Below are 60,948 nucleotides of genomic sequence, written 5' to 3' on the forward strand. Positions count from 1 at the left end.
TCTCTTCCTTAAAACTACAGAGTGCTCCTTTAAACTGTTGAAAAATGGCAGTTCAACAAAATATTCACTTTCAAGTAAAGGTCCTTCATTCACAGTCCTACTTGTCAAAGAACTTAGGTATGATTAACAAAAGTGGCCAGCCTACTAACTTTTAGGTAGTTTAGCCCAGTGGTTCCCAACCTGGGCACCTGGCTCACCAGATAAATTATGAGATACTAAATGGGAGAGGAAAGAAGAAAAAACATAGTTCTGATAAATAAATCTGTTTTTGTTTGTTCATCTGTTTATTTGTTTTTTACTTTTGGATGTACACAGTTTGTGTATTGCATTTAAAGATTCAATAGGCTATGTAAGAATTTTAGTTTCAAATATAAAAAAAACAACGCAAATTAAATTAATTGAAAAATGTGAAGAAATAACAGTTTTGACATTTTGGCACCAGTGCCATCAGCATTACCTTCTGGGCCCCCGGAAACCTCCTTCTCCCTGTGGTCTAAAAACTAGCAAATGGCACCTACAGTTAGCAGCAGTCTGCAGCGGTTACTATAATGATATGCTGCCCCCTAGTTGTTTAACATATGAATTTGATGGGTTCAACAGAGGAAGTGTCCATTTAAAGATGGAACAAAAAGATGAAGATGTGTGTGTGTGTATCATTAACAGTATCAGTAAGGTTCGGTCTGAAATATTATGTATGGAAGAATATACAGAGCTGCTCAAGTGGAGAATGCTCTCGTCAACTTTCTTGACAAAGTTGAGGGAAAACGTTCTAAGTTCTAGGGTCTGTCTTCACATTTCCTTTTCAGGTGTAGTCATTGTGTGGTTTGATTTTGTAAGACTGCACAATCTCCTACTGTTTCTGCGACTAAGAAATAAGTCAATATTGCTCTCTCTCTTTCTCGTCTTGTCTCCATCCCAGTCATCATGACTCATGCGTATCCCTTCCTGAGTACTGAGCAGAAGAAGGAGCTCAGTGATATTGCTCAGAGGATTGTAGCTGCTGGAAAAGGCATCCTCGCAGCTGATGAATCCACAGGTACGACTGCAGGAGGCACAGACTGAGTGTGTAACCAGCACACGAGTAGGAGGCAGTAATGAGTGACATGCAACAGGATCACACTCATTCTGTTGACCACAATGACCAACCACAGTCCACTTCAGCCACACAGTAATCACATTAAAACAGTTAGAACATCTGCTAGTTGATTTGATATTTAAAATAGGAGACGAGGATGTTTATCAAATATAAGGTATCTGCTGAAAATATAAAAGCACATATGCATCTTCCATTTTTGTACATGCTAACATATACATTTTACTAGACCCTGACTGATACATCAGCAAGACTGGTATTATTGGTTGAGTTTAACTAATCTCAGATAGAACTAATGATGAAGAAATCAATAAAATCATGTATGAATGTACAGAACAGAGTTTGAGGTTTGTTCACCAGAGAGCACTGACAAGTTTCTCCTTACACTGTAAACTGTCTCAGACTCCACTTACAATAAACATTAGTTAATAGTTATTTGACTGTTAACAAACAATGAAATGCTTTATAAACCATTTATTAAGCAGTTGTTTAATGTAAAGTTACAACTGATGTTTTTTGCAATTGCTTAATATGTGGTTTATAAAGCATTGCATTGTTTGTCAACAGTGAAGTAACTATTAACTTACATTTAATTAACCATAAATTTACAATTTATTAATGATGATTATTATAAAGCGTCACTTTAAACCGTCAAATCAGTGACCTGCAGTCACTGTTGTCCGTTGTCGTCTACAGTCAAACACAACAGCTAAAATGTCAGTACAGCAAACATTATTTGCCACATCCAGTAGGGTTGTAGACAAAACAACTGAAATACCACAGGAATAAAGAACACCGCTCAAAAACCCTGTAGAGTTTAAAGATACAGAGGCAAGGACATCTGTGATATAGTTTTGTCATGTTTGAAGAACACATCCTTTCTAAGTACACAACATCAATGATTACAGTGAGCGTTAAAAGACGAACGGCAGTCACCACTTTTATGTGTCCTGTATTTTATTCTAAATAAGATGCAGCAAATACAGTCCCAACTTCTCCCTCATTACACCTTTTCTAATAATCATATATACCTAACATTTTTACTAACCATTTTAGAATAAATGCTGTAAAGGTTTAGAATTTAAGAAAGACAATTTTTACCTCTTGAGGTAGTAAAAAAGAGAGAGTCTGAAGGAACATCACTCTTTTGTTGAAGTGCTCACAGCTCATAGACATAACCTGTGACGAGTTGTCAGAAAAAGATTGGCCTTTAAAAGTTTAGTCAACTTCTACAAAGTTTGTAGGGCTGCAGATTACAATTAATTTCAATTGGTTGATTATTTTCCCAACAAATCAACTGCTTGTTTAATCTTGTTTGACATTTTTTATGATTGTCTGACATTCTATGATAAGTGTTTCTCAAAGCTCAAGATGATGTTATCAAAGTTGCTTTGTCCACAACCCAAAGATATTCAGTTTACTGTCATAGATGAAGAGGAAACCAGAAAGATTCACATTCAAAAAGCTAGAATCATTGATTACTCAGTAATCACAATAGTTGGCAGTTCTAAAAGTTTGAGCATGCAAGGGAGCCAGAAGTGTGTCAAGCTCAAAAAACACTGGATTCCACACTTCCTAAAATGCAACTTAATATTATTTTGGTAAGATTCTGGTGAATGCTCATGTCTCTCTCACTCTCGTCTTTCCTGTCTCCATGCACCTCTAGGCAGCATGGCCAAGCGCTTCCAGAACATCAACACTGAGAACACGGAGGAGAACAGGAGGCTTTACCGCCAGCTCCTCTTCACTGCTGACGACCAGGTCAACCCTTGCATTGGCGGTGTAATATTTTTCCACGAGACACTCTACCAGAAGACGGATGACGGCAAGCTCTTCCCCCAGCTGGTCAAAGAGAAGGGCATGGTGGTCGGCATCAAGGTGGACAAGGGTGTGGTCCCTCTCGCTGGCACCAATGGAGAGACCACTACTCAAGGTGCAGTGCTGCTGTTTACTACAATGATAGCAGGAAAACTACTGTTGTTACGTCCTAAGATGCATTAGTTGCAAATATTGACAAAATGACTGATTATTGATGGGCTTTACTATCATTAGGGTGTATGATGGAGGGAACCATGGCACAGAAAGGCTTTTAGTTTATATAAACTTGAACATAAACACCTTTAGAGTGTATTGTGTAGACAACATAGTCCTTGGTTTCTTCGCCACAAAATTAAAGGAATAGTCTCTCTGTGGTCTACACATTAAAACATGTCCAAATAAAGCATTAATACAATTATTAAAGCAAGTTGCAAAATAAATCATGTTTAAGTGGATCAAGTTAACATGTATGAATAAATAATGTGCCAGACAAATGACAGCTAATGATTACAACAATACAGCTACACTTAAGCAGTCAACCATCCATAAAATTAGTGAAAACTAAGAAGTGAGGTACAGGCGGTGTTGGCGAGTCGTGCTGCAAGTTTAATTAAATTTAATTTAATTACACTCCCCGGTAGCAGTCTGGTAGCATAGCTATTTTAAGAACCGCATAACATTTCCACCAGTAGCAAGGTAACCAAATGCTCTGCCACTGCATTTTACCTTCTTCAGAAGATTAAAAAACTCAGATTATTTAAACGCTCTGCCACCCTGCAGCATCTGCACCTTCAATTTGCACTATCTTCTGATTCAGGAGAGAATCAACCAAACAAGTACAGAGCAGAGATACAGAGAACGGGACTGGCAGCCAAAGTTACAGCCTGACCTCCACTGAAAAGTAGCTTGTAACCTCACTAGGTAGTTTCAGAGTAGCTTCCCCAACACTGAGTATGGAGCTGGAGTCAGGACTTGGTGCACTGAGACTGGAAGCAGGAGGAAACACCTAGCTGTGTGCTCGGTGCTCTGTGAGACAACATACACCTACCAACGCCTCTAATCAACCTCACTGATTCACATGTTATTTGTTTATGTACAAACATGAACACTTTTTTGGTTCTGGGGGGAGTGACATGTTGGCTATTTTAATATAAATGTTTTCATCTTACTCTTGGAAATAAATATAGTTTTTAACTCTACCTTTAACTAAAGCTTCTGACTACAGGGCAGACACACCTTCGTTACCCTTTAACCTATTACTCCACTGTAATTGCAAAACTTCCCATAGTTAGACCAAGTCATGGATACCTATTATACCTATGCATGCAGTCTAGACAGTATATTGACATGTCAGATTAGCCTATCTTAGCACACATACTCTGTGTATGTGTTTTGCAGATATTCTCAAAAGTGATGAAATATACAAACTTCTCCAAAGAGTAGCTGGTCTTACAGCCCTGCAAACTAAACTTTACACAATCCACAATCAGCTCTGCTTTAGTCAAAACAAGTCCTCAATTCACAGAGTGAGATGTGGAAATATTCCAGCTCTACATTCCATTTTCACCCACTGCTGATGTCTGACTCTCTCTCCACTGCTGTTTCATACCTCCCCTGTCCACATCTGCTGTGTCCTCTCATCCCTGGAGTCATAGTCCTGGTCAGAGTCGCGGTAAATCACCTGCGTGCTGGCATCTGTTGGTCTCAGAAGCTGTGTTCAATCTCAGTTCGGTGTCCAGCCATGTTCATTGGAAGGCTGCTGAGCCCAGTTGCCCTTAGTGACTCCCCCTATGAACCAGGTCCAGGCGAACTCTAGGGCCACTGCTTCCACAGCTAACTGAGCCATGAGCTAATTTGCTAATGGTAGCTAGCTACAGCCAAGGATAGCTAGCAAAGATAGTAGTTGTCAGTTACTGTACTTATATGCTCCCCTCTATGTCTTTGGAGCTACCTTCAAATTCTAGCCATATTTTACAGATGGCACCTTTAATGTTTTCAGGTGGTCCACGCCTTCTCTCAGGACTCAAACTTACTGTCTGTGCTGTGTCTCTGTCAGGTCTGGATGGGCTCTATGAGCGCTGTGCTCAGTACAAGAAGGATGGTGCTGACTTTGCCAAGTGGCGATGTGTGTTAAAAATCACCTCCACCACCCCGTCCCAGCTGGCCATCATGGAGAACGCCAACGTGCTGGCCCGCTACGCCAGCATCTGCCAGATGGTTAGACACACACACACACACACACACTCAATTGCCACACACATTTACATTCCAGTCAAAGAACCCTGTTTTCTTAATGCAGTGATGTAACACAAAGAGCCGTTACACAATTTAGTACACAGTTGGCCCATCAGCTGCCCTTTTAAGGAACTGTGTAACAGTTGGTACACAAGTTACAACCCCAATAGAGGAAGTGCTGTTGTCTGTTGTCATGATGCTCGTAGCTATGTTCGCTTCCATCCATTACTTACCGTCCTCCCCTGCTGCCCTCCCACCCCCAGCATGGCATCGTGCCCATCGTGGAGCCTGAGATTCTTCCAGACGGTGACCACGACCTGCAGCGCTGCCAGTACGTGACTGAGAAGGTGAGTGATGGGTACTGTGACAGATGAACCGACTGAAATAATAACAGGTATTAGCCTGTCATTGCGGTTCACACCTGATATGATGGATGGGAATGCAACTGTGACTAATAATGCAGGAAAACATCAACTTCACTGAATGTGGCATGCTCTCAGCAACAGAGTGTGTGTGCTGGCCGGCAGTCAAGAAACATGTGTGATGCATATTTTCACTTTTGTTGAAAAGGGTCGTGTCTGATCATGTTGTACCTGCTTCTTCTCCTGCTGTGCGTGTCAACAAAGGCATACAGACCGTATCTAGGTAACAGCTGGAGTTAACAGTGAATTGGCTGATGTTTGTGTCACAGCAGGCTTTCCATTAAAAGCACAGCAAAGTCAGTACACTACCAGCACCACAGAGCTGTCTCAGAACAAACATTTATGCGGAAGCACTAGATTTATATTATTCGACCATAAAATATTAGCTAAAGGCTACAGTCCCGAAAGGCAGCAGTGAGACTTAAGCAACGTTATCAGTTTAACAAACACAGAGGTACATATGTGTTCTTTGGAGTCCTCAGTCTTCTCACCTGTAAGTCTGATATCAAATTATATTTAATCCAGTCTTGAGATGGATGATCTGCTTTCTTCATCAGCCATTAATCTCCCTCATCAACGCTGCTGCTAGTGTCACTAATGAAACACTGTATCAGCCTTTAAAGCCACTATGATTCATATTTATGTGATTATAACAGCTTTTCAAGTCATTGTGATGGCTGGTGATGGTTTTTAATGTTGGAATTATGAGACATTCCCAGTGAAAGCTGTTGGGCTTTATCTTACACTCAGCATAAAGTGTCTCACAGTGCAAGTGTAATTGCTAGTTTCCGCTAGTTTTCACACCCAGCGCCCATGTTGTGTAGGTAGCAAATGCACTTGCAGCCACCTGTGCACCCATGGGTGTGTAGGTCTTGAAATGAAGTGTGTTCATGCGCACTGTTGGCAAATTGCTATCTTTAGGCAGCAGAAAACATTTTTGCCATAGACCAACAAAAAGCTTTACTGTTAAAAGTGTACTACTATTCAGATAGTAAGATGTGCGTATACACGAGGGTTCACAACACTCTGCTTTAATGATTATAGTGGCTGCTTTCAGTCATTTTGAAGTTTTTTAATGTAAAAGAGCTTTTGGATGTGAAAAACATAGAACATTCATTAACATCAGATCCTGACCGAGCCTGTCAGCGTGTCGGGAGATTTAAAAGGGGCCCAAGTGCACAATTATGCACGAGGCACAGCTACCTAACTTCACTGATTATTTAATGGAGAGACACACACAATTAACCTGTCCATTATTAATCAGAATGTTGATTTTTATGACCCGGCCTACCTGATCCATGGACTGTGATCCACATATAATTATTACAGTCACAGTGACACGCAGCAGCACTCCTCCTCCTCAGTTACGCATCGATGCATTTGCCCACATGCATGGACATGAGGGCGTTCCTATTGGCTGTACAAGTGCATGTGTGTGTGCATGTCCTTTCGGATGATGAAAGCCTGATTCAATAATGGCAGAAGTGCGTGTGTGTGTGTGGACAGCGTCACTGCTGCTCCTGAAGCCTGGGGCACGGTGCCCTGGGGCCATGAAGCAGGGCAACGAACTCCTACTGCTGCTGCTGCTCAAACTTGTGGGTTTTGTGGGAAACAAGCTCAATATGAAATTGGCTGTAAGTGGAACCAGGGGAATGAAATCACTTTTCTTCTCCCTCCCTCTCTCTCTCTCTCTCTCTCTCTCCTAGGTGTTGGCAGCTGTCTACAAGGCGCTGTCCGATCACCACGTCTATTTGGAAGGCACACTGCTCAAGCCCAACATGGTGACTGCTGGACACTCCTGCCCCAGAAAGTACAGCCCTCAAGAGACTGCCATGGCAACTGTGACTGCCCTGCGCCGCACCGTGCCCCCTGCTGTGCCAGGTGAGCCGGACACTTGAGATATTATCATGGTACACATCAAAAAGACATGGATATCACAAGTATACAGTACCATATTTCTACCTGACCTTCTGTCCATTCTCCTCCTCCCCCAGGTGTTACCTTCCTGTCGGGCGGTCAGAGTGAGGAGGAGGCCACCATCAACCTGAACGCCATCAACCAGTGTCCCCTGCACAGGCCCTGGGCCCTCACCTTCTCCTTCGGGCGGGCGCTGCAGGCCTCGGCCCTGAAGGCCTGGGGAGGCAAGAAGGAGAACGGCAAGGCCTGCCAGGACCAGTACATCAAGAGAGCCTTGGTAAGGAGGGAGGAGGGGGAGAGATGTAGTTCAGTAGTTTTTGTGTAATCCTACTGATAAACCAACCAACCAACAAATGGGACAGGGGGGAAAACATAGTCTCCTCGGTGGAGGTAATAAAACCCATGTTTAGTTGTATTGAATCGTTGTTTTCTTTGTTTCACAGAGTAACAGCAAGGCAGCTCTGGGGAAGTACGTGTCCTCAGGACAGGGTGGAGCAGCAGCTCAGGAGAGTCTGTTTGTGGCTGACCACGCCTACTGAAGCCTGCTTCTCCTCAATGCACTTCATCCCCATTCCACCCAGTCACTCCACTGCTTCCTACCACACCTAGCTGTGACAGGCTGTAATTGTCTGAGTCACACACACTAACCAAACATTCAACATTATGTTATTAGGGATGAGAGCCAAATGACTTCCTGCTCTATCCTGCCTTAAAGTTTGACTTTGGACCTACAAAATCAGTGTTACTGTATGGCCACTCAGTGTGTTGTGTCACTTAATTTTTTGTTTGTGCACTTAAACCCCACAGAAAGAAAGAGGTCCCCTACAGAGCTGCCCATGGTCTATACTTCCATCTGTTCCAACGGTTTCCACGTTGTCTTAATGATTGTAAAGTACACGTGCCTTCATTATTGAGCTGCTGGAAGGACACTGGGTAGACATTATACTGAATATAAAGTGTTATAGAGTGTATGCACTGGGAAGAGATTACAATTAAAATATTTCATGACTGATGATGTCCGGTGTTCTTTTGATCATTTTGTGTACAGTCATTAATTTCAATAATTTATTTTATACCAAGGAGCAGTGGTGATGTGCTGTACTGTAATACTTAACCTTGAGTGCATATACCTCTGTGCAAAATCATGTCCGAGATGACAGACAAGAGTGAGACACTATACCCACACCTGACAAAGGTTCACTTGCCAGTGTGGGAGTTTTGGGATTCTGTAAATTTTCCAGATATCGAGATGATGTTATGGTGAATTCTAAGGGCCACAATGACGTGAGTGAATAAGTGATGGAAATCTGACATCATGACAGCTTTAGCACAGTGTGTGGATAGTTACATTTATAATTATCACAAAAATACATCATTCTTATCTCATCAGTGTTGTGCCCCTACAATAACTTGTCTACAAACAGTTAAACAACCACATGCACCATCTGCCAACAACACTTGCAAACAATATTCTCCTTGCAGGTTTTGTGCTGGTGTATAAAGACAAAATATCAAATAGCAGGGAGTTTCTATAGCAACTATGTATCCTTTTGTATTTTACATGTCAATTGATCAGAAATTTGAATCACACGTTGCAACAGTTTGAACATGATTGTGTTGCTTTAGTGTCATCATACCAGGGTAGAAGATTTGAGCTCACAGAGATTACTTCAATTATTTCAGCTGTAGAAATCTGCCCACATACTGAACAGTGTGTACGCTTCTGGAGAAAAGTCACCATCAAATACTGACACCTTGGGTTGGTGTTGGAGCGACCAAACACTTAGTGTTTGATGACCAGGGATGAAACTCAGCATCCAGCTGTCTTTCTGTGCTTACGTCTGATTCACAAAAGATGCTAAGCATAATTTTGCTTAAGCAGGTTCTAAGAATCTCATTGTAACTTACACACCTGTGGTCTGTAAATCTCAGATCAACTTAAAACTGACAGCACCCACCTCCTGATTTCCCCTTACATAATGCAGCACAAATGAGGGTTGAGTCAGGAATATTCATGGACCAAAAGAGAAAATTAAACTTTTGAAGATGTGATCATCTTAGAGGAGATTGAAGCCACATGTCTCTGCTTCACATTGTTCATAAAACTAATGCAAAGTTCACTACAGACTTGGATACATACGCGTCCTGAACTGCAATATTCCTAAACAACTAGCCTTTACTTCAAGTGTTGACTTTGACATGGAAATTATCTTTTTTTTAACCAAAGGAGGATTTTTATAAATAACTACTTAAATATATGGTTTTCTGCAAAAGTCATACTTCTTTCATAAATAAGGCCCCAGGTCTGCACCAGCATTAAGGCAAACATCAGATACAGTGAGCTCTACTGACATTTAGATGATTTCTACAACCACAGATGTGGAGCACTACAGTGGGGTGTAGCAGACCACATCGTTATTACATAACACAGGTTTAAACCAGACTCAAACCTAAAAGTGCCGCCAAAATGTGAGTGACAGCAGCTCCTTTTAGTTTAAGAACACATAGATGCAGACGGTGGACACACTGGGTCTTAGTTAGCTTAGGGCTGGGCAAGGTTTTGATATTATATCATTATTGTGACATAAGCCTATACTGCACATAGGCTAAGATATTGGATGTTGTTATATGGTGATATAAGTGTTGTCTTTTCCTGGGTTTAAAGGCTGCATTACAGTGATTTTTCTGAACTTACCAGACTTCTTCTTATAATCGTCTCTACCCACTTAGTCATTCTATCCACATTACTACTAAAGTAGTTATTGATCAAAAATCTCAGTGTTCATATTTTGTGAAAGAACCTTATAAAAAGAGGTATTTGATCAAAAATAGTGATATTTGATTTTGTCACCTAGTCCTCACATTTATAACGTGGTTTTGAGGCGATTTTAAAATATCAAGATATACACTGTAATATATAAAGATATTACGATATTACTTTAAGGTAATATCGCCCAGCCCTAATGTAAGTTCAGGGTATTTGTTGAAAATTTCATTGACAACAGAACTGATGCATAAAAACAAACACTGTCGTGTACGTTTTTGTAGGCATTTTTATTTTAAAACATTGTTTCGGTTAACGAGGCCTCCTTCGTGTAAGCAGAGCAAAGTGCATCTCCTACCAGTAACGTGCAGCTTAAGTGCTGAGTTTTCATCAAACACTTCAGATCTCCAGATGTACAGACTAACAAAAGAATTTTTCCTGCATCGTCTCAGAGGAACAACAGAGATCATTTCAGAACATTAAAGTCTTTACATTGTGTGTTATTTCTGTCTTGAGTAGAGGGACAGGAGGTGAGGTGGTTGGGAGTTGGTGTTGATGATCATTTGAGTGATCCTTCCCCTCCAGTCTGCGACTGGTGCCAGCAGAGTCAGCATGCAGACTTTGAAGACGTCCTCCTCACATGTTGGTGCTCATCCTGGTCTGGCTGTTAGCTGGTGTCAGTTCACCCTGGCTGCCTTCTCTAGGTGGAGACTGAAAAGACACAAGTTTAGACTCATCACAGGAAATGCAATGTGTTCAGTTTGTGCCGCTGTCGTTCATCAACAAACGGCTTAATTTCAAATGCATATTAAAAAAACAAATTGCCCATCTTTAGTCACCACGATTAGATGATATGAAAACAAACGATCACCCAACCCTTTTTGTGATGTTTGCTACAGTTTATAGATTTATGAAATATCTCAGTTTGAATGCAGCGAACCTGTGAACTGTAGTCATGTGTAACTCTCCAATGTTATGCTAAATACATGTGGGTGTATTCTTTTACATTTACACAGTATAGTTATTATTAAAGGCTATCCAGGAAGTGCAGACACAGGTATGTGCAGTATGATCACCACTCATTTTACACAATCTTATTAGTCTTCACACGAGACGTAATAAAGTACTTTGGCGAAGTGCCAAGTCTACTATTTAACTGCTGCTGAGATGAAGAAATCCTGTATGAGCCGTGACGAAGAATAAAAAACATTTTCTCTACCTTGACATGGATCTGGTTGCGCAGCACAGCAGCTCGGAGGATCATGGCTTTGGCTCGTCTCTGGAACTCTTTGCCCATATGGAGTGACTTCTCAAACGTGGTGCTCCTCTGATCCACATCCCTCGCATACAGAATCTATCAAAATGGCAGTATGAGTACTAGTTTGTAATGATTCAAATGAGAACTGACTTGTTTCCACAGTGTGTGTGTGTGTGTGTGTGTGTGTGTGTGTGTGTGTGTGTGTGTGTGTGTGTGTGTGTGTGTGTGTGTGTGTGTATGCGCGTTTCACCTTGCTATGAGAGTCGATCCGTGCATTGATAAGCCCCTCGAGTATGAGCTGGGTGAGCTCATCTTCCAGAGCTGCAACTGTGGTGTTGAAGGCCTGCGCCATCTTAGTCATGTCTGCTGACACGTAGGGGCTGAAATACTGAACACACACACACACATTAATTGACAGAAGCTTCTTGTTCTTCAAAGCATACTTTCTTTCTACTGACATGAGTCAAAGAACATACTTATTTAACCCTTTGAACATACTTATTTGTTAATAGAATTTCCAGAAATTGGGTACAAAGAATATAAATGAAATTGTTTCCAACTACTTCTGCACTGTAAATATTAGGAGGTTCATGGAGATGTACAGCAGGTGGCACTAATACCTCAGTCTGTGCCTTTAAACCAGCAACAGAAGAACAGGACACAAGATGAGGTAAATAAAAAGTCGAGCCCAAACGATGAAAAAGCATGTGGAATACATGATGGAAGTCCACATATATCAGACTTTTCTATATCTTCAAAGCTTCAATGGACATGTCAGTCAAATGCTTCATGTACAACCCAGATTCCAAAAAAGTTGGGATGCCGTCCAAAACGTAGATAAACAGAATGTAATCATTTGCAAAAAAACTATGTTCATTGACAATCAGTTTTACAAAGTGTCCCTGAGGCCATGTTTGAGACGTGTCGCTGGCATCAATTTCAGAATAATCTCACATTTTCAAAAATCAATGAGGTTGATGAGATAAATTGTTAAATATATTGTCTTTCTACAGTTTTCAATTGAGCATATGTTAAAAAGGATAAGCAAATGGTTACATTCTGTTTTATTTCTGTTTTACACAGCGTCATAACTTTTTTCAGAATCGGGGTCGTATGTCACGATTTATTCATCAGGTCAGTTTCCACTGAACACCGTCACGTTTAGTTTTTACAATCCACTTCATTTCCAACTTCTCCCTTCAGGTTTTTATGCACAATTTGAAAAATGCATGGAAGTTCACTGCATGTCTCACCTGAATGAGGGCTCTGTTCCTGATCTGGCTGTACAGAGTTTTGACATGTGGGGCCAGATACATGTCCAACAGGAGGTTATCCTGCAGGAAACACCACAGTCTCATCCCCATACATACACTCAACAGTCTCATTAGAAAATACATTATACACTGCCATGTCAGAACATCATAACCTGTGTAGTCACAAACTGAGCTTAGAGTGACAGTTATTCTATCACAACTACACTGATTGTAGCCTAACAAAGGTTTCCGCTCTAACCTTCATTTCATCCAGCAGCTTGAGACAGGACGCATACTTGGACTCGTAGAACTTGAAGATGATGTCACGAATCTGAGGCTCCAACTCTAGAAATAACTTGAAGGAGCTGAGGACAGAAAAAGATTAATACACACGTTTACTCATTAAATGTACCAAGACATTTTTCAGTTACTATTTACTGAACTACCGCCACCTACCTGCTGGAGATGACGTTACGTTGGAGCTCCTGTCTGTCAAACGTGGCCAAAGCACACAAGCCTCCGTACACGGCTACGTTACTGGGTGACAGGAGCTGCAGGGAACACACACCCAATCACGTTCCTCACAGGTTTATTCTGTTTTCAGTTGACTGCAACATCACTACTAGATGCCACTAAATCCGTATAAACAATACTCACATTCCCATATGGACATAATGTACATGGATTGACAGTTCACCATAATACTTTCTCCTGTCAGGCTTGACAACACAATGTAGGTGATCGGGAACACACTCCAACCTCCTCATTCTGTGCAGTAACTCATATAAACCTCAGGCAAAGGTGGTCTGAAGATTCAGCAGTTTGAGTTCAACAAATCAAATGTAACAGTCTATTTTCGTGCAAAATTTGTGAGCAGTGGTATTTGAAGAAATAGAAACAAAAAACGATTTTCTACTGTAAAGTCTGTAACTTTGAGAGATCTCCACTTTTTGGACAGACAGACTGATGAGGCCTCATATTAGATTCAGCTGAACTTTAACAAAACCGTTTTGTCCCACATCACTGACACTGAAATCACTGTGAGAACTGATTTCTTTGCTGCCACTATCGACATAAACATTGTTTTTAGACAGACCTGAAAAAGGTTTGTTTGGTGGATCTAGCAGTAACACCATGGTACCACTGGCTGACGTCACTCACCTCTGGACAGTCACAGTGGTCAAAAGAAGCCTGCAGGAAGCACTTGGCAGCTGGTTTATATTTGCGTGAGGCCAACTCTGCCAGGCCTGAAACACCAATGAACAAGTTCACACTTGCATTATACCCAACTCTATTAGAGATTATTCCAAAAAAAATAATTACTCTCTACAGACAAAGCAATTAAATGTCATATTGTTTTCATCGAGGCAGCCATCACTGGTGGCTTTCAGGGCAGTTTGTTCAAATATAACAGTAAAAAAATCACTTCATTTTTATCCATTCTTGGAGAAGACATGGTTACCAGACAGCTAATTCTCAGTGCATGTTCAAACCCAACTGCAGGTTGTACTGAGTGACATTATCATCACAGAGCATAATACGGTCTTACCTGCAGCACATTTTAATTTGGTGAGGACTGCTTGATTTTGGCTATCTCGCTCTCCTCTTTGCTGAACAAAAAGAAACAGAAACAGCATCAGCTACAGGGCACTTGTTATCTCCATTACAAGCTTTGAAAAATAGTTTCCAAAAATGCTAGCATGAATAGTTATCTGTCTCATTGTGCAAACACTTCTTTTTTACACAGTCTGATTGGTATTGTAATGATACCTACCCCTCAAAATGATTGTTTCTGCTATTTAGCTGTTTGGAGCTTGACATTTAACAGTCAAGACAGTGGAGAATAGGCTGAAACAGAGATCCATGCTCACCTCTGCTATTTCTGGTGTGGATTCTGCTTTGTTGACGTAGCTCAATACATGGGACCAGTTCTGGAGGTAAACACTAACCTGTGGGCACAGAGAAGAGGTTGTGCTCCTTCATATACTTGGTTTGGTAAGATTTGTTGAAACCTCTGCAAATGGTTTCTACCCCACTGCCTTTCTGCTGTGTGGCACAAAACTGAAAAAATGACTGTTCTACTAGGAAACACATACCATATTTCCTCAAACCATTACTCATGAAAAGCAGGGCCTCCAATATTTTGCATGCCAGTCAAGCATAATGTCAACTTCTACTGCTTTCATTTCATGATTTCAAAACTATAATCAAACCATTTAATACTTTGTTCTTGATTACTCCTCTAATGTTTTATGGTCCTGTTTCAGTCATAGCAGATGTACTTGAGTTAATGTCTCAGCCAACTGTAGTTTGAAAGACATTTGAAATAACCATGGGAAAGGGTCCCATTCAATGCAAGTGACTGAACACAGTTTAGAGCAAACTAGAGCAGCATGGCACTCAAGATGGAGATTGTATTTCAAATTCAAAGAGAGAGATTTGTAGCACCGGTTTAAGGGGGGGGGGAAATCAGGAGATAAAGCTGTGAGGCACTTTGATGACCTGAGAAGAATCAGGTACTGGAAAAATAGAAGAGTGAGCTGCTGTTAGTTGACGAGCACAACACAGCTAGATGGAGGAAGAAACTTGGCTTGGAGCTAGAGACAAGGCTTTCAGAGAGGATTTACTGTCACTCAGTGAGGGAAAAACATAATCAAGTAACAAGAAAAATGATCAAAAATAAAGCGTTAGGGATCAACTTTTCAGTAAGTGATGGAGGCAAGATATTTGTGGCTAACAGGTTGGTTCCAAAGAGTTCTACAACTCAACTGTCTCTCACTTCGACTATTCACCAGCATGAGAAACCTATTTTGTTTGTTTACGTTACGTTGGCGAGGTTGCCAGCACTAACTTTAGAGGGAAACATCAGTGTAGTGGACAACAATGTAGTGATTTAATTTGGTTTGTTGACGAAGCCGCGACCAACTGGACAAGGATATGATCAGAAAGTCTCTCAGGATCTCTGGACAATTTGTGAAAACTGATTCAACTGAACCTCATAATTTAATCATTCATCAGAGTAATCTGCAATGACTTTAACATACAGGCCAGGGGCATTAGAACTAAAAGCCCCAATTCAAATCTGCTCCATAACGAGGCCTGGTACATTCTGCAGTTGAGATAAATAAAGACTCTAAGGGTCCCTATTTGAGGGCATAACTGTATCTCAGCTTAAGGGTGCTTAATGATATTAACTTATGAGATCCATCTGAAGTCAGTGCTTACAGGCACGTGTCAGGAATATATTCATATAAAAATGAAGTCAGTGAAGCACAATGGCTGCTGCCATATGACTTGATTGCAGGAGTAGAAGACTGTGTACCTTGATGACATTCAGACACATGTTGATGACATGCTTAGCACTGGTGCAGTAGTCTCTGGCTCGGGAGTAGCACTTGAGGGCATTACTTAGATCACCACAGTCTAGGTAATGGTCCCCCAAGTCATCATGGCCTCTCCTGGAGAGAGGGAACAGAATGGGAGGAGGGTGTGAAGAGGCAGATAAGGTCAGGTAAATTGTATAGCACTACTTGAAAGCTGCTAAATTAATAAAATGTATTTTTATTTTTTTTAACAGAATCATCTTCATCTTCTTAAACATAAAATTCATTTGATTCTTTGGGTTTTCTGTATGAACAATGATGCTGATAATCTCCATGATAAGCCACAACCTGTGCCATCATACCTGATGCTCTCTTTAATGGAGTTTCCTTTGTAGTTCTTGAGATCAGTGTCCAGTTTCTCCAGTTTGAGCAGAGCCTTTTTCCTAGTGGACTCGGCCCAGGCTGAGTCAAGAGGAGGAGGAACAACCCCACCTTCAGGTACTGTATCCGGCACGCCCTGCACCTCCCTATAGGTAAAAAAATTAATAGACAAATTAGAATTACCACGTCTCAGATGAATGCCTTCGCCAACTAGTCAAGTTGAAGTTTACATCTATGTTTGTCCAGGCTCAAAATGCAGACCTTTCCAGATGAACTGTTAACAGTTTTACAAAGTGTTCCTGAGCCCAGGTAGTAATATCCTTTATATAAGCATGTGTTTCACAAGGTGGCGAACGTCACCCCATCCTTGCTTGTGACATCTGAGCCTTTGGAGGATGCCCCATTTGTACCCAATCATGATATCACCTCTTACCAATGAACCCGTTTACCCCATGGCTCTATGTTTAAGTTTATAAGTTTCTCTGTGGTACATATTTTTGAAAATGAGCGCAGTTTCATGGACTCAAGGATGGAGGCTAGGGAAGGAGGGCCACCAACCTATGAATAGAGGCCATTAAATTATTTTCTTTTTAAAAAAGATACATTTCATGGCATAGAGATGTCCCAAACAGTTGATTCTGTGTCAGCAGTGGCATTCAAAGGTTCTGGATGAACTGGCTGACGGCTTGTTGAACCATTTCCAAACGAAAAAAATGCAGATTTTGATAAATTTGTTAAAAAATGTCGATATGAATACCAGCAATTTTGCGTTTGATGTCACTGCCCCACAACCACAACTGCCCCACAAAAAAAGCTCACTACTCACTCACTGTCAGGCACACAACCTAGTTTACACAGACAAATGCAGAACAACCACAAACTCCCATGGTAAACGTGCAAAGGTAAGCTTGCTAACACAATCTGTTTTCAATCCAGAATTGCCTCTTTCAGAACAGGCTCTCAGTTATTAGTTATTATGTCATTAACTATATTACCGTGTAGCCTCTGTGAGTTTGCGGTGGATCTCTTCATAAGTGTCGACATTGAAGGTCCTCTGGACGAACGTGAGGGCCATCTTCAGGGATTCCACTCGGAGCTGAGGGCAGTGCTCAGCAATGAACTGAAGCCTCTCAATCCGCATTAATCCACTGTAGCTGGTGGCATACTGCTCCAGGTCCTACACACAGAGAAGCATCTTATGGAAACAACGTCAAAACTGCTCATCTAAAATGTACATGTGACATCATGTGGAGTGATGTCACAGTAGTTTTCCCTCTGTTGGGTAACATTTGGGGGAGGTGTACTTTTATAATAAAGTTTTGGTTGTTTCCATGCAGTCAACCTTATTACTTCATGTATTGCACAGAAACAAACATTCAATAGCTCCACGCATTGAAATTGTTTTCAATAAATATGACCATAATTCAATATACCTCTACTCTGATGGACAGGAAAGTTCTCTATAGAGAAAAATCTCCCCTGTGAGCATTTGAAGGATCAGGAGGTTTCTTGCAGATGAGAACAGCAGCACAGCAATTTTTGTTACTGTGAGCATTTGGTCAGTATACAGTGATGATCTGACTTCCTGTCATCCATCCGTATTCTAACATGTCTCCAACAGTGATGCAACGATTAGAGATTGTGATGTAGTAGTTATTGCGTCAGGGAAAATCCTGGTTTTTGCAGTTTCACTAGTTTTTTCCCCAACACTACAGACGTGTAAATGTGTAAAATGTTTAATTGTAATTTGTCCCCAAAACATTTCTTTGTTGGTATTTGTTTTTAGTGCTTGCTGTTTTCCGAAACAGAAATAATACACTTTTTTTAGGTGGGGCACCCAGGTATACTAACAGCTGCCCCAGTATATTTGGCAAACCCATCTAAAATGAGCCTAATATGTCCCCTTTAATACCTTTGTTCATCATCTGTGATGTGAAAACATCAGATTAACAAACAGAAGAATGAAAACTGTGTGTGTCCTGTCATGGTTCAGTTATAAAATCCAAGCGCACTGTGGAGCATCTGTCAGCTGAAGTAGACAGCAGTAGGAAAGGTTGTACCAGCATCTGGCTCAAAAGTAGTGCAGCCACTTCAATACCAGTCAGCGCTGGAACTGAGAGTGTGGGAGCAGTGAAGAGAAACGAGTCAGGCTGCTCTGTATCACCCAGCTCTGTGTTTCCACCACAGTTAGTTGTGCGGATGGGTAATTTTGAGACAAGACTCTGTTTAAGTTGACAGTCTGCCAGACTTGATTCAACTTACAAAAAGCAAGTCGACTCAGGGGGCCGTCTCGACTGATGATTTGAATCACCAATGTGATTCGGGGCAGCAGTAGAACCTAAGGACTCCTGAACTCTTAAAAACAGGGATTTCCATCACTGCCACAAAGGCGTCACACAGATAATTATTGTCATAGGACCAACAGATTGTGTGCCACCATCGCGGGTTAATGTTAGGGTGAGTGAGTGTATATGAAAGTCTATCAAGTCAATACCAGTGTTGGGTTCTCCACTATGTAGTTGGTGTCTGGGGCATTCTGCTGGTCTTCCTGTGGGTCTGCATCAATCTGCATGGGCTCCACAGACCCCTGAGAGAAACAAACCAGGAGCAGAAGTCAGCAGAAGTAACAGAGTGAGACATGATCCACATTGTAGCTAAATAACATAAAAAAATATGGGCACTGTAATAAAAATGTTGCATATACTTACACTTAATAATTATACTCAGCACTTTTTTTGCTCCCATTTTTTACAAGTTTAAGTAAAAGATATGGGAAACACACGTGATCAAATTTCATAATTGTCATATGTGTGACAACAGAACATATGTCAAATAAAACACAACCCCAAATCATAGAGATGCAAATTTGCATCTGGACTAGTATTACCACATAACATCTGTCTTGAGCAAAATATGGTAGGTAATTTGCTATGCACAGGGTCGACCCCTGCTAGTCTTCTAATGAGTAAATCCTATAACTGCTGTGATGCTGTTGGATGCAATACCTAAAAAGATTTAAGACTGTCAACAAGTGAACAATTGCCCCAAACAACGTTAACACTGTAAGCTGAACTTCAGTTGCTTGTTGGAATGCTGGCTTGTTAACCTCAACAAGCAACCTCATTTCATGACCCAGAGCTGTCCATAGAATGAGCTATTAACCAGCACTAGTGCAGTGCCTGTTCAAAATGTGACTGTTTGGAAAGTTACACTATGTAGGGTTATCAAAACCTTAACATTAAAACTGATGCCTCATTAGGTTAACCAGCGCAATTGTGACAGAAGTCTGACCCTAACCCTCTCTCTACATAGCTCTAGGTATGACCCACATCTAAAACTACATCATCTATAACTACATCATCTATAACTGCAGGGTCTCTCCAGCTCTGTGTCACACCTGCAGCCTTCTTGAGAACGGCTCATCCAAACAACTTTGCACTCAACTCTGCACTTCCTTGGGCCATTAGCAATACATCTACCACGTGTAAAGTTGATGGAATTGACAGTTGTCGAGAAAACTGAAGGACAGACAGAGATTTCTTCCTTTTTAGTTAGATGGTAGGCACAAACAAAGCACAGTATCAGTATGTTCTCCACAGAGGGGTTTTTAATCATTAGATGCTAAATTCATAATGTTCACTGGGGTACAGCAAACACAAATGAATTGCAATGCAATGAACTGTGGTCTACTGTTATTGATTAAGAGCCCAGACCTAACTGCAATATAACACATCTTCAAGGGATGGTTTACATTGCTAATGGGAGTTGGAAATGCATTTGTGAATGGGTATGTGAGAACCGATTGCATTGACCACGTTGTCGTGCATAATGGTGAATGTTTGCTGATGAAAAGAGTGGACAACAATCATTCACAACAGCTCTTAAGCCTTGTTTTGATGTATGGTTGGCAACAAGCAAGGCAATATGACCATGTAGTTTGGCGTTGTCACTGATGCAACAAACGTTATGCTAACATTTGCTTTATCAGCCTTTTAACACACGAACACACTGATGATACTGGTTATTGAGGTTGGACCGTTAGCAAGAGAAACTTCTTGCAAATGTTTAATGGTAAACTTGTATGCGTTTCCGTATACCATATGTACACGGCGAGACATATTCTATTCAGAGCTAACGTGACACTGCTAATAACAGGAAGTTGGCTTGGTAATGCTAGCTTTCGTTAGCTACAGCCTACAATGATAAAAACAAATGACTCTTCAGTCTCTGTTATGGTTTACTTTATTGAAGAATCAAACTTGTGATGTATAAACCTTAGTAAAAGCTAACTTCCTGCGTCATTTGTTGTTTTGTTTGTGTATCGTTAACGACAGGGCTGTTATCGTCAATGTTAATGTTGTTAGCCAACGGAGGCCTTCAGTCAGTTGTTAGCCTTCAACTCCAAACTCCATTAAAACAATTTAATTTCCATATTGTTTGGCTTACTGATAAATGTACATTCATTTAAAAACGTTTAAGAGATTCTGACGGTCATTCCAAGTCTAATTACTTCGATAAATTCGTAATTTATTAGCTATCCCTTCGTTTATTTACTAAGATACACTGTTACGTTATGGAAGTGCAGTAACGTTACCGTAAGAAGAAATGCCGACCAATTTTAAGGCAGAATTCTTTAAAATGTAGCTGTGTTGAAATCCAACAGCATACTGCTTCGTAAATGATTTATACGCCCAACACAAGCTAAGATACTAATGATTCTCGCAATGTCGTTGTGATCTTTAACCGTGAATTGAACCGTTTCTATAGCTAACCTAGCTAACGCTGGCTAAGGTTACACCGGGGGGATGAAGACACATCATGTTCAGTTTCCAGCTGTCTTTGCTGGTTGGAATTGAAAAAACTGCGACGAAGAAGACTTACCTGAAAGTTAAAGACTTGCACGGGCAAGGGCATCTTATTTATTTCTGATTTCGGTGTTCTTGTAGTGAGTTTGTCAGCCTCTGAGTGGGCTGGTTCCACAGCTATCTAGTTACTGTGATAGGGACAGGAACATTGCTACGGCTCGCGGGAAGGCGCAGTTTGACACCTTCTTCTTCTTCGTTACAAACCAGCGTGAGAGCTGCATGAACTCACCTACTGCACCGGAGTGTGCAATATTATGACTTAAAAGACTTGGAAAATTGGAAATTAGACCTGAATCTGGATATTAGACCTGTTTCCAAAAGATAGACTACTGAAATAAACCTTCTCACTTCCATCAGTTTTCCCTCCATCTTCCAAATTTTGTTTCAGTTCTTTCATTCATTTCCAGCCCTGCCTTAGTGGACTGCTTTTCAAAACCTGGCGCCTACATTACCCACTATGTAACTTAGAGAGCTAAAGATGCCACCAAGCATTTAAGGCCCACTGATTGTGTCAGCAGTCTGCACGGAGTTGCTGAGATGTTGCCCCAGTGCATGGAAGCCCATTCCTAAAAAGAAAACAAAAAAATCTTAAAGCAACATGTTGTAACTTTTTTTAATCTTAAAATAACAGCTTTAAAATCATTTTTGATGGTACAGTGTCTTGTAAAAGGATAATGGTGTCTTTGTCACAGCCACTTTGCCCTCCTATCATTTGTTTCTGCACTATGTAACTTCAGTGAGAGGGTAGTATCACAGTGTTACATACAAGTTTTCAAGACACAACAATGTCATGACGTAAGGTATTTTGTTAGTAGTTTAGTTAGCACCTACATTACCTCTGACAAATTGTTACAGACCTGAGATTTGTATTACAACAGTGGTGTTGCACTCAGAAACTGTGGGGGGCGCCAAATTACACAAAATGCCAATTTAATGTTGCTTGAACAGGGGTTTCCTTTATTTATCATCCCTTGCACCTTTTCGTTGCCTTATGTGAAAGTTCTTAAGTGTTCATAATTTTGACTTGAGTCAGAAATGTTGCTTAGTATCTCATTATTTAAATTGTTAGTTATTTCATTTATTGTTGTTTACTTATATATTTATACGTTTGTTTATTTATCGTTCATATTTTTCTCCCATTTTTATTTCTTTATTCATTTATTGTTCCTGGTGGCAGTGATTACATGGTGATGAAGGCTTACATGACAGTTAGCTGTAAATTTACCCAGGAGCCATAAGACATGCAGCCACTAAACCAGAGAAGTTTGACTATAATCTATGTAGTCCATGGGCCAGACGAGATGTCGGTGCCACCCAAGGTGGCAAAGGTTACTCATCATTTTTGAAAAGATACATGTCTGTAGTTAACATTTTGGTATGATAACCCTTCCTGAGTCACAGCTAAATTAGTGTTATCAGCTGTTGAAGTTACCCTCCCCCATTGAAAAAATGCCTTTTAGACACTGGTGCATATCTTGGTATTGGCTCATTTTCAGAACATTTTCCAGTGTTTTATATTATTGTGTTTGGTATCATTTTTAAGGGGATACTCAGAGCTTTCATTCAAGCCCTTTTGTGAATATGTATGACAAGTACAGTGGACACTGGAGCTCTTCAAACTTTTAATTTTCTTTTTTTTTTCAATTTCCACCTAAATCATATGTTTTCTTTTAGTCCTGTGGTATCACAGTGAGGAAACAACTGTAAACAACCATGAATAACATAACACTGTCAAGAATCAAGAAGCCAGAAGGTTTATTTGTCACTCACTTACAATTTCGCGAGGCCCTCAAAGGTACTGTGCCAACAACAACATACAATGGCAATAATACAAACTGAGATAAGATAACAAATAATAATAATAATAATAATAATAATAATAATAATAACAATAATAATAATTAGCCTTCAGCACATCAACATGACTCATCACTCAAACTGGTCATAATTTTCTTCATCTGACTCCCCAAGTTCAAAGTTGGGTTGTGGATGATGGGCTTGATTTTGGTTGCTGCAGGTCTGCAACCTATACATGTCTGTGCAGAATAGTCCATTTGACAGGCACGTGCAATCTGGCAGTTTGCATGAACGCACACACTTGCATGATAGCAGCTCCAAGACCACATCTGGTGCAGGTGGGGAACGCATCCAGTGAATGGCCAGCTTGCCATCATTGTCAGTCCTTCCATGCAGAGTAGGACTTGGCACCACAGGAGAAGTGCCCATGGCAACGGGCCAAGTGGGTGAGCAAGAACTTCCCTCATATTGACCTTTCTGCTTTCAGCCACAAGGATCATGTGACTGAACAGGTTTCTATCAGCCTTTAGGACAACATCCTGACCTTTCTTTCCATGCGATCGTTTTGTGTTGATATTGGAGAATGTTTTCAGGCCATCCATCCATCCATTTTCTTCCGCTTATCCGGGGCCGGGTCGCGGGGGCAGCTGCCTGAGCAGGGACACCCAGACTTCCCTCTCCCCGGACACCTCCTCCAGCTCCTCCGGGAGGATCCCAAGGCGTTCCCAGGCCAGTCGGGCGACATAGTCACTCCAGCATGTCCTGGTGCTTCGTCAGGGTCTCCTCCTCCCGGTGGGGCATGCCTGGAACACCTCCCGAGGGAGGCGTCCAGGGGGCATCCGATACAGATGCCCGAGCCACCTCAGCTGGCTCCTCTCGATGTGGAGGACAGCGGCTCTACTCCAAGCTCCTCCTGTGTGACAGAGCTCCGCACCCTATCTCTAAGGGAGCGCCCCGCCACCCTGCGAAGGAAACTCATTTCGGCTGCTTGTATCTGGGATCTTATTCTTTCGTTCATGACCCAAAGTTCATGACCATAGGTGAGGGTAGGAACGTAGATTGACCAGTAAATGGAGAGCTTCGCCTTTCGGCTCAGCTCTCTCTTCACCACGACAGACCGATACAACGACCGCATTACTGCGGCCGCCGCACCAATCCGCCTGTCAATCTCACGCTCCATCCTTCCCTCACTTGTGAACAAGACCCCAAGATACTTGAACTCCTCCACTTGAGGCAGGAACTCTCCCCCAATCCGGAGGGAGCAAACCACCTTTCTCCGGTCGAGAACCATGACCTCATACTTGGAGGTTCTGATTCTCATCCCAGCTGCTTCACACTCGGTTGCAAACCACCCCAGGACATGCTGGAGGTCCTGGCTCGAAGGAGCCAACAAGACAACATCATCTGCGAAAAGCAGAGATGAAATCCAGTGGCTCCCAAACCAGATCCCCTCCGGTCCATGACTGCGCCTAGAAATTCTGTCCATAAAAATAATGAACAGAACCGGTGACAAAGGGCAGCCCTGCCGGAGTCCAACATGCACCGGGAACAGGTCTGACTTACTGCCGGCAATGCGAACCAGGCTCCTGCTCCGGTCATACAGGGACCGTACAGCCCTTAGTAGAGGGCCCCTGACCCCGTACTCCCGGAGCACCTCCCACAGAATGCCACGAGGGACACGGTCGAATGCCTTCTCCAAGTCCACAAAACACATGCAGACTGGTTGGGCAAACTCCCATGAACCCTCGAGCACCCTGTGGAGGGTATAGAGCTGGTCCAGTGTTCAACGGCCAGGACGAAAACCACATTGTTTTCAGGCCTTGTTTCGTCATCTTGTCAAGGAATTTAAAAGATGGTGGGTCCTCTTCTAGCCTTGTTCATCTGAATACCTGGTAGGCCTCTTCGCCTATCTCAGGGGCTCTCAAGAGGTCCCTGGTCACATCAGGTGGCGCAATGGAGCCAGTGGAGAGGCTAACCAGATCAATGCCATTTGGGGCCATAGCATTGAGCCAGTTATTCTCCATAAGGTCAATGAGAGACTTGACATCCTCTTCATCTCTTTTGATCCTTGGACCCTGTAGATCTGGATGGGACAGCTTGGAACTGCCTTGACCTATCAGGTCTCTCAGCTGCCTGAGAACCACACTTCTGTACTCAGCTGTTATGTAATATTTGGTCAAAGCTCCTGGATTCAAGCTGAATTCAATGCAGAGGTCTCGGAGTCCAGCATCTTGAAAACACTTTCCTATTATTCCCAGCATTGTGCAGATGGTGTGGAATACCCCAAGCCTGATAATGATGTGTTGGAACTCACTGTGTTTCCATGTAATCTCAACAACCTTTGCATAAAGGGCTTGGTCAAAGACACAAACTTTTTCAGGCCTAATTGTTGCATGATGCTCAATGACTGGTTAAGCACCTTGTTGACAGTAGCCATTTGTGTTGCTGGAGCATTGATGGCAGGCAGGTAGCCTACATTGTTAGGGATAAGGATAACCACCATTTCGTCACAAGTCAGGACATTGAAGCCTGTCCAGCTGCTGACTGACTGTCCTTCTTGTTGTGACATGCGTGCAAGAACCCAAATAATGTTCTTTTTTCTGGCAACCTAAGTATTGGCTACAGTATTTACATCTGCACATTTGCTTTGTGGTGGCCCAACTCGTTGTCCAGCATTGTAAGTAGGCAACATTGTTGCAGGTGCACTGATGTGCCGTTGCTTTGTTTTGGCAACAGAGGACTTGGGTTGGACAGGAACTTGGTCAAATTTATTTGCTTGCACAGCAATCCCATTAACTCTGTGAGATGTTCCTTTGCCACCGACGGTTTCTTCTAGGTGATCAATATTGTCCCAAGCTAAGGTAGTGAATATGCCGGGATAGATGTTAGCTGGCAAAGATATTTCACTTTCTGATGATGAGAGTTTTTGAAGACATAAGGCTGTGTCGATCTCCTCCATCTGTGTCCTCCAAGACACGCAGTGACTAAGTCGGTTTAGGATGTTTATCAGCTCTACATTCCCTGTCAACGACTTGACACTAAATGGGAGAATGACATGCTTGGAAGGTTTGATTCTTCCACGTCACCACACATACCATGTCTTGACCATATGATTGCACAAGCTGCTGAACTCTCTGAGTTGCACAATGAAGATCATGAGAGCCTGTGAGTAAATAGCAAAGGAAGACACTGAGCTACTCTGGAATGGTAGGACATTCTACTTATGGTTTAACATCAGGTGGCCAGGCTTGAGGAATATCCTGACTCTTGATGTCTGCTCTCAATTTAATGGCCGCTCTGGCTACAGCATCTTTTCCAATACTTTTCAGATTGTGGTTTTCTTTGACAAGTTCCCTCATGGACAGGTTATCTGGGTAGAGGAGGACTTTTCCATTATCATCAGGGAAGATGCACAGGGCTCCACCAAACTCACTCTCCAGCTTTCGTCTTATGTGTTTTTTGGTTGATTCCTTGACTTGGATCATTCCTTTGGAGTTCATTGAAGCAACCAGTCTAGAAGTTACATCAGTCATTAACATCACTTTAGGATTGGCAAAAAGCTCCACCCTGATGAACTGGAATAGCTCATCGAATGATTGTTTTACAGCAGCTTCATACTGGGCTTCAGCATTATCATGTTCATCACAGACTAACACCTCTTTAGGAGCATCCTCTTTTGTGTACAATCTATAGCAAGATCTATGATAGTGTCCCTCAGCTGCTACAAGGTCTCTACTTACAATAGCCATGATTCTGCTGTCCATTTTCTTTGTGGCTGCACTCCGGATCTTTTCATTAGCTTGCAGTTCTCTACACTGTACCAATTTCTCTTTCTTATTTTGTCCCTTTACATATTTGTCAATTTTCTGACAAAATATGCACTCTGTCATAAGTCCTAGATGTTCCTGAGACACGTCTAGCTGCTCTCTTAGATACTTTCTCTTCAGCAGAGCCACTAGAACTTTACTTTTCTTTTTCAAGGATGCCATTAAGAAGTTTCTTCATAGTGAAGATACTGCGACACTTCCTGTGGTAGTAGAATGGTGGAATCTGTCCCTCGGGAATGGCATTCGCCATTTCTAAAATTGGTGCATGATTCCATATCTGAGCTGCCCTGAGCAGAGTTTTCCAGGAGTCAATATCTTGAAGTGAAACCAGCTTCTCTCTATCATCAGAGCAGTGGATAATGCATTCCATTTTTGGTTGCTTTGGTTGTGGACTGTTATTTACTTGCCCACTGGTGGCCATGATCATTCAGTTTAACTAGAAACATATAATCAGAAACCATAAATCAAAATGAATCTTAACTAATGTCTTAACATGTAGCCTACATTAACAGCTTATTTAATGTAAAGTTGGTACTTTTGATATATTTTCTAAACAGAAATACATAACCACCACTACTACTTACCTTAGTAGATGATTATATAACAACTATGATCTGCGTCACAAACTATATTCAAAATGTACACGACTTGACATATGTATTGCTCACCGTTAAATTGGTACAAATGAGTGACCTGAAACTTGTTTCAGGTCACTCATTTGTAGTTGAAGCTTGCTTGAGGTATCAATGCACCAAAATGTTTACCAGCATGACAAAATTAAACTAAAAACTAAACCTGACTTATCTGTCAAAATGAATGATGACATAAAAAAAACAACAGCAATTTAACTGGAAAAATGAGAAGAGAGGTACCATACAGTAATGGTATGATTAAGAAATACACAAACTATTTTAAACATACAACTGGTGCAGTCCAGAAGGAGTAAAGATGGTGTTTATGGAGTCCAGATGGAATAAAGAAGGTGAGAAGACATTTAATCATTTATCAGATGTGGTCATAGTTTTATGTCCGCCTAATATAAGGCTGAAAATCACACCCTCAGAATGAAATAATATGGATAAATCATACATTTCCTGAATCCTTAGAGTCATGGCAGTATTCCAGTTTTTGTGTTGTGTGTCTCTGATGTTTCTTGATGCCACAGGACTAAAAGAAAACATATGATTTAGGCGGAAATTGAAAAAAAAAAAGAAAATGAAAAGTTTGAAGAGCTCCAGTGTCCACTGTACTTGTCATACATATTCACAAAAGGGCTTGAATGAAAGCTCTGAGTATCCCCTTAAAAATGATACCAAACACAATAATATAAAACATTGGAAAATGTCCTGAAAATGAGCCAATACCAAGATATGCACCAGTGTCTAAAAGGCATTTTTTCAATGGGGGAGAGTAACTTCAACAGCTGATAACACTAATTTAGCTGTGACTCAGGAAGGGTTATCATACCAAAATGTTAACTACAGACATGTATCTTTTCAAAAATGATGAGTAACCTTTGCCACCTTGGGTGGTACTGACATCTCGTCTGGCCCATGGACAAATATATGCAATTAGAGACACACTCCCTACGAATGAGCTTCACCCCAGTCACTTGGAAGGGTGCGTGCTTCTGAGACTGACAATTTCAGCCAAAAGAGGTCAGGCAAACAGTGCTTTTCTGCCTAATGTCGATAACTCTTCTTTCAACTTATATAGTCTTACTTCCTCTATTTGTATTTGAAGTATATTTACCAACATAATAAAACATCTTCTACACTGTGTAGCTGGTGTCTGTCCACATCTCATCTTCTCCTAATGATGAATCCTAACAGCAACAAAATGCAGTGGCTACTGAAGGATTTCATATTTTCTCGTCTGATGACAATAAAATGTAAAATAATAATAATCTTAAGCGATTGTTTTTATCCTCACATTGTGGGCAGGAAATTAAATACATTTGTGAAATGCATTAGAACTGTATAGTCATCACAGAAGTATATATATATATATATATATATATATATATATTCTTACAGCAGCTTAGAAATGGCCTAGAATAAAGTTAGACGGCATTTTGGTTTTTCTCTGTATGAAAATTGAGAGATTGGACCAAGAAGTCCTTAACATTTTGAATTCTTATGGGGGAACAGTGAGTCTGACTCATGCTCTATACTGGACCACTGTTGGTTAAGTGGTCGCTCAGAAATCTCAAAGTACATTGTCAAATATTGGCTAAAGTCCACCTGACATCAATAAATATGTGTATGAAATACTGACACCATTTTAATCTCTCTCACTCGCTCCTATCCTGTCAATGCTGACCAGGCACTTCGCTATCCTTTGCTGCACGTCACAGCTCACAATCCCTATTATTAATGCTATAAATAGCCAATAAGCTACCAATGGTTCATTTTACTCCCACAGGACTGCCACAACTTGAGTGTTGGATGAAGTATTGGTAGTGTAGGCTGGTATGGTGGTGAAGGTTCACGAAAATAAATTGAAATCATGATTATGGAAGTGAAAATGATAGACTTAATTTAAAATACTAGCTTCATCATACTTTTGATTGATCACCGCGACCCATGAACCTCTCGAGAAGCTCAATTCAATACGTGGCAAAGACAAAATAACACTTGTGGTCCTCACCGGCCCCTGTGAGGAGCGGCTGCTCGGCTCTAAATGAAATGAACTCAGTGCCCCCCCGTTCCCGTGCTGAGAGCGCGCGCGCTGAAGACTCCGTGTGTGTCGCGTGCTGCAGCAGAGAGAGACGGTGGCTGGGTTCTTCAGTGGAGGTGCATTTCTGTAAATGTCCCTGTTGTTGTTGGCGATATGTGAGCGTGTTCGTTATAAACTACAGATAACACACCTGTGCTGCCTGACCGAATCATTATAGGCTCTTCGCGCGCGCACACATGTGTCAGCACTGGCCGCGAGCCTGCGGTAAAACCGGTTGTCAGTCGCGAGCTCCTCCTGTGACGGAAACTTTAATTCATCTGAATGAGTTTAGAGATTTGCGCGTGCCGTGTGACGGAGTGTGTAACCGACACGGCGATTAATCTCACGAGAGCTCGCCTAAGCTCCATCCATCCATCCATCCATCCATCCTCCACCCGGGAGTGAAGTTCGTGAGCAGAGGAGCGGACGAACAGCGCAGCTCTCCTCCATTCAGCCATCACTGTTCCCGTTACGGTGTGATGTAGCGGTCTGGTCTCTCTGGAAACAAGGACAAACCTCGCTCTCGTGTCGGTTTTCACAGTGTTATGCTCGGCTGTGAAATTAGCAGTCGACCAGTACAGAAAACCGGCTTTCCCTCTTTCACATGGGCGAAGACGAGGAGCGGTTGTGCGCCCAGACTCGCCACGGAGGAAACGAAGCACACGGAGATAGCGGAGCGTCTCTGGACCCGGACAGAGAGAGGAAATATGCGGAGCTGTTCAAGCAGCTGGACCTGAATAAAGATGGCAGGGTTGACATCAATGAACTGAGGATCGGACTGGCAGCTCGTGGTCTAAACCAGGGAGAAGCGGAGGAGGTGAGGCCGCTGTTATTAGCCTGCTCCAAGCAGTGAGGCAGGCTGATGTTCGGACAGGTGCACCCACACTTCAGCTCCCACACTCAGGCTAAACCTCCAGCTGACTCTGTCTCATTCCCATCTGCTTTATTTATAATGATGGAAGGAGACATGCAGTGATGAAGTGATGAAGTGATACTGGACTAGCCTATAGCAAATTGTATACAGAGAAAGCTAGCAGAGGATATAGCCACAGCATGTTTACATCTTAAAGGGGCATTATGTAGTTCAATTCAAACTCAGAATTTTAATTTTACAATATTGATGAGGTAACAGTACAAAATCAGAAATATGTATTATTTCCATAAGTGAATAAACAAGCTGTTCTCAGAGGAAAATAAGGTCCCAGAAAACTGTTTGAAGCTAGAAATGTGGCAGGGTCCACCACATATAAACAAAGTGAAACAGTATAAACTGTTGACCTTTAAGGTCAGTTTGTTTATTCAGTAATGAAAACAAAGAGAGTTTGTTTATTTATACCGGTTTTCCAAGGATATTAGCAGGTCTACACAGGTTTTTTAAACGCGGGTCAACCCGATAAAAATCTCCTATTGACCTTATTCCCACTTCCCGCAGGCATGGCAGCCCGTCTGTGATTTTTATCTGAAGCGTTATGTTGTACTTCACGTTTCACGTCATGAATGCGGCGGAAACAGTTGTAACAGAAGAGAAAACAACAATAGACCCATTGTGAAAGAAGCATCTGTAAAACGGTGGATAAATTCCTTTGAGCGTCACAACCCCCATCACTATTCCCTATCATAATTTGAGCCATTTGGTCCAATAACATTTGGAAAGTCTAGAAGAGCCACACGATTAAATTATTTTATCCCCATTCAGGTTAGCTGGGTGCTAAACTGGAAGTTAGCCACTCTGTCGGTGATTTAGGTATTTTCATAAGCGGGAAGTCAAGCTTTTTTTGGCTTCAAAACACCACTGAGCAGCTTTCACAAGAATAACGGGGCTCCGCCTCCAACACTGTGTCCAGTAATAAAACGTCCTTGAATAGACCACATCCCAAATTCCTTCCATATTTACGCACCACCACTGGATATTGATAACGTGTCATCACTTTGTGCGCGAAATTTACCGTGTTCAGCCAGGTCTTACATTTAGATCAAAGCCGAGCCAAGGTGATAAAAACCTGTGTCTACTGCAGAGTCAGTTGACCCGGGTGTAAATGCAGAGTTTACACATTCCCACTGCACACAAAAGCCCGATCTTAGCAAGTTTAAGTGGGATTTTGACCAGTGGAAAAGGGGTATTAGTTTGTTAAGGCATAAAAAAAAAATCAGTCAATGAAGAGCTTTCTCTTCTGATTAAAATTTCTTCCCCAAAACTACAGAGTGCTCCTTTAATCAGCTCACTTCAATCCAACTTGGTTAAGCAGCCGAGCATAGCACTGTGTATGACCTTCCTTTGACATGTTCATTACTCATTATCTCCAATGACAAATGTTTATATTTTTGTGTTAATGCAGTTGGCCTATCAGTAGGATTATACTTTAAATCAATTTCTGGGCCCATATTCACAAACATTCTGAGAATTCTCTAAGGGACCTCCTAACTTAGCCTCAAAACTTCTAGTAAGGAGTCTGAGCTTAAGAGTGACTCAGGAAACTTCTTAGAGCAACTCGGAGTGGAAGGGACTGAAACTTTTATCTTAGTGAGGAGGCGGGGTTGACCCCGTTGCTTGGTGTGACACATTCTTTTAAAAGCTGTGATTGGTTGATCCAAAAAAATACATAAATGCACTCTTGGTGATAATGGGCATAGAATGGATGGACAGTGAAATCGACTGGCTTAATCATAGAATTTAGTCTTGATTAAGACATGGTGTAATAATGAATGAATATCTCTGTTGAATAACTTGTAGGACATACTCTACTTGTGTAGACTCTTGTTGACATGTTGATAGTTTTTTGCTTACGTGTATTCACTATGCGGGTTATTTTAGGAGGAGAAGGGTAAAACCATATTAAAGGAAGCGCACCAGTGAGGAGGGTTATATAACAAGCGGGAGACCACACATAATCTCTAACTGTTGTGTCAAACATCTCTGTTGTAATTTGACATTTTTTCAAATATATATTTATTCTTTGCCAAATATTTCAGTGTTATGATCACTTTAATTTCTGCTGTTATATAATTTCCTTGGGTCAGAGATGTGGGTGCATCTCTTATATGACCAACCACAATCATTATCCCTGTACAATCTAAACTGTAGTGTTTCATTAACTCACTGTCATTCAGTGTTTGGAGAATAATAAAGCTCTTAAAAGTCCTTCTCCCTTCTCAGAGCAGATTCTTACCTTAAGAGCTCCTTTATAGACCAAGATGCTTTGTGAATAACTTTTTTTCTTTACTACGATCTAGTCTAAATTTTAAGAGAAAAATTCATCATAATTCTAACAGTTGTCTTAGAATTTCTTCACTAGGAGTAACACTTAGTACTAGGATGCTTTATGAATACAGCCCCTTGTGTTTATCTTCTGGTTGAGTGTCTTTTTTACTGTCAGCACATACATGCCCTAAGGTAAATGTACATGCAACTAACTTTTAAAAGCTTGAGGCTGCAGTCTGACCCTTATATCATACTTCTGATCTAAAGTCTGACCCTCAGATCTAAACCATTACAATTGTGTTAAAGTTTTTTATTTGCAAAAAAGAAAAAAATCATGATATAAAACCCTATGCTTTGATCTCTGCCATGTAATGAAAGTGTTTGCTGCCTGGAGGGCCCAACAACAACTCTGCCATGTTTTTAATAAAATAGTTCTTAATAATAGAGCAATCCACTTTGTTGTCAAATGCCTAGCAACAATGTTTTCACAAATTTAACCACCTGAATGCTAAAGCATATTGGGAACTCCACTCCCAACCTGAAAAACAGCTAGTGATTTGTAACTATCATTTGTGGAATCGGTCTGTTTGTAGTGTTCACACCTCCATTTTAATTTTCACATAGATCACAGACAAGAAATTAAAAACGCAGATATATCTCAGTTCATGTTGGAATCATAACGTCAGACAGAAACAATAACTGTCTTTATGATATCATAAAATGAGTTGTAATGATTGCAAATTGATGTAATAACAACACTGAGAGGTAATCTGTATATTTGATTGACTGATTTTTTTTCATGCTAATGTTAAAATAAATGATTGCTAAATCTTTATGCAATTATATTATTAGTGATGTATGATATATATCGCCTAGATAAATTATCAGCCTGATATTGGGAAATGCATATAGTTGGCTATTTTTCGGTATCGGTGGAATTAAAGCTAACAAGTAAAGCTGATATTATGAAGCCAAATTGCTTTCATAGACTTATTAAGCATTGCATTTACAAACTGCAGTGGAGTTGCATGGCTGAAATAAATTTCATTCAATGTAGCAGTAACTTGTGAATTTAGTCCACTGACTTTGTGATGAAAGCATGAATGATTGGAGCTGTTGTTTTATCAACATGTTTTCATCATTTATATTTTAAAACCAAATCTTTTAGTCAAGAGTCTCTGGACGGACAGAAATCAGTCCGTTGGAAAGTAATTTTGGGATAGCAATAACTACCTTCTTATCATAAAGGATGCTCCTGTGTTTCTAGGCTGAAGAACAAAGGAAGCACAGAAACCAGAAGCTTCTCCTTTATCATTTTGGGAATTCAACTAGATCCCATCCGAACTAGAGCCTTCTGAGCCAGTTCACTCACTTAGTAACCTCCCTAGTAACATTAAGAGACTTTTCCAATACACTGCTCACTAAAACACTGCTCAATAAAGTATGAGAGCACTGAGAGCAGTGTGTGAGGTTACACTCATTCTCTCCATTACAACCAAGACAGCCACTCTACTAGTGTCAACACCACAGGACGTTTGTAGAGTAACAACAAAATAAAACAATATAGTGTTAAGCTTGTAAACCATTATTTTCAAAACAATTTCTCAGACTGTTGAAGCAGTTTATCTGCACGCAGTTGCTGAGATGTTGTCCCAGTGCATGCATGGAAGACCATTTCTAGAAGGAAAACCAAAAAAAAGGATCTTAAAGCAACTAGTGTTGTAAAAAGTATTGAAATATTGATACACAGATACTGAATATTTGAAATTGTTTCAATACTAATTTTCTGCAGTATCGATACTCCAGTACTAGCTGTGTTTTTTTCTTTCCTCTCAGGCAGCAAGTTGACACATGCACGGTTGTAGTGCCCACATAGCCCCACCTCCACCAGAAGTTAATTAACTTAGATGCTGTTGTGCTTAACACACAGTGCACAAGCCTTGTTATATGTATCTTTTCAATACCACTGGCAATTTTTCCCAGTGGTATTGAATATGCTATTGAATATCGACATTTTTCAAAGTATTGTATCACAGTTCATCACAAATTCCAGTAGGCCTATCATGACAGCACTAAGAGCAACTTTATGTAACTTCTTAACCTTGAAGTAACAGCTTCAAAGCCATTTAAAGGGTTAGGGTTTTAAACTTGTTCTAGTATGCATTACACCATGTAATGTACTGAGTTACTTTTTAAAATCATAACTGAGCACTGAGTACAGCTGAATTAATATCCATGCCTTTCACCTGCATTTTTGTAGCCAATAAGGCTACCCGATCACAAACAGGCCAATGAAAACCCTGACATACAGACATAAAAACCAAAACTGTGCAGCAGGCGCGGGTTTGGAGAGGTGACCATGACCACTGGACAGAACAGTGCAGGAGTTGGGAGTTTTTTAGACTGAAGAGTTGGAGAAACAGAAATGATGCCTGCTATTGATAATGCGTTCAACAGTTAAAAAGTAACTAATGCCCTGAGTAGAGTTTAAGAAGAATTATTTTAATACCAGTATTCTTACTTGTAATTGAGTGATATTTCAGTAATGTAACAGTACTGTAGATTTCTACATATTGTTTCTTTAAGTAAGAATAGAAAATAGTGACAATGACTCAGAATCTTTTAATGGCAACCAGATTAATCTGCAAGCTTATGCTTCATTTGCTCCACCCAGTTTTTTCCTCGGCTGCTGAAGGAATGACCCACCCCCACGCTGCTTCTGATTGGCTAGTACTTGTGGGTTAGGTTGGTTGGGTTTAGGCATGAGGAGTAATGACTGGTTAGGGTTAGGGTAAGGATATCTGGGTAAGCCAAACAGAGGCAGAGGAGGTATGGGTAGTAGTATGGATCTAATAAGAGAAATCTGGATACAGTCAGAGGTAGAGCCTTGTTCGTTCCTATGAAAGCTGCTTTGTGGTGCATGAAGCCAAAGAAGTTCAACTTCCTGGGTTAACATTGTACCTGGATCTTCAGCAGAGCTTCCACATTGTTGGGCCCATAGAGCAGTCACACTAGAGACTTCCACCAGCTGAGCGGTTAACTTCCAGTTTAGCCCTTCACAAACTTGAATGGGAATAAACAATTTAATGGTGTGGCTCTTCTAGATGTAACAAAATGAATGGATCAAATTCTGATAGTGAAACACCATTCCTTTCCTAGGGGCCCTTCTGGGCCCCTGTGAATCATGTGAACTTAATTACACGGTGTGACCACTATGTGAAATTGGCTCAAAGCCTGGCACTATTCCTGGGGTCTTGATCTGTTGTCACGTTAACTAGCTAACCTGTTTATAGAGGCAAAAATCTTTACTTTTAAATACTATTGATTTGATCGTATATATATTTATTAACAGACAAAATGTACCCTTAACATTGTACACGCAGCAGTATTTTATACCATCAGTATGTAGTACAGACTATTTTTTCTGCCCCTGAATAGTATTAGTACAATAAAACAGTGCAGCTGAGTCTCTTGGGTGAGACTGTCATTAATCAACCTCTAGCAGGTCAATCACTCATTTGTGTGGCCTGGTTATAACACCATATAAAGACAACCTGTCCCAGTTTGCAGAGGAATCCAACCCTTAGGCAGATGAATATTTTAACAGCCTGTCTGCAAAACAAACCTGCTACACTGCTGACCTTGGCTGACAACTGATTTGTCAGTCCTGCTCTCACTTTCTATTTCTTTCTACTATTTAATTTGCGTCTAGAGCAAACAGTCATTTGAATGGTTATGAAGATGGCTGCATGACTCCTTTTACCACAAACTCTTTATACATCATCCAGGCCATCACCTGTACAACCAAGACTCATAGATCTTTTCTACTGCAGAAACTTCACAACTTCTAAACCGGGCGACTTACCATCACCAAAACTTGAAAGCCTTTGGTGATGTTGTATTTGCATTTCCACTGTGATTTACAAACTCGTAGCTTGTAGTTTATAATTTTTTTTTATGTGTGCACAAAACTGTTTCAGCACAAACTATTTCTACAGTTTCAAATCTGTATTACACATTCATTGTTTGTTTTTTGTTTTCTTACAAATTTACACATTCAGATACACGTATGCAATTTTTTCGCTTGCACACAAAAGGTGATGTACAACTGTAGGCACTGAATTTTTGTGAACGTCATTTCACAATATCAAAATATGAATGACTCTCACTTGCTTCTACACCAACCAGGCTATATATTCAACACATCTTCCAAAATGATTCATATACTGTAGACATTTGCACTGCCACCAACACTTTGAACATAGATGCAAGCAGGCATTTTTGCCTTTCACAGGAAAGGGAACATACAAGTCTTTAGAGAGATACCAGCAGGGTTTGCAGATGCACACAAAATCTGAAACTGTTGATGAATGTCATTAGGGCTAATTATACATGAACCCCTTGAAAAAAACGAGGGTCAGCCAGACTTAATTCACTTCATTGAAGTGTCCTTATTTCCAAAGTCTAAAAAGCTAAATCATTCTCTCAAGTTTAGAACAAAAACATACTCTGGCATAGAGTAATTGGCTGAAAGCACCTCTCTGACTTTTGAGGGCTCTTATCAGAATCAGAATCAGTATTCCTTTATTGTCCCACAATGGGGACATTTGTTTGCCACAGCAGCCAAAGGACAGAATATAAAAAAACAATAGCCAAAAATTAACAATATAATTAAAATGGTAAGAAATAGAATAGATGTATAGATGTACATGTATATACATATAAACATGATATTGTACAAAATTAACAGCAGTGGATTTTTATTTACAATACAAATAATAAATAATAAATATGGGTATTAAGAAAATTGACCAGATAATATAGTTGTATTGCAGAGTGCAGATTAATCCAGGGTTTGCTGTTTGAAAAACACCGTACAGTCCTGGTGGGTATGGTGTTATCAACACAGAAATTTATGTAGTCCGTTATGCAGCCTGTTAAACTGTCGATGTCCTCCCCATGAGAAACACATGGTTCTTCCCACACAGTTGAGTCAAAAAAGTCCCTCAGAGCCTCTTCAGACTCCTCAGTCCATGTCTTAACTGTGCGGTTTCCACTGGTTGCCTGTTAACAAAACCTTATGTTGAAAAGTGCCCAGTTGCTGATGTGTTCCCAGCAAACTGAATACCTGAAGTAAAATAAAACTTGATGTTTTAATACATCTGAGGACGGGGAGGCTCAAGAGACAATTTAAAATATTTCTATAATATTGAGGCAAATGTGACAATTTGCCAAATATAGAATTACTGAGCAGTCACATTAAGGGTAAATGAAGAGAATAAATTATTTGGGAAAGCACCAACAACTAACCCATTATTCTTCTCCGTGCGGCCCATCCCCCCAGGTTTTAGGTATCCTAGTAACAAATAAACAAATGTTACTGAAACTCAGCCTCATTAAATACAGAACCATGTGTCATCAGCTGTTGACAGTCTCGAGCAGAAGATGAATGCTAACAAAGTGATTTTTGTACTATTGTTATGTCCTTGCTTTACATAGGATTGTTCATGTTATGCGTTATAGTTTAAAATGCACCTTTTTGTCATATTACCTTTATTGAACAGATTTCCAAATATTTTCCAAGACATTGACATTAATTCAAAAACCATGTCAATTGATACTAATTATAGAAACTTGAGACTGTTCAGTTGCTATATTCCCCCTCAATAATTCAAATTACGTGCTAGTGTAACCCAGAGAGCATTATCCATCTTGGGTAAACTTAGGGGGGAAAAAAAAAAATTGTAGCTGACAGGAGGCTGCCAGGAGTAAGGGGGTGGCTAGCAGGCACCTGACGATCCATACAAGTGGGATTCACCAACATGTCCTCAAACCAGTACATCATCTCCAGGCCATTAACCATATTTATGGCTAGATTATTCTGTTATGGTGGTTTTTTTTGTTGGGACCCAAATGCAGAGAATGGAGACAGGAAGTTAGTGAGTAAGGATTTATTGGTACAACCTAGTTCTCCTTGAGGGAAACGTAGAGGAGAAGACCGGGCTGCAGGAAGGAAGGCAGGCAGGCAGGCAAGCAGGGTTGGCTGGAGCCGGCATGGAGGAACACAGGAGAGCAGGCAAGCAGGAAGCCGAGCAGAACAGCACTGGAGGTTTCGCTGCAGGAGCCAACAAAGATAAAGGCATTAGCGCAAAGGCACAAAACACAAAATACTCTGAGCGTCAAGAAAACACTAAAGAGTGGCACTCTGTAGTCACCTTATGGGACATAATAATTTAGCGCCAAAGTGGTGGAGAGACCAGGGTAATAAAGCCACAGGGTGATGAGTTGATGAGTTGATCTGAGACAGGTGTGCCACTCTACTGCTGCTGCTGCTGCTGCTGCCGCCGCCACACCCACAAACACACACACAGAGGGAAAGGAGCAGGTGAGGGAGAAGGGAGGGGGGAAAGCAGATAGGGAGAACAGAACACAGAAAAACAGAGAAACAACCAGATTGCCACAATAGCACCGTGACAGATATAATGATATCCAAAATCTAAGACCATATATAGTCTCATATCATGATAATTATAAAATATCAATATATTGCCCAGCCCTACTTCCATGAGTCAAGTTCAACCAATCATGACTCATTCTAAGCATACAGTAAGGTGTAAAATCTATATGTGAAAAAATTAGTCAAACAGGAGCAGGGATTAGATCGTTTCTTTTTTAAAATCCATATTAATTCAAACTCAAATCATTGATTTGATTGTTTTTTTTATCATTCTTTTACATTTCCACACAGTTAATTCACACATTTCACACAATTTAACTCAAATACAGCCTTTCAATCCCCTCCAGTAGGTCTAATGCCACACTGGATCTGAAAGTACAGTAATTACACATTTTTTAAAAAAGTGCAGTAGCCTAATTTTCAACAAACCAAAACTGTGCATCGGTGGATTAAAATATTATCATCATTTTAATACCAGAATCAGCAGCAGCCAGTTTTAACTGCAAGTACTGAAGGAGAGCCAAGTGTTCTTATTTGTTATTTAACATTTTGTGGTACAAGCTAGTTTTCATTTTTAACAAATTATTTTTAACAAACTGTTGTTTGTGGGGACATGCCCCTAACATCCCCAGTGTAAATGACACCCAAGTGTTGACTGATGTCATGTTACATTCTTTAAATAGTTGTTGTTGCTGTAGGCCAGAAACATGAAATACAGGTTTGTAGTTTTAATTCAAATGTTACTACACTGGTATCTGTGCTTATACTTCAGTGAAGGTGTAGAAAAGTACACAGTACATGAGAATGTTTTTCCACCCTTCTGTGCACAGGAACTAGTATTCTTTGTCTCTCTTTCTCTCTGTGTCCTAGAGATTTTGTTTGCAGCCAGGTAAGATGTGGTTTACTTCTTGACTTTCACAGGGAGCACAGTGCTTTACATCCTGTCCTCTGCTCTCCTCACTTGTGTATTTGTCGCACTCTCTATTGACCACTGTCACTTCCATACCATCTACATTACCAACATACCCTCATCTGCACACCCTTACATCTACCTTCTCTACCCACTCATCCCATCCTAACCAGTCTGTAGTCCCTGCTAAATCACTGATAGTCTGCCTCCGTCCCCACAGATAGTCCTTGAGAGTGACATCAACCATGATGGTTTGCTGGACTTCCAGGAGTTCTCCCAGTACCTGTGGGCTCATGAGAAAAGGCTGTGGGTCATGTTCCACAGTGTGGACCGCAACAATGATGGTGTGGGCACACCAAACAACCACAGTGGTGCACATATTCAGATACATTAAATATCACCTTTATAATAACATTAGATATCACCTTTATATTAACATTAGATATCACCTTTATATTCACATTAAATATCACCTTTATATTAACATTAAATATCACCTTTATATTAACATTAAATATCAACTTTATATATAAATATCACCTTTATATTAACATTAAATATTACCTTTATATTAACATTAGATATCAACTTTATATTAACATTAAATATCACCTTTATATTAACATTAAATATCACCTTTATATTAACATTAAATATCAACTTTATATATAAATATCACCTTTATATTAACATTAAATATTACCTTTATATTAACATTAGATATCAACTTTATATATAAATATTACCTTTATATTAACATTAGATATCAACTTTATATATAAATATCACCTTTATATTAACATTAAATATCACCTTTATATTAACATTAAATATGTCCTTTATAGTGACATTAGATATCACCTTTATATTAACATTAAATATCACCTTTATATTAACATTAGATATCAACTTTATATATAAATATCACCTTTATATTAACATTAAATATCACCTTTATATTAACATTAAATATGTCCTTTATAGTGACATTAGATATCACCTTTATATTCACATTAAATATCACCTTTATATTCACATTAAATATCACCTTTATATTAACATTAAATATCACCTTTATATTAACATTAAATATCAACTTTATATATAAATATCACCTTTATATTAACATTAAATATCACCTTTATATTAACATTAAGTATCAACTTTATATATAAATATCACCTTTATATTAACATTAGATATCAACTTTATATATAAATATCACCTTTATATTAACATTAGATATCAACTTTATATATAAATATCACCTTTATATTAACATTAGATATCACCTTTATATTAACATTAGATATCACTTTTATATTAACATTAAATATCACCTTTATATTAACATTAAATATCACCTTTATATTTAAATATCACCTTTATATTAACATTAAATATCACCTTTATATTAACATTAGATATCAACTTTATATTAACATTAAATATCACCTTTATATTAACATTAAATATCACCTTTATATTAACATTAGATATCAACTTTATATTTAAATATCACCTCTATATTAACATTAAATATCACCTTTGCTAACACCTTTTGTTCTTTCTTGTAGGTCGAATTGATGTGGGAGAGATCCAGCACTTACTGCAGAAGCTTGGCGTGGAGGGCACCATGGAGCAGGCCTCTAGAATACTGCAGAGGTACAGGGTGTATGTGTGTGTGTGTGTGTGTGTGTGTGTGTGCGTGTGTGTGTGTGTGTGTGCATGTGTATGTGTGCATGTGTATGTGTGCATGTGTATGTGTGTTTGATAGACAGAGAGAGAGAGAGAGAGAGAGAGAGAGAGAAGAGAGACACATAAAAAATGAGAAAGAAAATAAAAGAGTGTTTCAGGTGTCCAGCAGTTCCCTCCTAATGGCAGGAATTTCACTTTAACACTATTGAAGAGACGGGTCCTCTTTAACAACCAAAAAAACATACTTCTGACATTTTTTAAAGATAAAGTTCAGCCAGAAATGATAATTCTGGAGTTACCCGACAGACATTATCTACTCGCTCGCATGCCAATGGAAAGTGAAGTTTCGTCATCCGCATTCTCCTAAACCACTGAAGTACATGGGGACTTGTTTTAAAACAGAAGGAAACAACCCAAAAAACATAATGGCTCCATACAGCGTACCTGGTGTAATCCAAGTGGAAGACAAGATCCCAAATTGATTTGAAAAGATGTTATTTACACCAGTTTTAAAGCTGAAAGTTTCACTGTAGCTGCTGAGCTAAAAGCATTAGTGCACACCACATCTGCTTGTAAATAACATTTTTTTCCAATCAGTTGGGAATCCTGGGGCTTCCTGGGACTTAGTTTGCACCAGGCAAGCTGTATGGAGCCATTTCATTTATCTATTTATTTTTGGTTGTTTTTTTACATTTTGAAATACATTTTGCTGTGAAGCTCTAGAAAGGTTTCATTTTTTGGCTAAACTGTTTGATCAGTTTGATACTTAATGACTTTTCATAATGTTACATTACTTCTGTTTGTGGTCTCAAAGAACCTGCGGTTCAGCCAGGTTTAATACAATGGGTTCTCATCTGCTGTGTATCTGTAAGTGGTGTAGGCAGGACTTCCTAGATTCTTCCTCCCAGATCCCAAATTACTTTAGTTGCTTTATAATAATTTGAAGAGCTTTCTAACAGTTTGTTCAGAAGAGGTCTAACAGAAGGTTTGACATATCTGTGATGCCAAACAAAGATAATGTCACTCTGCAGAATAAAGACTTACCAGACAGACTTAACAGACCTATATAACATTTACAATATAGCAGATTTCCTTTTTTAAAGCACTGTTTTAAACAGAGGGTTACCAATGCAATGCTTTACTAAAACTAAAGCTAAACTAATATACACATTTAAAGAAAAAATTGTTGATTTTGGAGTAATTATTTTTACACATACAGCAGTGTGGTCTGTGGGACCCCAAACAAAGAGAAAGTAAAGCCATTCAAAATAGGAGACTTAAGCTATTAGAGGTTTAGTGGGGAGCATGCTGATGCTGCTCTCTAGTCCATACCAAATGTCATGACAAGCTGACCAACAGTTACAGATATCTTCCTTTTGACTACTTTGTCATCAACATCCAAAATAATACCTTCTATTACCTGGTATTATGATTATACTGACAAATTAGCAGCTTCTGTTTATTTGTGCGAGAAATTAAGTATATCAATTATTTAACCCTTGTGTGGTGTTCATATTTTTGTTATTCAGCCAGTGTTCGTGGGTCTGGTGGACCCGCTGCATTTTTGGGTTTTTAATTCAACACAATCAAACAATTTTATGTTAAAATACTCAACAGATGTTTACTTCATCCCAATTACAAGCAATATAAACAGCATATATGGTTAATATTTGCCCTTTACCTTTGTTAGATCACATTTATGAAGTGCTAATCGTTTTAAATAAAGATTGGTTCCCACAAGACAGAGGGTAAAATGTGCGGGAATGTGAGAGCAGACAGTGTTGGTATTTGAATTTTGCAACAATATTGCAACCTTGTGTGGGAACGGCAGGGGCAGAAACACAACACACACACACTCACACACACACACACACACGCCCTGGGTCCAGTGGACCTGAACATCCTGTATGTAATGTAAATGTGTAGGGGGGGTGTACAGTGTGTGGTCATTGAAAATGTGCTCTGATATATGTTCTTCACAGAAAATTAGCCAATGAGTCTGAGTTTGAAAAAATAATTAATCGTATCATTTTTCTTTTGATAAATAATGAAAATGGTTCCCACAGACCCAAACACCATACAAGGGTTAAATTGTGATGCCAGAAGCCATTATGTGTTCTTTTCTGATGTAATTCTCGCTCCCAGTATGGACAGAGATGGAACCATGACCGTTGACTGGACTGAATGGCGTGATCACTTCCTGTTCAACCCTTTCCACAACATGGAGGAGATTGTCCACTACTGGAAACACTCTCATGTGAGTCTCCAGCATCCAGTGACAGTAATGTTGCAGCCATTAATGATAGTGACAGCAGTAACATCCTGACAGTGATAGGTGTCTTTAGATTTCTGAGAACACGAGTAGGACACATGTAGTGTAACAATGCAAAACAGGAAAGGAAAGATGAGACTTAACAGACAAGAAGTGTTAAACGGCCATGATGATATCTAGTTGTGTTCATAATAACATTAATTGTGAAGATAGATTTTGGAGTCTTAAGTGATGTGGCATATAGGGTCAACGGTGGTGCAGAAAATTAAGCAGATTTGTCCATGATAGTATATTTGTTCTAAGGATCTTGTATCATTTTCACAAAAGGATGCTTGAAGGTAACCCTAACCGAAAGATCCTTCGATTTCTAATGACATTACAGATGTTTGACATTGGGGAACATCTGACGGTGCCAGATGAGTTCTCAGAGCGGGAGCGACGGTCAGGTCTGGTGTGGAGGCAGCTGGTTGCTGGAGCGATGGCAGGGGCTGTGTCCCGGACAGGAACTGCTCCTCTGGACCGCTTGAAAGTCTTCCTGCAGGTGGGTCATTTGACTGCCATTCCCACTGATGCATTATTATGGATCCCACAGGTTTACTTGCAAGTCCCACCCTGATACTCAGCCTCTGATTGGTTGACTTTGGTGGCTGCATTCTCTACTGTTACCTCAAACTGTTAACAGATATTGTCCCATGTAGAGTTTAGATTCTCTGCCCGAGCCTGAGCCCGAACTTGACGATATTTCAATATTTCCCGCCACTATCCTCGGGCCAGGCCGGGCCGGGCCAGGCCAGGCTGGGCCCTTGATCAAGCATTTGTGGGTTTTTTTTGGTTTTTTTAATCATTACTTTATTCATTTGCGATCCATTCCATTCTAAACAAACAAACAACGCAGTTTACATGCTTCGTTCTTGTTGCATTATTCATTAAGATAATTCTAAACAGATTTCTGTAGTTCAAACAACTTGGAATTGTAGTTAAGAAAGTCAGTTATAACAGCTGGTGAAGGGGAAGGTGATGGTCCACTGTAGTGCGGGTTGCTCCGGTTACTCAAGAGACGGCAGGCAACATGTGGGGGTTTCCGCACGGCACTTTTATTCATAATACTGACCATGTCTCTACGGCACTAGATGTTACAGGCATACACGCAAATGAACACAGGCCGAGGTTCTTGCACCAACACTTTACAAAATAAAGACAAAATAAAATGGGGAGTCTTCGCTCTGTCGGCAGTATCCTTTCTCACAGGGAGCGGAAGTACACCTGCTCTTCTTCATTTTACAGGTTACATTACCCACTAAACAAAAAGAGGCACTACATTGAATATCTCTGACTGTTACACCACATATTAAAAAATTGTCGGGTTTAAATTGGGTTCGGCCTCATAATTACAGTTAATGTGTCGGGCCGGGCCGGGCTCGGACACAACGTGCACGGGCTCGGGTAGGGTCAGGCTTAATTTTTTAGAATAGAATAGAATAGATAGAATAGATATACTTTATTGATCCCAAGCTGGGAAATTAAGGTGTAGCAGCAGCATTACACACAGAGACGAATGACAACACAGTGAAATAAAGAGAATATCCTAGACATATTAACATATTAACATAGCAGTATAAAAAATGTAAAATAAAAAGAACAACCTAGACATATTAACATAACAATATAAAATGTAATATAAAAATGTATATATACAGAAAATATGTATAAAAATGTATAAATGAGCAGTGTTGGTGTATACACAAGCAGTATTAATGGTAGTGCAACATAAAGTATAAGGTGCCGTGAACAGATGAGGTGCAGAACAGTGTAAAAAAAAAACATATAAAGTGCGTGGAGACTGTATGTTATGACCAGAGTTTCAGCTGTTATTATACAGTGTGATGGCATGTGGCAGGAAGGATTTCCTGTATCTGTCCCTTCGACAGCGGAGCTGAAGCAGCCTGTGTGAGAAGGTACTCCGCTGTCTGTCTACTGTGTGATGGAGAGGGTGCTGATCATTGTCCATGATGGATAAAAGTTTCTTCAGCGTTCTCCTCTCCACCACTGTCTCAAAAGAGTCCAACCTGAGACCGAGTACAGAACCAGCCTTCTTGATGATTTTATCAAGTCTGTTAGTGTCGCTGGCTCTGATGCTGCTGCCCCAACACACAGCAGCAAAGAAAATTGCTCCGGCAACAACAGACTGGTAGAAGATCTCCAACATCTTGCTGCACACGTTGAAGGATCTCAGCTTCCTCAGGAAATAGAGTCTGCTCATCCCCTTCTTGTACACAGCCTCGGTATTAGATTTCCAGTCCAGTCTGTTATCAATCACCACTCCCAGGTACTTGTAATCATCCACCTCTTCCACCACCTCCCCCCTGATCCTTAGTGGCTGTGAAGGCATCTTCTTCCTCCTGAAGTCAATCACCATCTCTCTGGTCTTGTTGACATTCAGCCTCAGGTGATTCTGTTCGGACCACTCAACAAAGTTGTCTACCAGTGTCCTGTACTCCCCCTCCTCTCCCTCTCTTACACACCCGACAACAGCTGAGTCATCAGAAAACTTCTGCAGGTGACACGACTCAGAGTTGTACTGAAAGTCAGTGGTGTATAAGGTGAAGAGGAAGGGAGAAAGCACAGTTCCCTGTGGAGCTCCTGTATCACTGACCACCACATCAGACAGGACACTGCCCAGACGGACAAACTGTGGCCTGCCTATCAAGTAGTCAGTAATCCAGGAGATCCATGCGTCGTCAACACCCATCACCTGCAGCTTCTCACCCAGTAGCAGAGGTTGAATGGTGTTGAAAGCACTGGAGAAATCAAAGAATGTGATCCTCACAGTGCCTCCTCCACCATCCAGATGCATATGGGCTCGTTGCAGCAGGTAGATGACAGCATCATCGACTCCTAAATGGGGCTGATAGGCAAATTGCAAAGGGTCCAGATACGTCATCACCTGTGGCCTCAGCTGGGCTAAGACCAGTCTCTCCAGGACCTTCATCACATGAGATGTGAGGGCGACTGGTCTGTAGTCTGCCGGGTCGGATGGTCTCGACTTCTTGGGGACTGGAACCAAGCAGGATGTCTTCCACATCATAGGGACTTTCTCCAGACTCAGGCTCAGGTTGTACAGATGTGCCAGTACAGTAGACAGCTGGCTGGCACAGGTCTTCAGGATCCTGGGTGTGATGCCATCAGGGCCTGCAGCCTTTCGCTGGTGTAGTCTCTCCAGCTGCCTCTTTACCTGGCCTGTAGTCACCGTTGGGCGGGGGTTGGTGCAGATGTCTTCAGTGGAGGTGGAGGAGGAGGATGTGGGGGGCAAGGAGGGGGGGCAGATGGAGAGGTGTTGTACAGGAGAAAGCTGGGGGGTGGGTCGAGCCATTTGGGACAGTGTGGGTGTGTGGGGGGCAGGGGGTGTCGGAGGTGAGCTAAACCTGTTAAAAAACTGGTTCAACTGGTCTGCTCTATCCAGGCTCCCTGATGTCTGCCTGTCCTTCCCCTTCATCCCCGTGATGTGCTTCATTCCTGCCCACACATCCCTCACACTGTTCTGTTGGAGTTTGGCCTCCAGCTTCCTCCTGTAGGTGTCCTTGCACGTCCTCAGCATCTCTCGGAGTTCATGCTGTACTCTCCTCTGCTCCTCTCTGTCTCCAGACATGAAAGCCCTCTTCTTCTTGTTAAGAAGTGCCTTCAGGTCACTGGTAATCCAGGGCTTGTTGTTGGAGAAGCAGCGCACGGTGCGGGCTGGTACGGTGGTGTCCTCACAGAATCTGATGTAATCTGTGATGCAGTCAGTCATCTTGTCAATGTCTTCCCCATGTGGCTCACAGAGTACATCCCAGTCTGTCGACCCGAAGCAGTCCTGCAGTGTCTCAGCGGCCTCCTGTGTCCACCTCCTCACCGTCCTGGTGTGCACGGGCTGCGATCTAAGCTCTAGTCCCATGGTTATGTCTGTTTTTCTTGCGGTTTTGATACGGTGATTTATGAGCCTAGTTTTCCCAGTAAACACACTGACCTCTTCAGACTTTCTCCCATTCTGCTGCTCTTTTTTAGGGCAACTCATCAAGGAATGTCTCTGGGCTAGGCAGAGTGAGCAGGTTAGGTGACCACAGGGTATGCTGCTGCCACGCTGCCCTGTAGCTGGTCCAGTAACTAGCCACTGCAGCTGTGACAGCTGAAGAAGACAATTCATTGCACCAGCTCAGCCAATGGGTGTTTGTCTTACAAACCATCTGCAACAAAAACACAGACACAGAAACAGTCACTGAACACAAAGTTAGGAAATAGCATACTAGCTAGCTAATTCTTCTTTTGTAGTGTGATTAAAAAGTAAAATCATCATGGCACACTGAACCTCCCTCCCTCCCTCTGGTTGTCCAATGGTATGCCAGGGCACCAACAGGTGTGTTGACGCAAGAAAACAGCTAAAAATAGAAACTCAGCCCTGGGCATGGGTCCCATCTATGTCCCTCCTTGTTCAGTGAAGTGAAAGGACCATGAAATTCTTTGTCAGATTTTTAAATTTTCTTTGGAAGAAGACGCCTATCTGTTGAACTCAACTGCTTTTCTCATTTTCTTCCAGGACCACAAAAACAATAGACGCAAGTCAATCAGAGGCGGAGTGGGGTGGGTCTTGCAAGAAAACCAGTGAACTCCGTTATTACACCCCACTGATACCCAAAGTTTTAAGATCCCCACTTTTCTCCTCCCATCCGTTGAATTATTGGACATACTGGTCAATGGTGCGCTCACCTTTACTCACGCGGTGAAACGCCGGAGGAGACCCAGATAGCAAACTGACTCCGCTCCGGATCCGCCCCGGAGGTTTCTCACCGTCCGGAACAGATCCACAAAGTGGATCCGGATCGGAGTCCACTTGCACAACGGGATGGACCCGGAACAGATAAGGATCATGGATCCAGACCGGCTCTGGCCCAGACCCTACCTGTATCCGCTCACAAAGCAGCTCATCCGGCCCAGATCTGATTTGGATCTGCATATGAAGCAGCTTATCTGGCCTGGATCTGACTTGGATCCGTGCAATGAAGGAATTGTTCACTCTAGAACAAAATGTAGTCATTATCGACTCACCCTCATGCTGATGAGAAGTCCGGTGTAGTTTCTTATTCCTCAAAGTGCAGCTGGAGACCCTCCGGTAGCAAAAATCCATATAACGGGCGTAAATGGCGTCCGAGACGAAAAGGTCCATAAAACTACACTTTGTAATATTCCTCCATACTGCTCGTCCGCTGCAATCCAAGTGTCCTGAAGTGGCGACATCCAGAGTTTACTAGAAACGACGTCATTTAGTACATTTTTCTAGCCTAAACAGTCACTATACTACATTTGCCTGGAGGCATGCTCCCGCATGCACGCGAGTCTCCCTCACAGCGTTTGCACTAGGGATGCAACGGTACAGTTTTCCCACGGTTCGGTATGCATCACAGTTTTTGGGCCACGGTAACGGTATGGTTTCGATATCTTAATATAAAACTACTCACACTAGCAAAGGCAATATTGCATGTAAAAATAATTAAAAGCAGATATAGTCAAACCACAAACCTTATTATAAAAATTTAACACTTATCTTAATTGCCTTCCATAAAAAACATATGCAGTATCCAATCAAGTTAAACCCTTATTATGCACCCATAACACCCATCCAGTCCATTAAAAGAAAAAGCTCATATGCCTCAATGGCTAATAAGTGAATATTGCCAGTGCTTGGTTTTTTGCGTTCGGTTTAAATATTTGATATTCCTGAAACAAAAAAAAATAAAAAAAATCTGACAAAACAAACATCAAAGATCAAAAGTTGCGGGGTTACTATTCCAAGTAGAACTACTAACAAATACAAGACAAATGACAGTCATGTGGATATGCTGTTATTTCTCACCAAAACACATTAGACATCCCTAAAATGTATGAAATAGGGGTATGGCCACAAAACTATCCCTTTCAGGCAATTAGGAAGTCAGAGTTGAATGGGTAAGTGAAGAACAAAGATTTCTGTGAGAATTCTTTGTATACTACATACACTCCATCACTGCACTCTACAATGTTATGTATGCGACAAATATAATTTCCAATGACAAAAACATTATCCCTGGTTGAAACTTTGACAGTCCACTTGTCACAGGCCATTTCACCATACTGTGCTTTCACTGACAGTCCACCTACAATTGGCCCAACAAAGTGCTGTTTTTTAAAAGAGGTAACATTTAATGGAGCAACAGTGAACCTCTTCTCTGACAGCCAACGGATAATTTGAGCAAGAGGAAAGTCTTCTGACTAGCTTTTTGAGCTTGGCCAGGTGACTTTCATAGGGAAATGCAGAAATTGAGTCAAGTCAACCATGTCGTTGCACTTCATCTGCCAGATGGACCAAACCATGTACATTATAAACAATTTGATCTTTGCCATTTATTTCACCAAAATGATGAACAAAAGATCTAAGTAAGGTGTGAGCATACCGTGTGTGGCAGGATAGTCCAGGATTTACTAAAATAGCAATACCAGAGGAGAGCAGCATGAAATTGCTGTACATATTTCTGTCCAGAAAGATACCTAGCATTACAGGTCCTGTATATAACAGAAACTGTCTGAATTCAGTGGCCCTCCACCGATCTAATTCCCTGAGTGATCTGGGCTTTCGGGCAAATTCCAGAGGAACAAAGGAACGCATGTCTAACAATTTTGCCGACATTCTTTCTGCTATGTTTGCAGGTACTTGAAAATTTAGAGGACCCCTGAGCCAGATGTGTAGCTATCGTCTAACAACACCTAAACAAACCAAATGCATATAGTCCAGAGGAACTGTGAATCCATGCCAATATTGCTGCCATTAAATGGATGTGGCCCCTCATGATGATGACTCTCATCAACCTTGTTTTCGAATGATTCATCTGTCCTTAGGGCATAGTCTGTACATGGATATGTCATGCGTCTGTTAATGTATTTTCCAGGCTGTGCACATTTGTCACAACCATGGTAGCCATTGTGGTTCTTTGTGTTTTTAACAAAGGACCTGGCTGGTGTGTAACAAATGACTGTGTCCAGTTTGAGCTTCAAATTCCTACCCTCAAAATCAAAACCTTAATTAAGCTGTTGTAACTCTGTAACAAAATCTTCAAGGAACTCTTTTGCTGAGCTAGGTTTCTGTGGTCCACAGAACAAACCTATCACTACTGGTTCTTTCATGTGAACACTCAGTAGAAGACCTAGGATAGGCCACAGTTGCAGACTAGAACTCTTAAACAGAGGAAGTCCATCAATGTTTATTTGCAACTTTAACGTGAAACTGTCCGCCAGTGTGTGGGTGTACTTGGACAGTGTATTTCTAAGAGATAGCAGAATACCAAAGTGAAGATACTGTCCTCCAGCCTTTTCCACAAAAGAGTATTTGGTCTTAGTCTTAAGGAGGGTCCTAGCATCCTTTGGAAGATCAGCATGGCAAATTCGAAGTATGCCCAAAAGTGCTGTCAAAGCAAACAAAGAAATGCCAAAGTGTATTGCCCAGTTGGAAATGCTGTCAGAAAGTGAAAATGTCTTATAGACTTCATCATCAGAATGTTCTGAGTCAGATGACTGAATCTGCTCATCACAGCCACCAGAGCCCTCAGTTATGTCCACCTCACCTACTTCGATATCACCTTCCTCCTCACTAAAGACTACACCAGTTGCAATGTCTGAACAAGTTGGACTGTCTGTGCAATTTGGTTCCTCAAAAACCTCTCCTCTGAAATCTCCAAGGTCCCTCTCCGTTGTCATTTGAAAGTCAGTCAAATTTGTGCAGTCATCCCTAATTTCTTAGTCGTTTGTCAACGTCTAAACGTGTCCTCCGTCTTATCGTGGAACTGGAGACAGGCAAAGTCTTTCTATTCATTTTATCTGTAAGAAATATTTCAGAAACACATAAGACAGACTGCAACCAGTAAGGTGTGGAAAAGTGGCCATAATTTGTGATGTTTTAAAAAACAAAAACAAATATAAAAACGACAAGAAAATATGACATTATCAACATTTTCATGTATGATAATATTTTGCCATAGCTTTAATTAGGGATGCATGATATAATTTGGTCTGATATTGGCAACTTTTTATTTTCTGCTAGTTATCGGTATCTGTGAAATTACAGCCAATCAATAGAGGCAATAATACAAAGCTAAACTGCTTTCATTGACTTCATCAGTGCAGCATTCTTCACAAAAGGAGGAGAGGAAGAAGAAGGATAAGAAGGGGAGGAACAAGCGCAACAGGCTGTTGTCACACTCATGGCGTCAAACTGTGTTTTAAAGGAAGACAACATGATTTTAATTTGCAAAACATACTCTACAATACTTCAGAGAGGATGGGAAAAGTCAAAGAGTTTTAACACTACAAATCTTATTAGAGCTGTGGAATATGAAATCATCCATCTTTGCTCACTGCTTTTGTGCCTTTCTTGCATAAAGTAAAGGTCATGAACTTCATTTAAAAATACAAAGATTTGAGGTAATTGTTTATCTTATCGATATTGCCTTGAAAGGAAGTTAATGATTGGCATAGCCTGACAAAAATCCATATCATTCATCCCTAGTTTTAATATTATCAAGATGACATCTAACTGTCCATCACATCACCTTCCCTAAGTTAGTTGGTGAGCGATCAATTTAGAGCTGCAATGATTAATCAATCGATTAATTGTAAACTACTGAAATAATCACCAAATTTCTCTGATTCCAGCTTGTTAAATGTGAATATTTTCTGGTGTCCGTTCCCGACTATGACAGCAACCTCAATATCTTTGGGTTGTGGGCAAAACAAGACATTTGAGGACGTCATCTTGGGCTTTCGGGAGACACATCTTTCACCATTTATTCCGACATTTCATAGACCAAGCGACTAATCAATTAATTGAGAAATAACTGACAATAAATATTATCGTTTATTGCAGCCCTAGATCAATTAGCAAGTCTCTGACCACAGCTCCTGATTGAGATGTGAGAAGAAAAAAAAACTCCTAAGAAAATAAATCTTATTTTATGTTTCATCAGCACTGCCTAGTTTTTACACTTTGATCTGTGTCTTGTAGCCTGGTGAGTTGTGCTGGACATACCTGATGGACAAATCAGAGCAGCAAAACTTTGATTGGTTTCCAGGCCAGAAAACTGTTGTAGGCCTAAATAAAAAGGATAAGCAATTGGTGTTCCACAAAAAAATATTTCCATGAGGTAACAATGAGACATTTCTTAATTGCTTGTAAGTAAAGATGATAGATTTTACATGGCATTTGCAGAGGTGATATAAACCAATAAAACACATCATGAAATAGGGCTGATTATTGGCATTGATCTCAAGAGTTGATTTGATTATGATTCACAAAAACCTGAACAGATTTATTTCAACTCATTTTGATTCAGTTCAAATCCTCAAAATCCTTAACCAACCCACTCCTGGACCCACTGCAGTTCACCTACAGAGCCAACAGGTCTGTAGACGATGCAGTAAACATGGCCCTGCACTACACCCTCCACCATCTGGACTCCCCAGGAACATATGCCAGGATCCTGTTTGTGGACTTTAGCTCTGCTTTCAACACTATCCTCCCGGCTCTGCTACAGGACAAGCTCTCCAAGCTCCATGTGCCTGACTCCACCTGCAGGTGGATCACAGACTTCCTGTCTGACAGGAACTAGCGCGTGAAGCTGGGGAAACATGTCTCTGAATCCCAGACCATCAGCACCCCAAGGTTGCGTTCTTTCTCCACTGCTCTTCTCCCTGTACACCAATGGTTGCACCTCCAGTCACCAGTCCGTCAAGCTCCTGAAGTTCGCGGACGACACCACGCTCATTGGGCTCATCTCTGGTGGGGATGAGTCCGCCTACAGGTGGGAGATTGACCATCTGGTGACCTGGTGCAGCCAGAACAACCTGGAGCTTAACGCTCTAAAGACAGTGGAGATAGTCGTGGACTTCTGGAAGAACCCAGCCCCACCTGCCTTCGTCATCCTGTGTGGCTCCCCAGTCAACTCTGTAGAGTCCTGCTGCTTCCTGGGCACCATCATCACCCAGGACCTAAAATGGGAGCTGAACATCAGATCCCTCACCAAAAAAGCTCAACAGAGGATGTTCTTCCTGCAGCAGCTGAAGAAGTTCAACCTGCCAAAGACGATGATGGTGCACTTCTACACTGCCATTATTGAGTCCATCCTCACCTCCTCCATCACCGTCTGATACGTTGCTGCCACTGCTAAGGACAAGAGCAGACTGCAGCGTATCATATGCTCTGCTGAGAAGGTGATTGGCTGCAACCTTCCATCCATTCAGGACCTGCACAGCTCCAGGGCTCTGAGGCGTGCAGGTAGGATTGTGGCCGACCCCTCCCATCCCGGTCACAGACTTTTTGACACTCTCCCCTCTGGCAGGAGGCTGTGGTCCATCAGGACCAAAATCTCCTGGGACCCCCACCCCCACTGACACTGACACTGACACCACTCTTGAATCTTTGCATTACAATAATGCAGAATTTGTACATCTTTTATTTTTTTATATCTTTTATATTTTATCTTCCGTCTTTATTTATCAGTCATCCCACATTTTTTGTCTCTGTTTGTTTGTTTATATTGTATATATTATAGTCACTGTTTGTTTATTGTTTATTGTCTTCAATTTATGCAACTTATTCACCAAGACAAATTCCTTGTTGGTGTGAAATCCTTCTTGGCAATAAATCTGTTTCTGATTCTGATTCTGATTTCTGATTCTGACTCTGATTCTGAAGGAACAATGTAAAATGTACATTATATACATCTTATTATGAACGTGGTATTTAGCAGGTCCTTCATTCACATATTCATCATTGTCTTTAATTCTTGTGGATCTTCTATCTTTCAGAGTCTAAGGCTCACTCTTTTCCTCAAATCCTGCTCAGATATTTACTTATACTTACAGAAATGAAACAAAGCACATGGTGGGTAGTTCAGGTGGGTGGTTGGAGTATTCCCAGCTGAAACACAGAGTGAGATTGGCTCTGCATGCTGAAATGTCAGCAGCAGCACTCATAAAACTCCTCACGATTTATAATGGTCATTTTTACAAAGGGATGATGAAATATTACTAATTGATTATGGTTTAGAGGTTTGAACATACATGAAGCGCCCTCACATGGCAGAGCATGTGCCCCATGTACAGAGGCTGAGTCCCATATAATATCCAGGCAAACCTGAAAAACACCATTAGTTCATTTAATTATTATTTTGGCGCTTGAAAATTTTGGTGACAACATTCTGTTTTTTGTACTGCACCTGTACCTGACTGGGGTTGGATGTGCACCCTAGCCTACAGTAACATTTCAGATTTTGCCAGATTGTAATAAGATGACTGACCTGGGGGTGTGTATGTGTCCAGGTACATGGCTCTACATCTCGGGGGATTAATCTGTGGTCCGGGCTGAGGGGGATGGTCCAGGAGGGAGGAGTCTCCTCACTCTGGAGGGGAAATGGCATCAATGTCCTCAAAATTGCGCCTGAATCTGCCATTAAGTTTATGGCCTATGAACAGGTCAGTGCACTCCTGTCAATCAATGACAAAGAGAGAACCTATCTTAGTGTTTGCTTGACTCATCTTGGAGCGTCAAATTAAAAATACTTGTTAATTTAATTTTAGTTCTGTGTATACTTTTTAACCCTAACCCTAACCCTTCCTTTCTCTCATGCTGTGTTGTATCACCTCCCAACATGATACATGTTTTATGACCCCCCCCCCCCGCCCCCCCCCCCCCCCCCCCCCCAACTGGTCCTTTTCTTACTCCAGATCAAATGGCTGATCCGAGGCAGTAAAGAGGGGGGCAGTTTAAGGGTACAAGAGAGGTTCATTGCTGGCTCTCTAGCTGGAGCTACCGCCCAGACCATCATCTACCCCATGGAGGTCAGTTTTTAACTTTTGTGTAACTGCAATGTGAAAATATAAGCATGATTTTGATTCTTCAGCTGTAAAACTGACTATCAAAGGTTTGCATCCAAGCACCATGTCTCATTGGACTAAAGATGTCCTGAGCAGCTTTCAGTATAGCATTGGAGCCAGTTAGCTCCCCACTTATTGTGCAGGGTGTGTTAGTTAGTTTAGTTTAGACCTAGATTCATTTAATTCTGTTGGACCAAAAATGTAAGTATCAATGCTGCTGAGTTTCTACAAGGAAACCTGTGCCACCAATGCTCCAACTCCTGGTGGTCATTAGATTTTTTGCCACTGCAATTTTCAGAGGGTGGATGGGGACCTGTTTGGCCTACAAAACTCCACTGTCTGCCAAATTGTCAGCAGAGTCTGAAATTAAAGCTTCACTGCAGAGCCCTCATGAGTAGGCTAACATTTTAGCTAGCTAGCAAACAATATAGCATTTTGTTATGGAAACAGAGCAGCTGAAAATTAACTTTTTTCTCCGCTATTTTATACTTACTAGGTCCCAACAGCTTGCAAATGTATTTTTTATTTATTTATTTATCTAAGCATCTTCATACTGATTAAAAACTGCTTAATTTTGGGTTACACTAAATATAAACTCAGATGTAGTAAACAGATTAATTGTGCAACAGGGCTCTGCTTGGTTTAGACCTGGACTTTCTCACTTTACACTTAAAGCGATTAGAACTAATATTAGATGAATTAATCTCAGTTGGTGCAACCCATACTGATCTCTTCTGTGCACAGACCCTTACTGAACTCTGTCTTAACTGTGTGAATGATCAGGACATTGACGTCCTACGCGGTGAATCTTTGGTAGCAAAGTATCCTGAGTTCTGTTCTACATGAAACAGAAGTACCTGTGTTATCTTTGAACTGAAGCAAGTAGCAGCATATGATAAATCAGTGATGAACGGGCCCTCGCCCCCCCACGTACGTTGGGCTGTGGCGTCGTCGAAGGCCACGCGCCCAGATGTGTGCTCGCCTGTTGCCTGTGGAAATTTCCTACCTAAATGGGATACGTGTCACACAAAACACAACAGTGACATCTTCAGTGACTTCCTGTGTCCAGTGGGTGGCACTATGGATATAACGCAGTATTGATGCATAGAAGGATTTAGGGTTAAACCCTCTACATGTGTGAGCAAATTGGTGTAGATGTGAAATTGTATGTTGGAAAAAAGAAAAAGGCCGCATGCAATCCAAGATGGCCGACTTCCTGTTGGGGCGAGAAATTCCACAAAATGAATTTCTGTCTAAATTGATGAGACCTATGAGTCCTGCAAATTTCATGTAGATCGGAGAAAGTTGTTGTTCACATGACCCGGCGTTAGGGGGCGCTATATATATGACACAGTCTTGATGCAGGGCGAACCCCTCTACATGTGTGACCAATTTGATGTAGATGGGAAATTGTATGTTGAAGTTATAAGGCCTGGTTATGGTGAAGCATCAAAATGGAGCGCCGTCACGCCCACCAGCTATAACGGAGGTGAAAGTTTTTGATAACTTTCATCTTCAAGGTCTGAGGATGATACTGAGTTAATGTGATGTCTGTGGTGTTAAATCTGTAAGACGAATTTGTTAAAATACGAGGCAGGAAATGTGTGAAAATGGCGGTGAAATCTGAACTTCGAATCAAAATGGCAGACTTCCTGTTGGTCTGAAGGTGTGGGTGTTGATTCTTGTTTTGTGCGTCTGGTCATGATACATATGCATATCGAATTTCGTTAATGTATGTGCATGTAGGAGGCGGGGCTTCACATTTTTAATATTCCAGGGGGCGCTATGGAGCCATCTTTTCACTTAAAAGGCCCAGACCTAAATCAGATATCAGAGTTCGCGACTGGTGATGCATGTGCAAAATTTGGTATTTATAGGAGTTTGTCTGTACTTACCAAATGGGAAAACCCATTAGGAGGCGCTACTGAGCTGTTGTGCCGCACCTGAAGGCAGTTGTGGTATTGAATTAACGTACTCATGAGTGTGAACCTACGTGTGAAATTCTGCGAACATCCTAAAGTACTGTAAACAGTGTCGGAAAAATGGCCGCACGCCATTCAAAATGGCCGACTTCCGGTTGCAGCAAAAATTCCAACAAAACGAATTCCTGCCTGGATCGATGAGACCTATGAGTCCTGTAAATTTCATGTTGATCAAAAATATTTTTTTGTGGGCTGACCCGACGTTAGGTGGCGCTATGGAGTCCCCTGGCCACACCCACCCCCAATCATGTCGAATTCTAATAGCGGCACACCGATGTGACGTATGTTCCGAGTTTGGTGAGTTTTGGGGTATGTTCAGGCCGCCAAATATGTGATCGTTTGGAAGGAAGAATAAGAAAAAGAAAAATAATCCTGACAGATACAATAGGGCCTCGCACTGGTCAGTGCTCGGGCCCTAAAAATACTCACAAGTGCATCCAGCCTGCACTCCTTTCACCATGTTTCTTTTGAATTCTTCTACTTTCTTCAACCTCCTCCTGTCCCCCTCCTTTGGGTAGGTGCTAAAGACTCGTCTCACGTTAAGAAAGACAGGACAATACTCAGGTATGGCTGATTGTGCCAGACAGATCCTGAAGAAAGAAGGAGTCCGGGCTTTCTACAGGGGCTACCTACCAAACACGCTGGGCATAATCCCCTATGCTGGCATCGACTTGGCTGTGTATGAGGTATGTGTACATATGTCTAAAATATTTTTTTTACGTAATGTTTTGTATAGTTTAGCCACTCTTCAGAAATAAGTGAACTGTAGCTGTAACCTGGTAACACATAATTTTACAGGTCTGGGAATTTCATGGTAGTAGCTGGTAGCTGGTAATTGCCAAGCAACATATTTGAATTTTCTTCAGGGTGACTCGCTGAGGGAAATATTAGTCTTGTTTTCATGTTTGTTTTTGCCGTCGTTGTTGTGTGATATTGTGCTGTACTTCATGTACTTCTGTCTGTCATTGCTGTGGGATGATGTGTTCAAAGCTGATGTGCAGTGTTGTGAAAAGAAGTCTAACTAACCTACAACATTCTGCTATTTCCCAATAAGCAGTCAATAGATAGCTGGTAAATTCTTGAATATATTTCCAGGGAACTTTTAACCATTTAAATTCCCACCAACTCAACAACCCACAATCTTTCTCTCTCTCTCTCTCTCTCTCTCTCTCTCTCTCTCTCTCTCTCTCTCTCTGTCACACACACACACACACACACATTCGACAAGCTTTTATTCTCAGCCTGCTGGCGCCTGCCTCTCGTTCTCAACTCTGCTAGTTACTGAAGCAAATAATAGCCAATGTGTACATCCTCTCACTTGCTTTATGTACTTACATCGTCACCTGACATGGTCCACAGACGGGTAACTTTATTCCTTCCACGGTGCTGCTGAGAATGGAAGTAGAGTAGGCGGTATGTGTCCGGGGAGAGGGGAGCTGTGGCCAACATGCTGGTTTGTTTTGGTTTGACATGCTGATGCTGAACTGCGACCAATAGTGGTGCTCATTTTGGCATTTGGGACCTCGAAAGAAATTACCAGCAATTTATGGACTGCTTATTGGAAAGTAGCAGAATTGTATTATTAAATCATATCGGGGTAATTTTTTTTAATATATTTTGATGTAATTATTTGGTTGTTTTGGGGGTAATTTTAAAGAAACTGCAGATATGTTGCTTGGTAGTTAGCACCGACTTACCATGAAATTTGCTGACATTTGGAGGTAAATAGATTGCTGGTTTGAGGAAGTAATATCAACCTCCCAAGAAGGAACTCATCATTCTGTTTCTTATTGTCAATGGATCCCATGAAAAGATTCAAACCAATAATGCATTTCAGTCTTCTCTCTTTCCATATATCTTCTTACCTCTTGTAACCTGACTTTTCCTCCACTCTCTTCCTGTATGGTCTAAACTCTATCTAACTGCTCCTGCTTCAAGACTCTGAAGAATGCCTGGCTCCAGAGGTACTGTGTGGATTCAGCAGATCCAGGAGTTTTAGTTCTGCTGGGCTGTGGTACCATCTCCAGCACCTGTGGCCAGCTGGCATCCTATCCCCTCGCTCTCATTCGGACACGTATGCAGGCACAAGGTGAGATATACTGTTGATTCAGACAGATTCTAACCGTACTGATCCAGCAGTTAATCTGCTTCTTATATGTTCCTCTGCAGTAACCTCTATCATCCTCATCTTTCAGCCACCACTGAGGGTAAACCCAAGCTGACCATGGTGGGCCAGTTCAAGTACATCATATCTCATGAAGGTGTACCCGGCTTGTATCGCGGTATCACCCCCAACTTCCTCAAAGTCATTCCAGCTGTCAGCATCTCCTATGTGGTGTATGAGCACATGAAGAAAGCCCTTGGAGTGGGTTTCTACTGAGACAAAGAAGAGGAACTAAGGGCAAAAAGGACAGAGAAGTCAAAGACTTCGTTATGCTTGTGAGAAGGATCAGAGGAGAGGTGATCATGCAGTTCCCCAGACCTCTGAAGAAAAAGAGAGGGAGTCTAAAATGCATTTAACAGACCAGGATCACACTGCTGTATGCTGCACTTCCTGTTGACTCAGTCAGGTTCAAGCTTGTGTAGTTTGCTGGTAGGTAGATCATGTTCATTTATGTTTTCATTTATATTCATGGAAGTGCTTTTACAGAGTGATAGAAATACATGGAATAAGACATTAGCTGCTTTGCGGTATAAATAATATTAATACAAGTGCACCTACTACCTACTATCTACAGTGCTGCTCATGTCTAACCCTCAGCATCCCAGTACATACTGTGGTAAAACAAGTATTGTGAAGTGGTACCAGCAGCCTGGGAGTACTTAAG

General features: G+C 41.1%; 3 protein-coding genes across 3 annotated transcripts in view; 2 read left to right on the forward strand and 1 right to left on the reverse strand.

The window, feature by feature from the left end:
- LOC141019640 (fructose-bisphosphate aldolase A-like) overlaps window positions 1-8,500 on the forward strand; it is a 9,336-nt gene extending 836 nt beyond the window's left edge. Inside the window, exons 2-8 of the mRNA XM_073494619.1 lie at window positions 920-1,036; window positions 2,760-3,026; window positions 4,968-5,128; window positions 5,410-5,493; window positions 7,275-7,449; window positions 7,563-7,762; window positions 7,929-8,500. Coding sequence (XP_073350720.1) covers window positions 925-1,036; window positions 2,760-3,026; window positions 4,968-5,128; window positions 5,410-5,493; window positions 7,275-7,449; window positions 7,563-7,762; window positions 7,929-8,024 — 1,095 coding nt within the window. The 5' untranslated portion in view covers window positions 920-924 and the 3' untranslated portion in view covers window positions 8,025-8,500. The remainder of the gene's footprint in view (window positions 1-919; window positions 1,037-2,759; window positions 3,027-4,967; window positions 5,129-5,409; window positions 5,494-7,274; window positions 7,450-7,562; window positions 7,763-7,928) is intronic.
- A 2,020-nt stretch (window positions 8,501-10,520) lies between these two features.
- Window positions 10,521-21,484, reverse strand: gps1 (G protein pathway suppressor 1). Its single transcript, XM_073494552.1, has 14 exons — window positions 21,346-21,484; window positions 18,959-19,051; window positions 17,460-17,641; window positions 16,446-16,610; window positions 16,083-16,218; window positions 14,632-14,709; window positions 14,310-14,370; window positions 13,922-14,007; window positions 13,217-13,311; window positions 13,020-13,125; window positions 12,761-12,841; window positions 11,758-11,895; window positions 11,469-11,603; window positions 10,521-10,960 (listed from the first exon to the last, which is right to left on the reverse strand). The coding sequence occupies exons 1-14, from the start codon at window positions 21,376-21,378 to the stop codon at window positions 10,886-10,888; spliced, it is 1,464 nt and encodes a 487-aa protein (XP_073350653.1). The 5' UTR covers window positions 21,379-21,484; the 3' UTR covers window positions 10,521-10,885.
- Window positions 21,485-30,216: 8,732 nt separating this feature from the next.
- LOC141019187 (mitochondrial adenyl nucleotide antiporter SLC25A23-like) lies at window positions 30,217-60,500 on the forward strand. The gene is made up of 11 exons (XM_073494039.1): window positions 30,217-30,292; window positions 30,340-30,488; window positions 40,458-40,581; window positions 41,815-41,902; window positions 44,081-44,192; window positions 44,590-44,748; window positions 55,584-55,736; window positions 55,989-56,102; window positions 58,639-58,806; window positions 60,059-60,209; window positions 60,316-60,500. The coding sequence occupies exons 1-11, from the start codon at window positions 30,217-30,219 to the stop codon at window positions 60,498-60,500; spliced, it is 1,479 nt and encodes a 492-aa protein (XP_073350140.1).
- The last annotated feature ends 448 nt before the right edge of the window (window positions 60,501-60,948 follow it).

The sequence above is a fragment of the Pagrus major genome, chromosome 23 (genome assembly GCF_040436345.1).
Source record: "Pagrus major chromosome 23, Pma_NU_1.0".
NCBI classification, from domain to species: Eukaryota; Metazoa; Chordata; class Actinopteri; order Spariformes; family Sparidae; genus Pagrus; species Pagrus major.

Coding starts and splice junctions, on each gene's coding strand:
- gps1 (XM_073494552.1), bottom strand. CDS start 21,378: ATGCCCTTGCCCGTGCAAGTCTTTAACTTTCAG. Junction 14,371..14,631: donor CCACACCAGAAATAGCAGAG/GTGAGCATGGAT, acceptor CTTTTTGTTCAG/CAAAGAGGAGAGCGAGATAG. Junction 13,126..13,216: donor CGTAACGTCATCTCCAGCAG/GTAGGTGGCGGT, acceptor TTCTGTCCTCAG/CTCCTTCAAGTTATTTCTAG.
- LOC141019187 (XM_073494039.1), top strand. CDS start 30,217: ATGCTCGGCTGTGAAATTAGCAGTCGACCAGTACAGAAAACCGGCTTT. Junction 30,293..30,339: donor CACATGGGCGAAGACGAGGA/GCGGTTGTGCGC, acceptor AAGCACACGGAG/ATAGCGGAGCGTCTCTGGAC. Junction 56,103..58,638: donor CCATCATCTACCCCATGGAG/GTCAGTTTTTAA, acceptor TCCTTTGGGTAG/GTGCTAAAGACTCGTCTCAC.